The sequence below is a fragment of the Miscanthus floridulus genome, chromosome 2 (genome assembly GCF_019320115.1).
Source record: "Miscanthus floridulus cultivar M001 chromosome 2, ASM1932011v1, whole genome shotgun sequence".
NCBI lineage: Eukaryota > Viridiplantae > Streptophyta > Magnoliopsida > Poales > Poaceae > Miscanthus > Miscanthus floridulus.
The window spans coordinates 121876762-121948850 of NC_089581.1; the positions used below are offsets into that span (position 1 = coordinate 121876762).

At 46.7% G+C, this 72089-nt stretch overlaps 1 protein-coding gene and 1 pseudogene across 1 annotated transcript; one reads left to right on the forward strand and one right to left on the reverse strand.

Moving 5' to 3' along the window:
- Positions 1-20097: 20097 nt before the first annotated feature.
- LOC136536971 (auxin-induced protein 5NG4-like) lies at positions 20098-21984 on the reverse strand (annotated as a pseudogene).
- Positions 21985-48785: 26801 nt separating this feature from the next.
- Positions 48786-49148, forward strand: LOC136536972 (vegetative cell wall protein gp1-like). Its single transcript, XM_066529091.1, has one exon. The coding sequence runs from the start codon at positions 48786-48788 to the stop codon at positions 49146-49148; it is 363 nt and encodes a 120-aa protein (XP_066385188.1).
- The last annotated feature ends 22941 nt before the right edge of the window (positions 49149-72089 follow it).

Here is a 72089-nt window from a genome sequence, read left to right on the forward strand (position 1 = left end):
TAACTATGTAATCAAATATTAAGATGATGTTCACAAACACTATTATTTGATAATTATAGACCATTAATTAATTATCATAGAATTAAATAATCAAGACACAAATTTTTGTGTTATTTTAGAATATAAACTAACTGTATTATTTCTATTAATAAATAAATAAAGAAAAACAAACTAACCGAACTCCCTATCCTAGCTCAGCGGTTAAGGCTACGCACTCTGTACTCTATGACCCTCGCTCGAATCCCAGACGGGCCAAACTTTTTTGATTTTACATTTATTATTTAGTAGTGCATTACGATGGGATACAAGAAAAAAATAAAACTATTCTAAGTGAACTCCCTATCCTAACTCAGCGGTTAAGGCCGCGCACTCTCGACCTCGCGACCCGCGCTCGAATCTCAGGCGGGCCAAGCTTTTTATATTTTTTACAAAAAGGCTATGATGGCAGGCTCCGATAGTGTTTTTTTATATTTTTTACTAAAAGATGGCGGCAGGGCCCTTCACTGCCGATTTTGGTTTTAAAACCGGTAGTGATAGCTTCTATCACTGTCGGTTTCAAAACCAGTAGTGATAGCTTCTATCACTCTCGGTTTTTAAACTAAAACCGATAGTGATGTGTAGATGCTCCTCATATGCCAACAGTGCTCCCATGACCACAACAATTGGAAAACTGCTCCCACCTACCCTGACAGTTTTAGTTCAGAAATAAAAATGTACCACGACTGCTAGCCCCTATAAAATGGCCCTCGGCCAGGAGCTAGCCTCTCCATACATGTTGGTTTGAGCCAGGCCTTATTAGCCATGATACAATGTTTTTTTCTCACAACAAACCACAGATATCGTTATGTATCGTAGTCCACAAAAATGGTGCACACATGTAAGGTCTTTGTTATCGTATATGTAACTTATTTCTAATTTTTTGTAATTTTTTGATGTATTTTATTACTATCTAAATAAATATATCATTCTTGTTAAAACTTTCCCATTGTAGTATCTAAATAAATATATCATTTACATATATGCACCTTCACTGTCAGTTCTATTTAGAAATCGGCAGTGATAGCCACCTTCACTGTCGGTTCTATTTAAAAACTAGCAGTGATGTCCATGCCCCCTATATAAAACAAACTACCGGCCACATATATTGATCCCACCCACCCACGAACTCTCTCAGTATCATTTCTCATATTTCACTCTCACTTCTCAAGACATCCACTCTCTCTCTACGTGATTTGGTCATGGCTTCAGCATTTTTCAATGGTATTGATATGTTGTCTTCTCCAATATTCTATCTATATTCATTTGATCTATATTTATATTCATGTTTCTTTGCATTCTACATTTATATATATTCTTATTCCTTACATTCAATCTATATTTAATTATGTTGCCACATTTTACTTGGAAGATTTTTTTGTGCATATATTTTATGTTCATATTTTTTTTGCATTTTATCGATCAGGTATGAACAACGGACCTCCCCCACCACAAGAATCAGGTTTCCACCCTGGCGATGAGCCATTTGCTCCTAATGTGGCCATTCCACGGTTCCCTGTTCCAGCTATTGTATGAAATATTTTTCAACATATTTTGTTTTTTGATGCTAACAAATAAGTGTAATTAGTTTAATATCATTGTTGCATGCATATATGTCGCTGACTATATCCCCAATAGATTGGCTGTGAACAACACTTAGCTGGTTCTTTATCTCGGACATCATCGAGAACACGACATCTAATGCAAGTGGTCGGCTATGGACATGTGAACTCAATTTTTTCATCCCTGTGAGGGGTTCAAATCATCGAAACTATATCCACGGGATGGAAATATAGAGCCCAAACGAGATAAGCGCCCAATTAAGTGCCGTGAGCATCTGTTTAGAGGCACTTTGACGTATTTGCTATGATGTGCCTGATTTCTCACACTTCAAGGCACTTGCTTTGAATACTGGTGATATCCCTGTCCCTCAAGCAAGCGAATGGTTTACAAGCTATAACCATGTGGATGTGGTAAAATGATCACTTATACCTAAGTCGTGATTATTTATTGTTTATTATTGTAATAATATTCTCTAATTTTTTTTCTTCGCATGCAGATTGCGCTATAGGACCTTACCTATGCTGCATGTGGCTTGTGGGCTGTTCTAGACCAAGCTACGGAGCAACTCGGGTATGATTGGGACTTCTGTAATGGAAACCTCGGCCAGCTCACTATAGAAGGACGCTAGTACTGCATAAGGATTACTAATAGGGGCAGTGGTCGTTCAGTAGGTTACATCTATGACCAATTATTCTTTTGGTATTGTGAGGCACGAGAGAGTGCACTCATACGGGCATTGGACTTCATCGATACAAGTAGATACATAATCCGTGACATCAATTACCATATATGGCTATAGAGGCATGTTAGTGTGCATGGCCTGATCGATCCCGACAGTGATTCTGATAGTAATTAATGTTTATTTAGCTAGGTTTTCAAGGTCGTAGTTTAATTGAGTTCTAATTTTAATATGTACGGCTTTGTGTGTTTAATTATTATCATGCATGTAATTCGTGTAATATTTGTTGGGCAATTAGAAATATACATTCCGGTGTCGTATTGGTCTTAAAATTATTCTCAGGCTTGCACGTGCCACGTGTAAAGGAAACACCAAGTTTGGGATTTTCCGGAGATGGTTTGCTACTTTCTAAGCTTTAATTGAATTTCCGCGTGATGAGACCGTCTAATTATAGGTTGAACTGAGTCTACCCACGAAAAGATCCAGAATGATGCCAAACTTTTATACAGGCTCTAATGTGCCCTAAGGATAAGAATTTTGTGGAGGTGGATAAAAAAATCTATTGGGTCCAAGATGAAATTCACCCTCTTTTGTCTCATTCGGCACAGAGAAAAATATAATAAATAAATAAACTGCTTAGAAAAACCTAAGATCCTATGTGCAGTCTTAATTTAGGTGTACAAGCTTGCCAAAAAAAATTCAAGCCATTTCGACATAGGCGGAGTATACATGCTTCACAGAGGTACATATGTTCTTTCATCGAACCATGACTATACACATATGTTATCATGGTTTCTGTGGTTCATATGCATTCTAGTGTTGTATTGGTCTCAAACTTTTTTAGGCTTGCACGTGCCACGTGTGAAGGAAACACCAAGTTTTGGATTTTTCGGAGATGGTTTGCTACTTTCTGAGGTTTAATTGAATTTTCACGCGACGAGACCGTTTAATTATAGGTTGAACTAAGTCTACCCATGAAAAGATCCAAAATGGTGCCAAACTTTTACATAGGATCTAATGTGCCCTAGGGATAAGAATTTTGTAGAGGTGGATGAAAAAATCTATTGGGTCCAAGATGAAATTCACCCTCTTTTGTCTCATTCAGCACACAGAAAAATATAATTAATAAAAAAATAATTAGAAAAACCTAAGATCTTGTGTGGGATCTTAATTTGGGTGTACAAGCTTGCTAAAAAAATTCAAACCATTTTGACATAGGCGGAGTATACATGCTTCACAAAGGTACATGTGTCCTTTTATCAAACCATGACTATACACATAGGTTATCAAGGTTTCTGTGGTTCATATGCATTTCAGTGTTGTATTGGTCTTAAACTTTTTCTTAGGTTTGCACGTGCCACCTGTGAAGGAAACACCAAGTTTTGGATTTTCTGGAGATGGTTTGCTACTTTCTAAGGTTTAATTGAATTTCCACGCGATGAGACCTTTTAATTATAGGTTAAACTGAGTCTACCCACGAAAAGATCTAGAATTGTGCCAAACTTTTACACAGGATCTAATGTGCCCTAGGGATAAGAATTTTATGGAGGTGGATGAAAAAATCTATTGGGTCCAAGATGAAATTCACCCTCTTTGTCTCATTCAGCACACAGAAAAATATAATTAATAAAAAAATGATTAGAAAACCTAAGATCCTGTGTGGGATCTTAATTTGGGTGTACAAGCTTGCCAAAAAAATTTCAAGCCATTTCGACATAGGAATACATATGCTTCTATTTATTCAGTATATAAAAGATTTTTTAAATATATATAAACATCACTATCGGTTTCAAAAAAATCGGCAGTGATGAGAAAAAATCGACAGCGATGCTTGTTATCACTGTCGGTTTATTTTGAAAACCGACAGTGATATATAAAAAATAAAAAATAATTGTGCCAGCCCTCGGGTCTTGGGCTACAAAGTTCAGACACTTAACCGCTGCGCTAGTATAGGATGTGTGCCAAGGTTTATTTATTTTATCTTTTTGACCTTTAGACCGCTTAATAAATTATAAAATTAAACCAAAAAATTAGGCCGCCCGGGATTCGAACACGGGTATCGGGGGCTAAGTTGCGGGGTCTTAACCGGAGCCAGTAGGAGGTATTCGAAAGAAGTGAAAAAGATAAGTTACTTATTCTATAACCCCTATACGAAAATCACTGCCGGTTTAAAGAATGGCCCGACAGTGATGTACCATCACTATCGGTTCCTACTTACAACACGGTTTTCGTGACAGATGATAGACATGCTGCAACACGGTATTATCTAGAAGAGTAACAGTCCTGTTGGTCCCCTCGATCTCCGGTACGTAGCATATCATATACTACGGTCTTCGTGACAACGAGACAACGACCAAGATGCATCACCACATACAATCCAAGGGACGATGTAAGCAAAACGTGGTCATACAATGCAACATCCAATATGTAAGCAAATAAAATGAGGTAATGCAATGCAAGTATCAACCCAAGGTGATGATGATCAAACAAAGGATTCGACGACACGGTTTTTTCAGCACTAGTAAATTATTACATTGACCTAAGACATAGATTAATCACTAGTGCTACTAATTACTGCCGCTGCTACCGCATGCGTCATTCCCCTATTGCCGGTGCTCCTCTTCGCGCTTCTTTCGTCGCTCAGCCCTGCGCTGGCGCCGTTCTGCATCCATCGCGAGACACCGCTCGATCTCCTCCTCCTGGTGGCGATGGCGCTCCTCCTCCTCCTCATGGTGGCGCTCCTCCTCCTAGAAGATCTTGACGACGCGCTTCAGGATGCAGTCGTCGGTCTCCTTCTGTGTGATGGCGCGGAGGTGCCAGTCCTCCTCCTTCCGAGCCGTCTCCAATGAGTTGAAGATGACCTCCTCCACCGGAAGAGGTTCCAGTTCCTCCTCTGATGCGGTCTCATGGTCAAGATCGTCCTCGAGGTTCACCCTGAGGTCTGATTTGGACGACGGCATCGGTGGAGGCATCGGGGGGCGACGTGAGGACAATGAGTTCAGCATCGCCCATGTTGTCTTCAAGCGGCGAGGCATTATGGCGACGGGTCGAGGGCCAGGGCGAGGTGTGCATGGGAAGGGTGCTTTGCTTTCTTGATGCGTGTAGCACCCTAGGTGTTAGCCTTGCATAACTTGACTTGCATAGCATGAGCATGATCATCAAGCATTCATATATAAGCATTTACACTTGAAACATATGCAACATTTCTTATTATTTCATGTTTCCATGTGTATAGGCATATGATCATGAGTGTAAACATGTACTTGGTGGATGTGAGTCACAAAAAACATGTAGCAACACATAGGTTATCAAATAGGACATTGTTCATGAAGGTCACCTTTCATGACCAAACACTTAAGATTTCATGTGTTAACCTAAATAGCACTATGAGTAACTAATACATGAAATGATTGTATGACCTTGCAATTAGCTTAAACATGTTTAGAGTATCATTATGAACAACTTTGATATTCTTGGTTAGGGGTAAATAGGTCATTAAGCCCAAGTTTGAAGTGTACCACCATTTAAATGTGACATGTTTGATCAAGTTTGAACTATGTGTTAGAGACCTTGCATGGAGGTGGTCACTAAAGCAAAGTTGTAGTATTTGATATAGTGAACAACTTTTATTTTTGGGTCATTGATTGGTTTAGCTCCTAACATGCTTGAAATTAGCTCACAAGAATCAACAAAACCAACATTTCAACACTTAACATTATTTTTCTAAGTCTGGATGATGAACAGCCTGACAAGCTAACCTTCAGGGTGATATAACTTGGTTTTCGTTGCAAATTAGAGCATGATTCCTTAACAAGAATTAGAGCTGGTACTTCGGGCTACAAAAGTCATGTAGATCATTTACGCTTTGGAGCCATGATTTAGATGATATATCGACGTGAAAACATGCTATCAGGCCACCATCAGGTGACTGAATGAACTGAACGACGACGTTCAGTGGCCGACACCGATTAGGACTCACGCGCCGCGTGGAGGTCAGCAACGGCCGCGCGTCACCGGCGTCCTGCCCCGCGCGACAGAGCCAGGCCTAGGCCAGCTTTAACACCCCTAGCACCGCCCGCACCGAGCCGCACCCTCATTTCCAAATTTCTGCCTCTCCTTCGCCTGTGCGCGCAACCGCAGCGGCAGCCGAGCTTTTCCCCGCCTCCGCCGTCGCCATAGCCAGCTCAAGCTCGCGTCTAGTCGCCTAATTGCCACTACAATAGCTCCTCCGTGATCCCGCTGTCACGCCGCGCCCGCAATCGCTTCCTTAGCCACGCTGGTAAGCTCTAGCACCGTGCACAAGCTCACCGGAGCTCCACCGCCGAGTCTGTCACCGTGGCTAGAGAGCCACAGTCCACCATTCTTGGTGCTATCGTGTGTGTTAGGTTTGTCTTGGTTAGAAGACGCTCGTCTGCGCGTTAGATTGCCTCGTCGTGGCCTCCACCGGCATACCGCTGTCGTCCTGCCCCGCCGTGCCGCCACCATGCGTAGCTCCGTCGAGAGGCTGAGCCAAGTAGGTCAAGGGGTCTAGGAGGTCGTGGGGGTCATGCTGTGTAGATGTCACCGCCGGCGAACTCGCCATCGGCGAGCTCTGGCCGCGCCAGCAGTGCGCAGCGCCGCTGCCCTGTTTTGGGTCACTAGCGTGTGGGGTCGTCTGACTTGTGGGTCCCAGCGGTCAACGACAGTAGGGCTTAAGATAGTTCATTTGAATTCCAGATTTCATGTGTTTTGTAATATTTAGATCTCCTGTGAAATAAATTTGGTAGTGTTACCTAGGAAGTGTAGTATTTAAGAAAAATATGATCTTGACACTTACAGTAGAAATTTTGGCAGAATTAAATAGAAATTTGAAATGTGTTTTTGAATGCATGTAAACTTGTTTATTTTATATCTAGAGTTCCTATGCTCCAAAAATTATGAAAGTTTTGTGGTAACTTATTCTTGACATATATGAGCTCTGGTAAAAATTTGAGGATCAGTGCATGTATAAATTTGTAGTTTTAAATTTTTCTTTTATAAATAGGTAATCCTTGTATGAATTTTTATAAATTATTTAGGAATCCAATATTCATGAAATTTGTTGGAGGTTATCCTAGTACCATAAGGATGATAAGAAAAACAGAAAATCTGTTGCTTGACACTTTTCACTAAAGTTTTCTATTTTTGCTATTGTAAGCCTTTCTGTCTTGTTATTTTTATATAGAATGTTCTACTTAGTAAAATGGCATGAAACTTTTACAGTAGTCTTTTGGTAGCATTAGAAAGGCACTGTAAATTTTGGGGAATTTATGATGCATATTATTATATGTTTATTATTTAACCTAAGTACATAAATAAAATGATAAATGCTTTTAAATAAATAGTTTGGGCTTCACCATTATGTTTTCTTGAGTGTAATTGGTATGCTTAAACTATTGGTAGACTTTGTGTGGTCAAACTTTGAATGATTAGACGAAGTAGAAGTATTGTTGCTTCATAATGCGAATTGGAATAGTTTTCGGACAGATTCCGTAGTTTGATAAGTTGTATGGTAAAAATGATGTTTACTGTAAAAATGGTTAATAACAAAGTTGTATATAACTTCATCATATGTCTTGTGTTAAAATTTCAGGATCATAGGTCAAACAGTTTAGGAGTTACAGCTGTTTAAAGTTCGTATTTCCGAATTTGCTTGCTCTCTGGAATTTCTGGACAACACTGGATTGATTGTCTGTTTTGGTTAAGACAAAGTTTGAACTAGCTTTTGATGATTAAATAAGAGTTCTAGGAAATTTTATAACCTTTCTAGAAAGTCTAGGATCACAGCATTTGGATAAGTAGAACTTCGGTTATGAGAAAAATAAGTAGCTGCTGTTTTGGGTGTAGTAACCGAAAGGTTGAAGTAGAACATGATCAAGAAGAGATATGCACCTACTCAGTAGAACATGATGCATTTGTTATTATTTCAGCACCATGATGTTAAGAATATTGCAAGAATGCATTCTTCATGTATCATCATACCACACTTATTAACATATATGCATTCGCAATATCTTATGCCATACTCATGCATCTAGGATCGGAGGAAGAAATAACGTTGCTGGAATTCGACGAAGTAGAGGAAGGGGACCAGCAGGAGAATCCTCAAGTCGTAGCTCCTGAAGGCAAGGAGCAGAATCCTGAAGAGCTTCCGAAGTGCCCTGACTACCGCCCCACTTCCTTTCTGCGAGGCAAGCCCCGGAGCATTTTAAGTCTCCCAGTATTTTACAAATGATTACTTCAGTACTTATGATTGATGCATTAGGTTATAAGAGTTGAATGGAACCACTTGATGCATATAAATTCCTTGTCCAGATATTACACCTTTAACCGGTATAGGTCCAGGATCGAATATATGCTTAGCCATGCTTAGACCGGTAGAAGTCGGGTGATGTCCTGTCACCTGCGAGATATAGGTGGATACCGGAGCATGGTTGGCTATATTTGCTATCGTGGAACAGAACCATGGGGTAAAAGAAAATCGAGGCCAGGCGGAGTCTATGTGTAGGGTGACTCATGTGTTTCCGTCTGTGTCGATCAAGGACCATATCGTTGTTGGAACTTCTGATAAGATTGAACGCATGCCTATCACTTAGCTGGCTGGATAACTCGTTTCGACCGTGAAGCCGAGTAGCTCAACTCAGGTCGGGCCCCGTTCTGTTGTGCGCTCCTTACGGGGGGGCGATCAGACTGAGCCCAAGGGCAGGCTAGGCCTAAACGTCCTGGCATCTGGTGTCCCAGATTGTGCGGCGTGGTACGGACCCATGAAATGTGTACCTGAGTTGTACCAAAGGTGACCTAAGGCTGCCTTCGCGTGGTATGCCTGGGTTTGTGTTAGGAATAAATTCCCAGCTAGTTGAAAATCGATTCGAATCACTGTCTCTCCCAGATAGTGAGAAACTTGGCTAGCTCCAACATCGTAGTAACTGTGTTATGGAACATGATGGTTCGGATGAATATGGAATTACAATACCTGCTATGGTTACTATTGTATGCTTTTAAATGGATATACCACATGTTTGGCACAGGATAGTTGCTAGTCTAGAGATGGATAGTTATAATTAACTTGATAAAAGAACCATAAATATACAACTAAGTCAATCGCTTTTATGCAAAACGTTGTCAAGCTATCTCCACTTATACAGCCTTGCATAATCCTTGGAGTCAATTTATTTCTAGTTTATGACGGGTAAGTCTAGCTGAGTACATTCTCGTACTCAGGGTTTTATTTTCCTATTGTTGCAGATGGCACTGTGTATCATGGTTATTGCAAGAGTTGCTTCTATCCCGCCGTGGATGAGGAGTAGGCCTTGGGCAGGCTTCTTTAGTAATCCCTATCTTTGCTTTTGTGGACTATGATCCTACTTGGCACTGTACTAAACTATGTTGGCAACTTTACTTTCAAAACTTAATTTGCTTCCGCTTTTATCTATCAAACTTGATTTGTAATAACTTGGTTTCATACTCTGATGATGAAAATATATCTATGAACTTTATGTAATATGTGATATGTATGTTGAATCATGTACGATCTTGGTTGTTGTAAATCGTTTATTGAGACCCGTCGTGGTACTCGACGGACTACCGGGTTTATATGGGTTCAAGTATGATAGTGCGACCACTTGCGGGATGCCATTGTACTTGTACTCTTATAAATTGGTTGGTTCCGCGACAATGCGCGGTGGTGCAATGGCGGCCGACTGTGCATGGGGGCCTGGCTTATATATAGGCGTGTCGGTGGGTGGAACTGATCATGGTGCAATAACTCGCACCCCTCGGAAGATGGAGCGTGCCTGCATTGGGAACCGGCGCGAGCAGCCGATGGACTCCTAGGTAAACGCGACGTCTCTTCATGGGGAACTGAAGGGCCGCGACCAGTCCAAGGACCGGGTAAAACAACGGCTCTTCATGGGAACCGTGCGACCAGCATGGCTAGGGAGTTGAAGGGCCTACGTGCAAAGCGGGGACTGATAATCACTCAAAATAATAAATTCCTTCAAACTTTCCGAAATCAGGTGATAGCTCAATGGTTTGTCCGCTGCTCTAGAACTTGTAGGCTTTCGTTTGATTCAGGGATATAACACATTTATTTTATCTTTTTGACCTTTAGACCACTTAATAAATTATAAAATTAAACCAAAAAATTAGGCCGCTTGGGATTCGAACACGGGTATCGGGGGCAAAGTTGCAGGGTCTTAACCGTTGAGCCATTAGGAGGTATTCGAAAGAAGTGGAAAAGATAAGTTACTTATGCTGTAACAGCTACACGGAAATCACTGCCGGTTTAAAGAATGGCCCGGCAGTGATGTACCACCATCACTGTCGGTTCCTACTTACAACCGGCAGTGATGTACCACCATCACTATCGGTTTCTAATTAGAACCGACAGTGATAAGGTTTGGTATAAAAGGCCGCCATGGGTTGAAATTATCCAAATTTCAACCCCGCACCAACCGTTCCCTACGCTCCTCTTCTTCGACGCCGACGCCCGTGCACCGCCCCATGCAGAGCACCCGTCCACCGCCCCCTACGCCGCCGTTCTTAGCCCCGCGCTCCTCTTCTTCGATGCCGAGGCCTATACACCACCCCACGCTGGAGCAACCGTCCATCGCCCCCTGCACCACCGTTCCTAGCCCCACGCTCCTCTTCTTCGACGCCGACACCCGTGCACCGCCCCACGTCGGAGCACTCCACACGTCGTCCACCGCCCAACGCTGGAGCACTACCGAGGCCTTTAGGAGCGCACGCGGACAACTGCTTTCCCACCCCCACGGTGAGTGCGTGGCTCACTGCCCGCTAAGCGTTAGATGAAATATTCCACGGTTGTTGTCTTCCCAATAGCAGCCGATTCCTATTCGATTGAGTTACATGCTGTTACTCCTTAGTTTAACTATCCTTATATGTACATGTTGTTACATAAACCAGTTAGTTTTTCCCTGAAGAGATTATGCTACCTACTGATTTGTTGAGACCTAGTAATCATGGCCCTAAACTGTTTAAAAACCATTGGTGTTATTTGCATGTTGTCGCAACAAGTTATTCCCTCGAGTCACAGCTAAGTGACCTTTTGCACTGTGTGCAGTCTAAGTATTTAAACATTGATCATCAACACCTCTTGACATAGTTAGATTGAATATGTGACAATGATATGAGCATATCTATCTTGAATAGTAGTTGCATAATGTTATGATATCTCTGTACTTTGTAATTATTGCAAGCAATAGAAACTAGCAGTCAAAGGTACATGTTAATGACTGTGGATGTCTTATTTGTGATGGTAGGGAGTGTTCTGTTTGTGTAAGAGTTAGATAAGAATTTCTGCTCTTGCTTAAATAGATTTAGTTTGGAATGTCAAGGATAAAGAACATTAAATAGATTTAGTTTGGCCATATAACTTGAATAATAACTTTTGTTCAGTGAGTTACCATTACCACTTACCACATGCCTAATTTACTTAAATGTATAGGCAACCATGGCATGGTATGTAGTGCATGTTGGTCACATGCCTAGGATTTATTGAACCTGAGAAGATTGCTATGCTCAAGTCAATCGCTACCCTAGTAATTTTGCATAAAAAATACAACACAGAAGCTAAAGCTTTGAGGGCCTACTATAGTCATCCGCCCTACCTTGCAAACCATGGGCAACCGGCCTACTATGGTCCAATGAATGCAAACCATGGCCATCCGCTGGCACTGGAGATCGAAGAGAAGCCACCCACCGGAGATGTGAAGATTAAGAGAATTGCTCCTTGGTCTTGGAAATATGTCATGCTTTTATTTATGGCTATAGTCATTGCTTTTCTTCTTTGGAAGTTGACGTAGGCTTAGTTTCATAGAACAGTAGGTGGACTTTGTTGTATGTGGTCAATCAAACAATGAATTTGTTCTAGGTGAACATATGCTATTATTTGACTTTGTTGTATGTGGACTTATTATTAGACTTTACATTAAACATATTATATATATATATATATATATATATATATATATATATATATATATATGAACATATGCTATTAGTAGTTGTCCGCGACCAAAACTAACCATGATTGTGTCACAGCCATGACTCATCATCGCTTGTTACCCTGTCACCGAAGAACTGATCGGCAACAAGAAGCGGCTGATATCGCTGGGATGGGAGAGCTGCATGATCCGACAAACGGTGACGATGTCAATTAGGTTGGTGAGAACGAGCAGCCATGGACCCCGTCTGGCCTACTCGATCTAGGTCAAAATGACCAAGATGGCCAGGTAACTTTGGTATCATGTCACTATGTAGCCACACACGCTAATCAATTGAGAGGGTCATAGCTTACTTGGTGTCTCTAGTAGGAGCCTTCGTCGATCGAGGAGCCAGAGGGTTCGGGTAGCAGGAAGGCCAGATCCAAGCAAGGCGTGTCAAAGATTCCTATTGGTAGGAATGCACACTGGCACATTACTGAGTTCAATTAATTTGGGGATCCACTCTCACCGCCTTTAGCTTTGACCAAATACAAGACTATCCTCGGGTTACTTGTTAGGGACTTCATCCCGATTAAGTACAGGAAATGGATTGGAAAAGATGATGACTGGTGGAGGGTTCCCGAAAGCAAGAAGGATTACATATGGGATGTCAAGATCCCAAAGTATTTCACTTTCCTAGCCGAGTATGACAGGGAGTTAGTCAAGAAAAAAGCAAAAGAAATCATGGGGACATGCTTCAAGAATTTCAAAGGGACATTGTACAAGAATTTTGTCCTCCAAAATAAAGAGCCAGATTTCGATGGTGGATAGTTTAGCAAGCAGATGGACTTCTGGAAGAATTTCAAGGAATACAGGTTATCCGAGGAGTACTTAGAACTGAGCAGGAAGAATAAGGAGAATTTGCAAAAAGCGACGAATCCTCATCATCTTAGCTCTCGTGGCTACGCCAAAAAGATGCCAGAATTTGAAGCAGAACTTCAAAAGATGGATCGCCTTGCTGAGGAAGGCGTTCAGGTTGAGACCGCCGATTAGAAGCCTAGATCGGTATTATACTATATGGGGAGAAATATACGGCACGCCAAGGATGGGAGCTTTAGCTCCTCAAATCAACCCATGAGCGAACTCATCCAGAGCATCTCCTAGGTAATTGAGGAGGTGAGGCAAGGGACCGCACTTCTAATAGGGAGAAAGACGTGCTCACCCAAGCACTCGGAACCAAGGAGCACCCTGGTCGCACTAGAGGAACCGGTGTTGTTCCTTGGAAACTAGCATTCCCCCAAGAATCTAACACTTACCGGAGCCGCTCGAGGGGTAGAGCGGATCATGAGCCAGAGTATTTGAGGAGACTAAGAGAGATAGAAGACAGAATGGAAGCACGGATTGAGGCGACCATTGAAGCACGAGTCGAGCAAATTTTACTATCCAAGGGGTCAGTAGTACCACAAAACCCTACTCCTAGTGCCTTTAGCCCATAGTTTAGGGGTCGCAGCAGCTGTAGATCGACCCCACTCGACGAAGAAGAGGCGAATGTGCCTCATCCGGTGGACGACATCACTGAACCCGTCAATGTCAGGTTGTACATCCATCAAGAATAGACAAAGGACAAGGTGGCGCTCGGCTAGGCCTGGCCTATGGGAGACGGGACAATTAATGGCCGCCCAATTCCACTAGGGTACGCTCGCGTCACCATTGACAGAATACTTGATAAGAACTATAATAAGATACCCATTGAGTACCCCGTAGCAGAAGACAGGCCGAAACTTAGTCAAAACAAGGGCTCTCAAGTCGCCTGGCGCAAGCGCTTCATTAAGCTTGACCGTCAATTGTCCTCTGATGATGAGGACGACTATGAGTCTTCGCCCACCCGCGATGATCACTCACCATCTCCCAACAGAGATTACTCCCCTCCTCATCCGGAGCCATCACCCCCAAGAAGACAGATGTCTCCTTCTATGCCTCCTCGTCTGACTCCATCTTCATCAGCCCCGAGAAAAGTGACTCCTCCTCCTCCTCCATCTTCATCAGCGCCGGGAAAATAGAATTCTCATCGTCATCCTCCTCCTACACCTCAGCCCAAAATAAGATCAAGGACATCCTCACAGTCGCAGAAAAGGTCCTTGGATTCGGTCGCTAATGCTCCCAAAGTGGACCAACATAAAAGAAAAAGGTCATTCAGTGGCAGCGTTACCACCTTGATGAAAGACAAATTTAAAGCACACATCTCGAAGAAAGATTGTGTTAGTTTCTTCAATCTATGTGCCTCACTGCCTCCATTTTTGTTGAAGTCCGAATTCGAAAGGCAAACACAGAATAAATATGCTACAACAAGAGACAAAGAAATACACAATAAAGATTTAAGGAACATTATAAAGTTAGTCGAAGACAACCCTGATTTAACCATGGAAGAGGCCACGAACATCTATTATGATGTACAAGGGATGGGAACACCAGCAATGAAGTATGAAAGGGGCAATCTTTTGGTTCCCGATCATGAGAATAAAAATCTGACAACATATATGCGCTAGTTACATGAATAGTACATGGCTCAAGCAACAAAGACGGACGACTTTGGTTTTGAGGTTATTATCCGTTCGCCACATGTTTTCCAATATCCTGAAGAAGAGAAGTTCGATGTCGAGTGGGAGTGCTTGTTCCAGCTATACCAGAAACGCTCTCTCAATGTTCAAATGTTAATGCTGTGGACTATGTAAGTACTCTACACGCACGATATTACAATTAACTACTCTCTCGAGACATAAATTGTTAACTTTTGAGCACTTCCCATGATTTTATGTAGGTGTATAGCAAAATTTTGTATTCTAAAAAGCAAATGGGATTACATAGGCTTCTTGGACCCCATGCGAGTCAATGAGAAGACATGTCTAGGCCTCTATAGATGTGACGTGGAAGACCTGAAACAGAGATTGATTGATGTTTTCAACGAATTCACGATGAAGAAGAAAACCCACATACTTCTAGCCTACAACTGCGAGTATGTGTTCTCGGCTTTTAATTTTATGCTTCTTTTTTTGTTAAGATTATTCGATAATTAGGATTCTGTGATTGCAGCAACTATTTCATCTTCATTTGTGTTAATCTTGCCAAAAATCTACTCGAGGTGTGGGACTCGAAGAAAAAATCATTTCATCATCTGGATGCATTGGTGGCAGTGCTGAATTAGTAAGCGATCCTAATAACTATTATTTTCTAATCACACATACCGCTTTCTAATGTTTCTCCTTTTAATGTTGCTCAGTGTCCAAAGAAGACATATCGGTGGGACGCCGGTCCCATTTAAGGTTGTCGAAATGGAGGAGAAGTACCTATCACAGCCGGCGGGAAACAATGAATGCATGTTTTATGTAATGTTGGCAATGCTTCGCTACATCGGCGAAAAATCAGAAGAAGCCAATAAGTTGATGTGTATAATCTCCATTTCATTTATGTCTGTTAATAATTCAACAAAATGATTTACTATTCCTCTTTGGATATCATCTTTTTTGAACGACAGCGCAAGAAATTTAAGCACAAAAGGCTGCTAGACATGGAGATCGTCGCACTACAATCGGAGCTGGCAAAATTCATCTTAGCCGAGGTATTGAAAAAAGATGGAGTATTTTCCATTGCACAATCCGTAAAGTACAAGGACCAGTATGGCCCAGAGCGGCTCACCAGATTATTGTAGGAAGTCCAAGAAGCATGTGTGAAGTCCAAGAATATTTCTTTTTTTATTTTGAGGGATCGAGATGTGGATAAGAACATTTGAATTGTAATCGTAACATTTGTAATGTTTAATATTGATGGACATGTCGTCTACGTAACGAATATAAAGCGAAACCCGATTCCACGAAAAAATATAAATTAAAATAAATTATAAAACAATAAAATACGAACGGGCCATTACCACCGGTTAGCAATAAACCGGCAGTGTTGTCGTAACCATCACTGCCGGCTTGAACCATGAACCGACACTGATAGTTACAAGAACACTGCCGGTTTGATCCATGAACCGACACTAATATTTACTACAACACTACCGGTTTGATCCATGACCCGATAGTGTAGGCTTGCTTAATACTGCTGGCTTGAGCCAAGAACCGACACTCTTAAAGCAACCGTCACTGTTGGTTGGCACTACAAACCGGCAGTGTTGTTCAACTGGACACTGCCGGGCGGAGCCAGGAACCGACACTGTTTCCTGTAGATCAGTGTCGGTTTTTAAGGACTGACAGTGATGTCAACCCCCCATCACTGCCGGTATGCCACTGTCGGTTCAAAATCTGGCAGTGAAGTGGGTTTTTGAACCGGTAGTGATGTTCAGATTTGGGGTAGTGATGACTGCATTGTGTATGCAATGCCTATTTTTCTACTTGTGCTTTTGGGGCAGCTGGCATATATTGCCTGGTAAGTGTACTCAATTCTTATTATAAAAGCATGATCGAAATATACTGGATACTATCTACTAATAATATAATAATTAAATACATTAATAGGTTGCTCTGACCCAGTCAAGGCAGGAGACACAAAGAGCTACCTAATGCACTTGTCGTTCAGAACACATCAGAAGTTGGAGAGAAAGATCATTCTGAAATTTTTTACGAGGCATACTTGCAAGGGTATCGTCTGTTACTGTTGTGATAACCAACAGGACTACTGTTACAAAACAAAGGAGGATTGTCAAGCACATTGATGGGCATGCAACCCTAAGTGCCCCTGCAACAATTGAATCACACAATGATGGTAGAGAAGCCTTCACGTACATTAATGAATTATACTTTCGTTAGTGGATCATGATCTGCTAATTTTTGTATTAAGTGAGTAATGTAAGATGGAAAATATATATTGTAGTTAAACAAATTCTATACATGGCATCGGAATTTTTGAGCCGGTTTTTATGATCTCCAACCGTGAGTATGTATTTTAGCTACTCCGCCATCATTGTTCATGTGTTTTTGTGTAACCATTGGGTGTGTTGCTTGAGGGTGTATTCGCGTAGTTTTAACATTTGAATTTCAAAAATTAGTCCTTTGCAATGATTGCAAATAAAGTATAAAAACAATTTTACAAAACATAACAACGAAGATAATCCAAAAATAAAGCTCAAATATTTAGGCATGTCCTTTCATCATGGAATGCAGTGCGGGAGGATGGAATAAACAAATGGCAAATGACCAAATATATCATAGACAATAATGTAATACAAGATGCAAAATCAATGTATAGTCAAACACATACAAATTCACTGCCAATGCCCAACACAAAATATATATAGAGCGAGAAAAATGACCTAACAAATGACATGCATAAATAATTATATATCATTACACTGCTACAAAAATGATTTTAGGAGACATGTTCCCTAATTGATAGAGGCGGGCATTTTTAGGAGCCACCTATGTAAATGATCATGGGGTCTGAGGCAAACACCCTCCTCTGTCAATGGTTTGCAGAGGCGGTCAACTTATGACACTCACCTCAGTTAATCAATTAATAGAGAAAGACTTCTTAAGGTATCTGTCTCCGAGAATGGTTGCATAAAAAATAATTCAACAAATTTTCATATGAAGACATACTTAAAAAAATTTAGAGACACAGACGAAATATACAACTTTGTAGTTGACAAGATTTTTGTTTGAAACCGTAGAGTCCCAAAATTTTGTTTTTCTCTATTTTGATATATAAAAATTTGAACTTTAAACAACCTCAGTAGTTGACATGGTATCTAACAAAGTTAAATCTCAATACAATCGACAACTTTGTAGTTGACAAGTTTTTGGTTCGAGAGTCCCATATATGAGTTTTAAGTTCTTAGATTTTGAAATAGAAAAGTGTGCCTAAAGATAAGGTTTATGGTTGTGGGTCTCTCATACGGAGGAGGATCCATCGAACCCAGACCGAGTATAAGGCTTTTGCCAATAAGAGGGCCCTCTTAGTTTGGAGGCCTCTTTTTGTGTGTGTGTTTCTGTAACATCCTAATGGGCCAAAGTGACATGGGCCGGTTACTGAAGCATCCGAACTCTGGGTTACTGTTCACCGAGTACTGTTCATCCGAGAACTGGGCCAGCCGATTTCGGTGGTACCCGAAAACTGTAGCACCGCGGAAAAACACTGCGCAACCAGTTAGTACCATACTGGAAACTCTGAGGTCGCCGGATCGACTTAAATACCAGGGCCAGGGACGCGTAGTAACCTTCGGTTAACCGTTTTGAACGAAGCGAGGACGAAAGTTCAAGCGGGTTGCTACGCGGGTGGGACCACTCCTAGGAAGAGTGGGCCTGGGCTATGTATGTCGGGACTGGACGTTACATTTGGTATCAGAGCCGACTCTCGAGGTTTCACGGGCACGTGGGGACAACTGCGCGGGTATGTTGTGTGCATGTGCGTGGGCCCGTCGTGGACACGGCATGGCATACACATGCGCCGGCACGGGGCCACACAAACGTGTTGAAGAGAGGAGGATCCTGAGGTAAATGTCCCGAAAGGGTAAGCTGATCTGGCATTCGACGGGGACATCGAATCTTTCGGGGGATGATTGTAACATCTAATGGGCCAAAGTGGGCCCAATTAAATTTCAGTATGGGCCGCTAACACTGTAGCAAAACATGGACCGGTACTGCAGCATCCGAACGCCGGGTTACTGTTCACCAAGCACTGTTCACCCCGAAAATTGGGTCAGCCGATTTCGGCGGTACTGTTCACGGGGTTACTGTAGCACGCGCGGGAAAACACTGCACAACCGGTTAGTACACTCTGAGGTCGCCGGATCGACTTAAATACCAGGGCCAGGGACGCGTAGTAACCTTCGGTTAACCGTTTTGAACGAAGCGAGGACGAAAGTTTAAACGGGTTGCTACGCGGGTGGGACCACTCCTAGGAAGAGTGGGCCTGGGCTATGTATGTCGGGACTGGACGTTACAGTTTCCTTGAACAATGAAACGAAACGCCGTCTATAGATTACTGATGTGCTAGATGGGATGGTATTTCCATATTGCTAGGTTGTATCCTATCAATGAGGAAATAGAAACAAATTGGAGCACTTGTTCTCATGCACAGTTGTTGCACTATTAAAGTATAGATATTTCTTTTTTTTCGCTTATGTGCTTGAGCACGTGTTTCATTAAAAAAATAAAAAGAATTACATCCTATGATACATGATTCTAGTAAGCCTAGACTTGCCAAGATCACATACCGGAAGGCGCGACCTACCCAATCGATCCTTGTGAGACAAATCTCTAAGGATCACAAATAGAGTTCAAGCTTCCCTAACTTACTAATTTTGGAAAGTTACAAAGTTATACATACAACTTTTATAATTTTTTGGCTTTCCTTTTTCTGAAAAAAATATTTTCGCAACTTTTCCCTTTTTAAAAAATTACAAAGTTATACTCATAACTTATGTGCATAACTTTTTACGTGAAAATAAAAAAAGAAAAAAAAGAGAAAGAAAAGAAAGAACGAGATAAGTTATACTATATATATGCTACATGATGGGCAACATATTCCCGAGGAGCCTGTACAGGAGAAGTGGACGACGCACTTCAAACACTCGCCAATCAAGGTTTGAATCCTGCTTATGTTTATAATAACAATATACCAAGTTCTGTAGATTAATTGGTCACACGTATATGTTAACTAGCAGGTGAGCCCGCGCGTTGCGCGGGTAATATTGGGGGAAAAAGGTTTGTGCTGTGTGTGGGGAAAAAACGGAAAAGTTGTACTGTTCCTTAACGGGTCGGAGAACTGTTCATATCATACCCGGTACTGTAGATAAATCCGGTACTGTTTATATTGCGACCCGTTACTGTGCATAAAAACCCGTTACTGGAGCGCAAAGTTTTACGTTAACTGTGCCGGTAACAGTGATTTGTGAGAGCGATCGGAGTTCTCAGATTGCACGTCTTTTATACTATAGTATAGATTCGGTTTTATCGTTGCCGTTTCTGGTGCCTGGTCGTCGTCCCGTGCTGCAAAATGGTCGCTTACTGCTGTCACCTGCTTCTCGCTGTAGTCCAGCTCATCAGACTCGTGCTCGTCTTTGCCCTCCGATAAGTGTTGTTGCTCTTGGTCTTTGTCCTTGCCCCACAGCAACATGTAAAGCCCCAGAATCGTACAAGCACGCCTCTAATCACGTTTCCAGCGTAGGGATTTTCACCAAAGACGACATAGGCGAGGATGGCCACCATGACGGTGAGGAGGGGATTGAACATGGTGACAAACACAGGGCCTTTCTTCTTGTTACACCACAGCTGAATGATCACAGTCAGGCCACTGCAGGCGATTGCCTAAAACAACAAGTCTGCATATCAGTCTGCAGTTGTTCATTCAGCTAGCACGAACGCAGCGAAAACCGCCGACTGCAGACCTCCAACCATGGATGCATCCATGCCGTCAGCGACAGCTTGGCTGGGTACCTCTTTATAGACGACGCCTGCAGCATGCCACCATGTGTGAACCAACCATGCATTATTACTTGTTGCTAGCTTATGGCTGTACCAGATTACGAGAGTAGCTGGACTGGAAGAAGCAGGCTAAGCTAGGCACCTGCAAGATGATCCAGATTGACCAGCAGATGCAGCTTGCCAGCGCGAGGAGCGACCCTTTCACCCAGCTCTCATGTGCCACCACATGATCAACGCCGCCGCAGGTGCCGTGTATGTGAATGGGCGCCCTCCACAGCCTCTTCACCGCCGCTCCTCTGTAAAGGCTCATGGTGGTCGCCCCGGCCAACGACACATGGTCCCTGCGATCTTCGCGAGCCCTCGCAGGGTCTTCACGTCTACGATCTCCATCCTGATGAACATGAGCCAGCCAACCAAACCAATTCTTGAAATTTCGCATGCATATATATATATATATATATATATATATATATATATATATATATATATATATAGCACTACTAGAGAATAAACTTTAGAACGATGTTCCAATTTAGTATTAGCCTCGGCATTTTTTTTTTGCCTCCGGGACTAGAGAGGCCTTTAGTCCCGGTTGGTGTCTCCAACCAGGACTAAAGGTCCCTGCCCAACGGCTACTGCGCTCGGCACAGTGGCAGGGGACCTTTAGTCCCGGTTGGAGACACCAACCGGGACTAAAGGTGGACCTTTACTCCCGATTGGAGCCACCAACCAGGACTAAAAGTCCTCCAACCTTTAGTCCCGGTTGGTAATACCAACCCAGACTAAAGGTAGACCATTTAGTCCCGGTTGGTAACACCAACCCGGACTAAAGGTTCCCCGATGGGTTAGTTCAACAGGAAAGCATCCCATCCATTGTTAGATGTGTTGTGTAGGTGGGGTGGTAAGCTACACGCGAGGCAGTGCATGAGGTCTTGGGTTCGAATCTCATGGAGCGCAGCGGTGGGAGGCATTATTTTTTTTAAAGCTAGGAGGATCTTTAGTCCCGGTTGTGACAAACCGGGACTAAAGAACAACACTTTTAGTCCCGGATTGCTAGTCCCGGTTGGGAAACCGGGAGTAGAGCTAGTTCCCAACCGGAACTAGATCTCATTTTTGTAGTAGTGTAGACACACACACACTTCTCGTAGAAGTAGGCGAATGGGCAGAGGATGCAGGCGGCGAGGAGGTAGCGGTAGGTGACGTAGACGTAGGGGTTGAGCCCCCTGTTGAAGGCGGCCTTGGTGATGAAGTTGAGGAGCGTGAAGAAGACCTGCGCCAGGATCACCAGAGCATGAGGCATGTACTTCACCATCATGACAGCCATTATATAGTCGAAAAAAGTCTACTTAACTCCCCACCTTTCATACTTGGTCTACTTAACCCCCAACTATGAAACCGTCTGTTTTACCCCCTGAACTTTCTAAAACCATCTATTTTACCCCCCGGGCGGTGGGTTGCTACAGTAATGGTGGTTTAATTTTTTTTATTTTTATTTTCGGTGAATCTTTGAAAAATCACAGTAAATCATAGAAAAATCATAAAATAAAAAAATCTAATTTTGTTGGACTCCACGTGAGTAGATCTACATAGTGAATATATAATACGGTATGCTTTAGTACAAATTTTTTACTGTAGCATTAGATTAATTGGAAAATCTAATTTTGTCTGTAATTAATTGGAATAATTCATAGCTGCAGCTTCTATGGTCCAATTGTGGTGAAATTTTTATGGTACGCTAATTATTGTATGCTTGAACTATAGTAAAAAATTTGTACTCATTGGACTATGTATAACTTAGTTATAGATAAATTCTAATTAATTACAGACAAAAATGGATTTTCCAATTAATCTAAAGCTACAAAAAAAAATTTTACTAAAGCATACCGTATTATATATTCACTGTGTAGATCTACTCATGTGGAGTCCAATAAAATTAGATTTTTCATTTTATGATTTTTCTATGATTTACTATGATTTTTCAAAAATTCACCGAAAATAAATAAAAAAAGAAAATTCAAAACCATCGACACTGTAGCAAACCCGCAGTTACTGTAGCAAACCGCTGTCAAAAACTGCCCGGGGGTAAAATAGACGGTTTTGTAAAGTTCAGGGGGTAAAACAGACGGTTTCATAGTTGGGGGGTGAAGTAGACCATGTATGAAAGGTGGGTGGTTAAGTAGACTTTTTCTAAATAACTTACATGGCGCAGTATATATGCAACGGCATACACAAAAAAGTTTTGGTAAAAGAAGTCGAGTATATGATGCATTCATTGAATATGCACATCAAGTTGGTCTAAAAATCACTCATTTTCTTTCTAAAATAGCCTGTCTCACTACCTCTCCCAATATACTCCAAAAGAGTCCATATACTTCTTTTTTAAATACACTATACACATACACTCTCGTCCCTATAAACGTAGACACAGGCTATCTCTATGAGCGTCTCTGAAAAACCGGACAGGCAGTTCTCAATTGATATTTATAGTCACCAAATGCACCTTATTGTGGGCGCACCGTTGCGCCTGAAATAAATACAAGCACTTATGTAAGTCCAACCCAGATTCCATAAAAAAAATAACCCACGGATACTCTTTGTGGTCCCTGTGGTTCATCACGAGCCAGAACCCCCGCTATTCACGGATGAAGCAATGATTTTTAGGCATGCAAAATCAAATAAAAGACTTTTCACCTCATAAATTATTTTAGCTTGGAGGCAACATGCAAAAAAACCTGATTTGTTACTTGACAGGTAAAAAAACAAAAAAATGAATTATACATCTACAGTGCATAGTGAGACGAACACTGTTGAACTACAGTAGATATCACCACGTTTAAAGATGTTACATATATGTGTGTGTGTATATATATATATATATATATATATATACACACACATATATATGTAACATCTTTAAACGTGGTGAATCTCTATCTTCACATACTGTGGGGGTATGATCCCGGTTACCCACAACACACCACATGGACTGTGCCCCCAGGTGTGGCCCAGCCCACAAGACAAAGTCTTACGGGGCACGGCGCTGCTCGGTGCGTCCCGCAAGATACCGGGAAGATATCCTGAAGATACTACGAGATCTGTTAGGATATGTATGATCACATGATTCCTGTAATCTCCGGTTATCTTCTAGATCTAACTGACTTGTAACCCTGCTCCCAGACTATATAAGGCGGGCAGGGACCCTCTCCAAACACACGCAATATCATACGATAGCTAATACAATCCAGTAGACCACAGGAGTAGGGTATTACGTCACGCCGATGGCCTAAACCTGTCTAACTCTTGTGTCACTGTTGCCTTCTTGTTCTCGATTACACGCATCTCTGTCGATCAATCTACCTTCGTGGGATACCCCTCGGAGGACTGCCGATGATATTTTGTCGACAATTGGTGCACCAGGTAGGGGTGTGCATGCTATTTCCATGTCGAGCAGGATGGTACGTTTTAGAGGCTCTTCGTCCCTCCCATAGCCCAACCAAATCTTCACGGTCAGATCGATCTCCTAGATCATCAACGCTGACGGAGTCGGAGAGCTCATCAAGCCGGTGTAGATCAATACTGAGCCGATCACCCCAACATCTGCGACTGCAGATTCGATCTCACAACTACCTTCGAGGTCGTCTTCGCCGACAATTCTTCGCCCGCTCCCCCGCTACCCAAGGAGGCAAATCAACAATGACGATCTGATCACATCCATCTATCAGGTTGGCCAGAAGCTCGCCGATTGCCTCTCCATCATAGAATCGGCTCTGACCACTCTGGTCCAGCGCCGACCACCCTCCGAGTCAGATCTATTGGAGGTGGATCAGGAAACTCCAGGGGTTACGGCCCTACCCTTTGGGCTCACCAGCGTCGCTGCCACCTATCAAGATGCCCTAAGGGGCAACTTCGCTGATTAGGTTGGAGATGTCCATCCTCTCACCGACCAGATCGTCGACTAGCTCTCGCTGATTGTCAACATGCTACACGTCGGCCGACACCCCGAAGCATTCCTCCAAACCATCCTAGAGAAAAATCCAGACTCTGAGTCCCAGGGCTCTACGGAGACTATCGATGAAACCACCGCCATACAACCTCCTTTCCCTCCCTTCCGTGGAGGCAGAATTTTCATTGTCAGTGTTGACAGCCCCCACTGGATGGGGAAACCGAGGAGGATCGCGCTTCTCGCGCCAATAGGAATGTCAATCGTGCGTAGCGCCGAGCTAATGAGGCTTCCCTTGTGCTAGCCGAGGCTGCTCGCAATGATCAACTCGACTCGCAAGGAAGGCCACGCCCACTCCAACACAACCTCGACGACGAATTTGTCCATGTTGACGGCCACGATGTCTACAAGGCCCCAAGCGCAAACTTGGCCATGGCCGCCGATGAGCTCGCCCAGCTCCCTTAGACAACGGAGGTCTCCAAGGTCGCCGCCATGCTTAAAGCGGCACACTGCTAGGTCAACAAGATCTATTAGGATCGGAGACCTTCCTACTCTACGAGCTCGATTCTCCGATCCACCGTGCCGAGATCTAATCGCCGCCGTAGCCGAAGTCATTCCACCAACAAGCACCACGACGATGGACAACCTCTCTAGGGAGGAGCTAGGGACAACCGCATCGACCACCCTCGCTAACATGACCAGGAAGTCGACCAGGACATTTGAGCGCACATCAATAATCTCCGAGACGCGCAACGTCATATCGATGAGTGCCGTTTCTCTCGCCATAAAGAAGAAGTACACCACCATCAAGAGTACGAGCAAGAGTTTGGTAATCCAGACTCAACCCTCTAGCCGCTCAACGTTGGCAATGCCGTAGATCATGACGGCGATGATCCTGAAGGGCCCCGAGCATTTACGAGGGCACTCCGAAACTCTAGTGGCCCTGTGGTTTCAAAATCACTAGGGTCGAGCCCTACGAGGGATGGATGAACCCCACACAGTGGCTACAAGCTTATGCCACTGATGTGCATGCTGTCGGGGGAGATACCAGCATCATGGCAAACTATCTCCCCATCATGCTCATGCCAACTGCGATGAACTGGTTCACAAGCCTCGCCCCGGACTCCACCGGATCCTAGGAAGAGCTAAAGGAGGTCTTCACCGACAACTACATGGCTACGTGTACTCGGCTGGGCACCAAGCACGATCTGAACTGCATATGCTAGAAGCCGTCTGAGCTCCTCCATAGCTACATGAGATGCTTTTCCGAGATGAGGAATTCTATTCCCAACATCACGGAAGTAGAGGTCATCACCACCTTCGTCCGAGGACTCCATCACCACGACCTCCGCTCCAAGTTCAATCGCAAGCCGCCTAAGGGGGTTGGCGAGAGATGATTACGACCACCAATCAGTACGCCAACGCCGAAGAGGCCAAAGTATGCTTCAATGAGGATGCGGGCACTCATCGCCCAACTCACCGCAGCGATGAGCGACCCAACGATCGATGCCACAGCGACCATCGCTACGACGACCGCAGTCACCATTGGGACAGTGGCCGTGATCAGCCAAAAGGGTCCAAATCTGGTCACTATCACCGCCGCCGACTAGACCACATCGTCGCCGCTGTTGACGAACCTCGCGCCAAGCGTAACTATGACGAGCAGTACAAGAAGATCCTCAAAGGTCATGCCCTCTCCACAAAAATAGCAAGCATAAGATGAAGGACTGTCTTGGCTTGGCCAAGGAGTTCTAGGCTAAAAAGTTGGACGACAACAACAATGATGGAGCCAGAGGCCGCTGACCACCTGGGGGCAACAACAACGCCTTCTAGGATCATGACAAAGTGGTTGCCACCATCTTTGGGGTCCTTGCCGCCGCTGAGAGCAGAAGAGATCAGAAGCTCACTGCCCGCCGAGTGCTCGCTGTCAATGCGAAAGACATCGTCGCCAACCACAGCTATCGCCCCTGGTCCGAGGTCTCCATCACCTTTAGCAGGGCCAACCAGTGGGCGGACATCCCTTACATAGGGCATTTCCCCCTCATCCTTGATGCAACCATCAGGAAAGTGCTTTTTAGGAAAGTACTCATCGATGGTAGAAGCGCCCTGAACCTCCTCTTCGTTGGAGCCCTAAAGGAGCTAGGCCTTGGGATAGGAAACCTCGCACCCTCCGACTCCTCCTTCTAGGGTGTGGTACATGGCAGGGCATCCAAACCGCTTGGAGAGATCACCCTCCTAGTACAGTTCGACATGGCTAGCAACTACCGCATCGAGCACATCAACTTCTACGTCGCTGACTTCAACACCGCCTACCACACCATATTTGGTCAGCCAGCTCTAGCCAAGTTCATGGCCATACCGCACTATGCTTATCTGGTGCTGAAGATGCCTTTGCTTGCAGGAGTCCTAGCCCTATGAGCCAACCTCTCTATCGCCTACGCCTGCGAGACAGAGAGTATTGCCCTCACCGAAGCCACTGACCTCTCCATCCAGATGGCTAGCGTGGTCACCGACGTTAAGACAGTGCCCGCCGACGACCTGGAGATCCCAGTGCTAGATCCTCCGAGCGCCTCTGCCAAGTCCAAGGAAACCGAGGACGTCGGCCTCGGCCTCGACGACCCCTCCAAGACCATCAAGATTGGGGCTCACCTCGACCCCAAATAGGAAAGCACACTCATCTCCTTCCTACGTGCCAACGCCAATGTGTTTGCTTGAAAACTTGCAGTCATGCCAGGGGTACCACAGGAGAAGATCGAGCACTCCTTGAATGTCTTGCCGACCGCCAAACCGATCAAGCAGAAACTCTGATGATTCGCGCCAGACAAGAAGGAGGCTCTTAGGGTAGAAATAAAATGGCTCCTAGCTATCAGATTTATTAAAGAAGTGTATTATCCTAAGTGGTTAGCAAACCCTGTTCTCATTCAAAAAAAGAATAAAGAATGGAGAATGTGCGTTGATTACACTAATCTCAACAAACACTGCCCTAAGGACTCCTTCAGTTTGCCTCAAATAGATGAGGTTGTAGACTCCACCGCCGGCTGTGAACTGCTCTCCTGTCTCGACTGTTACTCTGGCTATCACCAGATATCCCTAAAAGAGGATGACCAGATCAAAACATCGTTCATCACACCTTTTGGTGCGTATTGCTATACCACCATATCCTTTGGACTCAAGAACACCGAGGTGACCTACCAAAGGGCCATCCAGATGTGCCTCGACCAATAGATAGGCCGCAACATCAAAGTTTATAGCAACGATGTGGTCATCAAGTCTAAGACCACCAACAATCTCATCGCTGACCATGAGGAAATGTTCGCCAACCTGAAATGATACAGATGGAAGTTGAACCCTTCAAAGTGCATCTTTGGAGTTCCATCCGGCATACTCCTAGGCTACATCGTCAGCGCTCGTGGCATCGAGCCTAACCCCAACAAGGTATCCACCATCACCAACATGAAATGGCCAACCGATGGAAAGGACATACAGAAGCTTATATGCTGCATGGCTGCTCTCAGCCACTTTATATCACGCCTCGACAAAAAGGGACTACTGTTTTTCAAACTCCTCAAGGCCTCCGAGCGCTTCTCCTAGTAGGAGGAGGCAGATACAGCTTTCGAGCAGCTCAAGTTGTTTCTAATGAAGCCTCCGACCATGACGTCGCCTGGACTAGACAAAACTCTACTGATCTATATCGCCGCCACTTCTCGTGTCATTAGCATAGCTATCGTCATCGAACACGAGGAGGCCAGACACGCCTATAAGGTGCAACGTCTGGTCTACTTCATCAGTAAGGTCCTTAATGAGCCCAAAACTCGATATCCTCAAGTTCAGAAACTGCTATACGCTATTCTGATCATGTCACGCAAGCTCCACCATTACTTCAAGTATTACAAGATCGCCGTGGTCACCGAGTTCCCTCTAGGGGACATCTGCCATAACAAAGAGGCCAATGGCCACATCATCAAGTGGGTTGTTAAGCTCAGCACTTACTCCATCGAATTTAGAAGTAGGCCTACCATCAAGTCACAGGCGCTCGTTGACTTCGTCGCTGAGTGGACCGAGATCCAAGAGCCCATCTCCGCTACTTGCCCTAAGCACTAGGTGATGTACTTTGACGGTGCCCTTAACATCAATGGTGCTGGTGCTGGCATTTTATTCATTACGTCGACCAAAGACAAGCTCCGATATGTTCTCTGAATACATTTTCTGGCCTCCAACAACACCACCGAATATGAAGTATGTCTCCATAGACTCCGTATAGCCATCGAGCTCAGTGTCAAATGCCTCATGATATATGGAGGCTTCATGCTGGTCATCAACTAGCTCAATAAAGACTGGTCCTGCTCTAGTAAGAAGATGGACGCATATTGCGCCGAAATTAGGAAAATCAAAGGGAAGTTCTACGGTATCGAGTACCACCACGTGGTACGAGATCAAAATCAGCTCGCCGACCACCTATCTAAGATAGGCTCTTCTCGTGCCGCAAGTCTGCCTAGGGTCTTCGTTCAAGACCTCTTTACACCGTTTATTAAGGAAGAGAATGAAGTTCAAGAAATTCGCCCCGCCGAGCAGTTGGTACTTACAGTACCTTCGCCGGCCACCGACTAAAGGGAATAGTTCATCAAGTACCTCACCAGCGCCGATGTACCCACCGACAAGACTGAAACTGAATGCCTAATCCATCGAAGCAAGCATTACATGCTGGTAGACGGGAACTTGATGAGGAAAAGTGCCAAGGAAGGGATACTGCAGAAATGCATCACCCAAGAAAAGGGAGTGAAACTACTTCTCAAAATTCACTCTAGTCCTGTGGCAATCACGTGGCCTCGAGAAACCTAGTCTGCAAAGCTTTCTGAGCTAGTTTTTACTGGCCCATGGCCATCACCGACGCAGAAGACCTCGTCCGACGTTGTGAAGCATGCTAGTTTTTTGCCAAGTAGATACACGTGCTGGCACAAGAACTGCAGACCATCCTAGCTTCCTAGCCTTTCACATGCTGGGGACTAGACATGATCGGGCTTTTTAAGCCAGCACCAGGTGGTTTCCGGTACTTGTATGTCGCCATTGACAAGTTCTTCAAGTGGATCGAATACAAACCACTTGTTTCGGCTACTGCAAAGAAAGCAGTCGAGCTCTTCAAAGATATCATCCACGGATTTGGTCTCCCGAACAGCATTATCACTGACCTCGGAACTACATTCACTGGTCATTATTTTTGGGACTTATGCGAAGACCGATGCATCTCCGTCAAATACGTCTCCGTTGCCCATCCTAGAGCCAACGGCCAGGTCAAATGGGTGAACGACATGATCCTTGATGCCCTCAAAAAGAGGTTATATCAGAAAGAGGAAAAGCATCCGGTCAGATGGCTCAAAGAGCTCCCAGTTGTGGTCTGGGGACTGTTTACTCAAGCTAGTCGCAGCACCGGTGTGTCGCCATATTTCTTGGTCTATGACTCCGAAGCCATACTACCAGCGGACATTGCCTTTCGAGCACCTAGGGTGAAACATTATAATGAAGAGCAAGCCACAACTGTTTGGATAAAGGACGTCGATAGGGCCAAAGAAGAACGCCTGATCACTTGCATCTGCACAACCAAATACCTAGAAGGCTTGTGGAGATACTACAACAGCAATATCAAAGGTCGTTCATTTGCTGTCGGTGACCTCGTTCTCCGTAGAAAATAGAAAACCAAAGGGATGCACAAGCTCTCCTCCCCCTGGGAAGGGCCTTACGTGGTCAAAGAGGTTACTCGACTAGGGTCTTACCGGCTATATGACTTGGACGGAGTCGATATCCCCAATTCATGGCACATCGAGCACCTTATACGTTTCTATCCTTGAAACGCTCTAGATATGTACTCTCCACTCCATAATGAATGAAGTTTTTGTCGCCATAATTTGTCTCCATTATATCTCCATTACGGTTTAATCTCTATTTGTGGTCGCCAGCTCTAAGCTACTCCTTAACAAACTCCAATACGTGATCTCCATAAATGCTCCGCCACGTTTTGCCATATCTCCAAGATATTTCGCCAACCGCCGAGCAGCACACGTTCCACTCTGTGTTCTTTGGAGAAAACCCAGTCTCCAATCTCTCCCTACACGTGCTATGGGCTCTACGTTCTGCGTTATGGGTGGTCGGCTGTGGTTCCTTCATCATGTCTGTTCCTCCTACACGTGCACAGGCTCCGCGCTCGACGTTATGAAATATGGGCGAGCCAAGGCCAAGACCTTAGTAACGAACTAACTGCTCGGACACTACTTATACTACATATAATCGCATTAGGGTTAACACTACAACGATTTTTCACCAAAATACTGGCAAACTGCATAAACATGCACATGTCACTTTACAACATTTATACACATACTTAAATGATTGTCTACGCCCTCGCACATTTTAACTATCCTCTTCAGTTGTTACAGATCACTCTCTGAGCAGGTCATTATGTTTGGCCCTCCCTGTCCACCTCGCCAAACAGGTCGACGTCTCCGGCCAGCCTCTTCGCCGCGTCCTCCACCTCATCTTCAAGCTCCTGCTGCTTTGTCACACCAGTCCCTCTGGCGAATCCGAGCCCTATCACTCGTAGATCGATGGTAGGGTAATGCCACCAGACTACCACGAAGGCATGGGTCACAGTGGAGACAATAGCATCGCGGTTGAAGCTTTTGAAGTTCTCCCACGCCACCTTGCACCTGTCGATGATGGTGTCCGGACGAGGCGGCCTGTCGTCGGGCTGAGGAGCTGCCTCCATGTTGATGCAGTCAAGCACTGGCCTGACTCCGTCCACCACGTCATCGAGCTTTCGCCTCTGGGTTTATGCCTCCAACTCTAGCACGTCGAACTAGGCCTTGGTCCTTCGACGGTATTCTGCAAGCACTAGAAGACCCGTCAAGCGATTAGGTCACTTAAGCAACAACTCCGACCACGAACTACTCACCTTTCAGCTCCTCGGCCAGTTTCTCCGCTCGTCCAGACGCCTTCTTCTCCTCCTCTTGGAGTTGACCGACGACCTGACGCAATTGGTCGATCTCCGCATCTTGCTCTACAAAAGTGACGATCGTCAGCAATATTAAAGTTGTTTGGCAATATAGAACAAGTTCACCGATTTGCAGTACCTTTTTTCTGCTCGGAGAGGCTTCTCAGCTGCTCGGAGCTATGCTCTAGCTGCTCAGAACTAGCACGCAACTGCTCAGACACGGTCGCCAGCTGCTCAGATAAGGCCCCCTTTTGGTATTCCAGGTCCTACGCGTTAGATTCGCGTAGGGTCCTCTAGACGTTTTTCTCCATAAGCTTCACCGCCTCCTTCGGTTTTTCGTTCTCCTCGGCGAGGGGCTCCATCCTTTTGATCAGCTGTCGCCGTTGTTCGGTAGTTCGGGCTATGCCCTGCAAAAGCAACAAGATTATGAAGAACTCCAATCTCCGATGACACAGACAGACATCGCCGACACAATACTAACCTTGATCTGCTTCAACGCCGTGGAAAGGGTGGACTCTAGCCTCCTGACTTCCCTGGTGGTGTCCTCCTCTTCCACCACCACAACTTCATCGCCCCGCTTGTGGAGGATCCAGACGACTTGAGGTCGAGCTTCCTCACGCTCAATCTCTTTCACTTCGTCGTCCTCCGCAGCTGGTGGCACCACCAGGGGGCTCACCGTTGCGCCTAAAATAAATACAAGCACTTATGTAAGTCCAACCCAGATTCCATAAAAAAAAAACCCCACGGATCTACTCTGTGGTCCCTGTGCTTCGTCACGAGCCAGAACCCCGCGCTTCACGGACGAAACAATGATTTTTAGGCATGCAAAATCAAATAAAAGACTTTTCGCCTCATAAATTATTTTAGCTTGGAGGCAGCATGCAAAAAAAACCTGATTTGTTACTTGACAGGTAAAAAAAACAAAAAACGAATTATACATCTACAGTGCATAGTGAGACAAACACTGTTGAACTACAGTTGATATCACCACGTTTAGAGATGTTATATATATATATATATATATATATATATATATATATATATATATATATATATATGCTCTCAGCATCTCTATCTTCACATACCCATATAAAAAATGCTGGGCTTGTGCATTTCCTTTTTCTAATATATTACTATGCAGCACCTAGAGTTAAAGTGGAGCGTCCACTTTATATTGACCCTTTTTTGTTATGCTCTCTTACGACATGATGCTCTTTATTTGTGGCCGCTGATTTGCTTTACTCTATTTGGGTTAATCCAGTGTGCCACCGATATGATTCGCGCATCTTTGTTTTAAACAAGCATGTTTATTTCCCCCGATGCTTCCACTACAACAGGTACCTCGCTCGCCACTCAGAAGACCTAACCGTGCAGATGTGCCACTCAGATGCCTGCACATGTACTTTTCGAATCCAGTGAAATACAAATGTGCTCGAGACGATATGTCAGGATCAATATGGTAGGGCTCCGGCTTTGCTTAAAATAGTTCTGGCTTTAGTTTCTCTCTTGTGGAGTAGCTTCTTCAGTGAAGCTAAAATTATTTTAAAAAATATTTGATAAAAACAGTTCCAACAACAATTTTATATAATTATTTATATCAAAGTTATGATGAGGATCTATAAGAAATCATATTGCTCTGACTCAGTGAAGAAATGGTTCTAGCTTTTCGGACTTTCTGCAAGAAGCTGTTTTTAGATGGCCATTTAGCACAGCTAGCCACAAAAAAGCTAGAACCATGGCAAAGAAACCCTTAGTTACTCAGCCATTGAACTATCTACTGCAGAAATCTTATGCATTTGCTGTTCAGGACATGTGTGCCGTGTCTTCAATACACATGTTTTAATTTAGGAAACATTGTCTTTTGTATACAAGTTTCGAAAGGCATTACTAGTGGAAATTGTGAAAGTTTAGCCAACTGAAATGATCGTTTTACCTCTAGGCCCACTCATCAGACTGAATCACTCCACTTTCTCTCCCTCAAGCCGGATGTTGTTCTTCTTGGGCCGGGCCTACACCAGGCGCCGACGCGCCAGAGATGTGCGACGCGCCGCGGCACGCGCTGATCGCGCGCGGGAGGACCAGGTCGGGCAACCCACCAGTGGCTAGGAGGAAAATAGGATTAGTTGCTATTTTTATTCCCTAATTCTAGGAATAATGGCTCACGTCAGTTGGAGGCCTTAGGCCATATATTGTAACCGAGACATTGAGGAAAGGAAGCAAGAATTATTCCCTAATCTCTTTCTCTCCAAAACCTAAGCCTACGGTAGAAGGGCAAAACCTCACCGGAGAAGACGGGTCGCGACTACGACCTACGTAGTCGAGGTCCAGCTACCCGAGGGTTTGAGGCCCTTGACAACCTGGTATCACGATCCCAGCGATCCTCGTCGTTCCGTCCCGCCTCTCCCACAGCTGCCGCATCCTCTTCATCACCACCAGCAGCTGCCGCGCCTTCACCATCTCCAGCCGCCGCACCAGCCCCCACTGTGTCATCCTCAGCCGTTTCGGGTGCAGCCACCATGGGGGATATCGACGCCAACCTCCGGGCGTCCGTCGAAGCCCTAGCTGCCGCCGTCAAGACCCTCCAGGCCACCGCAGAGGCCAACACCAAGGCGATCGCCGCCCTCTCCACCGGCCCATCGGGCAGCAAGCACTCCAGCGAACACCATCAAGATCGGCCTTCGAAGTTCCAAAAGATGGACTTTCCGCGGTACGACGGCAAGTCCGATCCATTGATCTTCATCAACTGCTGCGAATCCTACTTCCACCAGCAGCGCATAATGGAGGAGGAGAAGGTATGGATGGCGTCGTATAATCTTGAGGAGGGCGCCCAACTGTGGTATATGCAGGTCCAGCAAGATGAGGGCACGCCTTCCTGGCGGCGTTTCACCGAGTTGTTGAATCTGCGATACGGCCCGCCGCTACGCTCTGCCCCGCTATTCGAGTTGGCGGATTGCCGGCGCACGGGCACCGTGGCGGAATATCAGGACCGCTTCCAGGCCCTCCTGCCGCGCGCTGGGCCGCTCGGGGAGGCGCAGCGCGTCCAGCTCTTCACGGGAGGGCTCCTGCCGCCGCTCAGCCTGGACGTGCAAGTCCAGAACCCGCAGTCCCTCGCAGCCGCCATGAGCTTAGCACGGTAGATGGAGTTGCGTGAACAGTACACTGCCGCCGCGGCTCCACAAGGCCAGCACGCTCCCAGGGTGCCCCTCCCTGCCCAGGCACAGCGTTTGGCCCTAACGGCGGGCCCGGCAGCCAAGCCTGCCGCACCGGCCACGGCCAACGTCGAGGGGCGTCAGATCAAGCGCCTCTCGGCCATGGAGCAGGAGGAGCGTCGCCGCCTGGGCCTCTGCTACAACTGCGACGACAGGTACACCCGCGGACACAACAAGGTGTGCAAGCACCTCTTCCTCCTGGAGAGCGCATTGGAGGACGATGACGCCAAGGACGACGATGCAGTGGAGGACGACCAGACGGTGGAGTCACCGGCCTACTCCCTTCACGCCATGGCGGGTGTCCACGCACACGACACTCTCTAGTTCCGTGTGGTGGTGGCGGGTGTGCCCCTGATCGCCCTCTTCGACACTGGCTCGACGCATAACTTCATATCAGAGGGTGCCGCGTAGTAGACCAGGCTGCCCCTTCAGAGCCACCCACGCCTCACAGTGACGGTGGCCAATGGCGAGCGCATCTTCTGCACCGGCGTCCTTCGTCGCGCCGCGATCACCATCGAGGGTGACTAGTTCGCCGCAGACCTCTTCGTCATGCCGCTGGTGGGCTACGACTTGGTGTTGGGGACCCAGTGGATGACTGGCCTGGTCCCCCTCACCTGGGACTTTGCCACCGGTACTCTGTCCTTCACATGGCAAGGCACGGCGACCTGCTGGAAGGGCGTCGCGGGGCCGGATGGGCCTGCCCTCGCCGCGACCAGCTCGGGTGCGCCGGCCTCCAGTGCACCAACCGAGGGCCACCCACTGCACGACGCCGTCCTGGCCTCCTTCGCCGACATGTTCGCAGAGCCCCACAGCCTGCCGCCCCAGCGTGGCCACGACCACACCATCAATCTTCTGCCGGGCGCCCCACCGGTGGCAGTTCGCCCTTACCGGTACCCGGTCACGCACAAGGACGAGTTGGAGCAGCAATGCGCCGCCATGATGGACCAAGGGCTCATCCGCCACAGCACTTCGGCATTCTTGTCCCCGGTCCTCCTCATCAAGAAGGCTGATGGGTCATGGCGTTTCTGCGTCGACTACAGAGCCCTCAACGCCATCACCGTCAAGGATGCATACCCGATCCTGGTGGTTGATGAGCTGCTGGACGAGCTACACGACGCCAAATTCTTCACCAAGCTGGACCTCCGCTCGGGCTACCACCAGGTCCGCATGCGTCCCACCAACATCACCAAGACGGTGTTCCGCACACATGACGGCCTCTACGAGTTCCTAGGGATGCCTTTCGGGCTGTGCAACGCTCCCGCCACGTTCCAGGCCCTGATGAACAACATCCTACGCATCTTCCTCTGCCAATTTGTCCTTGTGTTTTTCGATGACATACTCATCTTCAGCTCCACTTGGGCGGATCACCTGCGCCACCTCCGTGCCGTGCTCCTCGTGCTCCGACAACACCACCTCTTTGTCAAGCGCTCAAAGTGCGCTTTCGGCGTCGACTCCATCTCCTACCTCGGCCATGTCATCAGCGCGGCAGGCGTCGCCATGGACTCAGCCAAGGTACAGGCAGTCTTGGACTGGCCCCAGCCACGCTCGACGCGCGTGGTCCGTGGCTTCCTTGGCTTGGCGGGCTACTACCGCAAGTTTGTCCACGACTATGGCACCATCGCCGTGCCCCTCACGTCCCTCACCAAGAAGGATGGCTTCCGCTGGACTAAGGAGGCTGTCGCAGCGTTCTAGGCGCTCAAGCACGCCGTCACCTCCGCATCGGTCCTCGCTCTATCGGCCTTCGACAGGATGTTCGTCGTTGAGTGCGACGCTTCCACGCACGGGTTTGGCGCGGTGCTCCTACAGGACAAGCATCCGCTGGCCTTCTTTAGCCGGCCTGTGGCACCTTGTCACCGAGCTCTTGCCGCTTACGAACGGGAGCTGATCGGCCTCGTCCTCGCCATTCGCCATTGGCGGCCATACCTCTGGGGACGCTGGTTCGTGGTGCGCACCAACCACTACAGCCTCAAGTACCTCCTCGACCAGCGCCTGGTGACCATCTCGCAGCACCACTGGGTGGGCAAGCTCCTTGGCTTCGACTTCAAGGTGGAATACAAGCCGGGCGCCTCCAACACGGTGGCTGACGCCCTGTCACGCCGCGACATGGAGGAGGGGGCGGTGCTGGCCATCTCGGCGCCCCGCTTCGACTACATCGAGCGCCTTCGTCAAGCCCAGGCCACGGATCCCGCCCTCGTCGCCACCCGTGACGCGATTCTGGCTGGTTCCCGGGGAGCCCCTTGGGGCCTATGCGACAGCATGGTCACTTTTGACTCCAGGCTCTACATTCCGCCATCGTCCCCGCTGCTCTAGGAGGTGTTGGCTGCCATACACGAGGACAGCCACGAGGGGGTGCAGCGCACTCTGCATCGACTACGCCGTGATTTCCACTTCCCCGACATGCGCCGTGTGGTCCAGGACTTCATCCGTGCGTGTGACACGTGCTAGTGGTACAAGTCTGAGCACCTCCACCCCGCTGGTCTGCTCCTGCCCCTGTCGGTACCGACGATAGTCTGGGCGGACATCGGCCTTGACTTCATGGAGGCCCTCCCTCATGTGGGTGGGAAGTCAGTGATCCTCATGGTGGTGGACCGCTTCAGCAAGTATTGTCACTTCATCCTGTTGGCTCACCCCTATACTGTAGAGTCCATGGCGCAGGCATTCTTCATGGACATTGTTCGGCTCCATGGTGTTCCCCAGTCCATGGTGTCGGACCGGGACCCCGTGTTCACCTCCACGTTCTGGAGGGAACTCCTGTGGCTCATGGGCACCAAGTTGCACATGACTACCGCCTTCCACCCCCAGGCCGATGGCTAGACCAAGGCGGCCAACCGCGTCATCGTCATGTACCTCCGTTGTTTTACCGGTGACCGGCCTCGGCAATGGGTCCGCTGGCTTTCATGGGCGGAGTACGTTTACAACACGGCCTACCAGACGTCGTTGCGGGACACGCCCTTTAGGGTGGTCTACGACTGCGACCCCCCACCATCCGGTCTTACGAACCGAGTGAGACGCGTGTGGCCGTCGTCGCTCAGAACATGGCGGACCGAGAGGAGTTCCTAGCGGATGTTCGCTACCGCCTGGAGCAAGCGCAGGCCATCCAGAAGAAGTACTACGACAAGGTACACCGCCCGGTTTCTTATGCAGTGGGCGACATGGTGCTCCTTTGTCTTCGTCATCATGCCCTAGCTTCCTTGCCCCAAGTCACCAAGGGCAAACCGAAGCCCCACTTCTTCGGGCCGTACCGCGTCGTCGAGCTTATCAACCCCATCGCCGTCCACCTCGAGCTTCCTCCACGCACCAAACTGCATGATGTGTTTCACGTGGGGCTTCTCAAGAAGTTCATTGGGCCAGTACCGGCTGCTCCACCTGCCCTGCTGGCCATTCACCATGGCGCTATCGAGCCCGAGCCCGAGCACGTCGTGCGCTCGCGTCTTGCACGTGGCGTACAGCAAGTGCTAATCCACTAGAAGGGCGAGACTGCGGCTTCAGCGACATGGGAGGACCTCGACACCTTCTAGGAGCGCTATCCGACGTTCCAGCTCAAGGACGAGCTGGCTCTCGAGGGGGGAGAGATGTCATGTGGGGCCGGACCTACACCAGGCGCCGAGGCGCCAGAGATGTGCGACGCGCCGCGGCACGCGCTGATCGCGCACGGGAGGACCAGGTCGGGCAACCCACTAGTGGCTAGGAGGAAAATAGGATTAGTTGCTATTTTGGGTTAGTTGCTATTTTTATTCCCTAATTCTAGGAATAATGGCTCATGTCAGTTGGAGGCCTTAGGCCATATATTGTAACCGAGACATTGAGGAAAGGAAGCAAGAATTATTCCCTAATCTCTTTCTCTCCAAAACCTAAGCCTACGGTAGAGGGGCAAAACCTTGCCGGAGAAGACGGGTCGCGACTACGACCTACGTAGTCGAGGTCCAGCTACCCGAGGGTTTGAGGCCCTTGACACCCCCCCCCCCGTCCCCCTCTCTCTGCCATTGGGCCATTCTTGTCGCTGCCCACTGTTTAGTGTGCCGCCTTGCCGTCCCAGCCTTTCCATCATGTTGTACCTTGTACGTCTGCCCCTAGCCCCAGGCACGTCATGTCATGGCTAGGGGTCTTTGTCCTGTCGTGGCACGCCACCACCACTCGCATGCCCATCCCCGTTCCTGTCCCATGGTGCCTACAAAGCTAGTGGCGTAGGCAGGGAGCGAGGGAGTAGGGAAGGGCAGGAGGCACAATGGGGTAGGGCTTGAGAGGAATCAGGGCGAGTCCTGGGCAGTAGGGCGACACGGCGGCGGTGGGAGGTGGCGGGGAATCGAAGGCCGCGGGCTAGTGAATAGCATAGAGAGGGCGAGACAGAGGAAGCCTCCTATACGGAGGCTGACCGAGCCCACATCGGCCCACCACAGCCCAACTACCACTGCTTCCTTCATCATTTGCCGCCTTGCCACTGCAACCATCCCTGCCCGACCGCCTACGGTGACCTCGTCTAGACCCGAGAGCCACAAAACCCCCAAATCCCAAACCTTGAAAAGTCCCCACCCTTGACCTAGCCACATCGGCTACAAGGAGAAGATCGAAGGCGAAGAGGGAGAGGAAGTAGTGTTGTGGGGAGAGAGGAGGCGGGAGGTTGAAGACACAAATATGGCAGCCCACCGCCTTCCTGCATGAATCTTAAGGTCGACTGAGCAGATGCTACCGCTCAGTCGACATATATATAGGATGAGAGAGAGGTTCTCCATGGCTGGATGAATGTCAGTTTCATGGCTGAATGAATGTCATTTCATTTGGATATGAGAGAAAATGCAAGAGACGATAAAGTAGAAATTTGGCAACGAAAGAAACATGGTTTCTTCTTCTTCTTCTTCTTCTTTAGCTCAGCTCATAAAATCAGTGTAAATACAATACAACATTGTATTCCAAGCAAGCTAAGCGCGTGGCCCTTGTTATTCCCAAGTGCCTTGGTGTACACATACGTACCCCTTGCAGCCCCGGTCGGCCTTGTTATTCCCAAGTGCCGTGCTTAGCTTAGCTTATCTTACGTTGCGTTTGGTAGGGATCTAGATTCAGGTAGAAATGTTTCAGATCTAGATTCTTTCAAAAAAAACATTTCAGGAAGATGAATCGGAATCATTTTGTGAAATTGCTTGGTTGATAGGCTAGATTCTCATAGCAAGTACAGAGAGTAAGAGAAACAAGAGAGAATCGATGTGAAACCACCCTCAAGCCGATTCTGGAGCCCAGATAGAATACATGACGTTTCGCTCATAACCCATTTGGTGTCGTTCCATGTGATTCTTGGAAGAATCGAAAACGATTCAACCAACCAAACGACCTCTTAGCTTGTGCCTGTTTCGTACCCGTATGTAGTACTAGTATTCCCTTTTAGTACGTAGTAATGTATGTCTGTTTGGCCCTCATCGCCTCTGTCTGCATCAGAATGACGCTATTAGGGAGGGCAGAAGAATGGCGCCAGGATGCTTGATTTTTAGGCCCAACGGGCTATACAGGCCAGCCCTCCTATACATCCTGAGAGAGAGTGGGTTCTTTCAAAAAATTATTTGGTTGGGGATAGGAAAAGAAGGGTAGAGAGTGTTTGGTTGGGCTGGCTCCGGGCCGGATCTGGTTTGGGCCCAACACGATTAACACGCCGACGAGAGACAGAGCATGACATGTCATCGAATCCGTCGCCGAAGCCTTTCTTTCTTCTTCTTCTTAGCTGTCCTTGCTATTTTCTTTCGAGCGCCTTTCTTTTCTTCAATTGGTTAGGGGATCGGAGTTGATGCAGAAGTCTGATTACACTCATCCAGTCTAGATTTGTTGACTGCGCTATCTAATCTAGAGAGGAAATTGCATTGCAAGTTCATACTTGGCCAAAGCAAGCGATTTTTTTGCCCCGTTCCTTCTAGTAATTGTATCCTATTTATTTTTAGAGTTAAATACACCAGAGATCAATTAACTTGTGAGGATGTTTCAGTTAGGTCCATCAACTTTCAAAGTGACTTTTTGGGTCCATAAACTTTAATGTTGTATCACTTAGATCCACATCCCTCCACGTAGGCTTCTCGTGCTGACGTGGCCTGCTGATTTGTCGTTCAGAAGCAACTGTTGACCGTTCGTTTCGTCAAACACGCACGCAAGCAGGTGCCGCGGCCACACGGGCGTGCGAGCGGCCGGCTGCCCCCGTCCACCGACTCCTCCCCGCGGCACCTGCGCTCCTGCGGCGCGGATAAGGCGGTGGCCTCGGCCATGGCCGCGCGGCCCATCACGGGGGCGGCGTCCCCCACGGCAGTCACCAGCGGAGCAAGGCCAAGGACGTCGCCGCGGCGCCTGGGGAGGATCCGAAGAAGAAGCGGTCGTCGGGGTCGCAAGAGCCGGCGGCGCCCGCCCCGCATTGTTCCTCCACGCCAGGGCGCCCGTGCTGCCATGCCTGTGCGTCCGCCCGCTCGTGTCCTTGCCGCTGCGGCTGTGCTGCGCCCACGCTGCCGCCCGCGTCCGCTGTTCGCTGCCCTGCTACCGTGTCCTGCTCGCGCCTGCCCCGACTAGCGGGAAATGAGACGCCTTTTGCTTTCCCGTCCTCTCCTGTGATCTCTCCCTCCAAAGCCGTGCCTCACACCGCGGAACACGAGGTGCTGCAAGTAGGGCCGCAGCATGCGGGCACAGCACGAGGTCGGCGCCAGCGTTGGTCCACATGAGGAGCACGCCGAGGAACGTGTCCCGCGCGATGTGGCCCGGCCCCAGCTGCAGCGTGAGGTCATTGCTCTTAGCGGCCAACGAGAGCACGCAGGTGGTGTCCGCGTCCTCGAGCCACGGTAGCGACGCAACGTACGCCGCCACCTTCCGGAACAACAGGTTCTCCGCGTGCGCAGGAACTTGGTGGCGCCGCCGTCGAGCTCGAGGACGCGGTCGAACACCCGCACCGTAGCTCCCGACGCTCCCACATCGGCGCCACCTCCGGCGGCCCATGCTCCCGCGCGAACCGTGCCACGGCGGTGAGGAACTTGGTGGCGCCGACGGGGTCGCAGAGCGCGTGCGTGACTATGGTGCTCCACGAGGAAGATGGGCACGTCAACCGCGCGCGTCCGCCGAGGGAGCCTCCCACGCGCGCGACAGACGAGGGCCGCCTGCGCCTCCCGTGCACGCCCGCCGGCGCCCACAGCCACACGCCCACGGCGTGGAAGTCGAGCTCAAGGCCGACCAGGAGCAGGAAGAGCAGCAGGCCGAGGCCGGACACGGCGTTGAGCGCCGCGGTGCCCTGCTGGATGCCCACGGTGCCGCACTTGGAGGGGGGCTCGCTAAGGCTGATGCCCATCACCGTGAGCACGGAGCCACATACAGACACGCAGACGAAGATGAACGTGGCTACGAACTCGGCGATGCCGGACCGGTAGAAGGACCACGGTGCCCCAGGGCTCGCTGTAGTCGCGGCCCAAGTCGTATGTGCCGTGCCCATGAGTAGTCATGAGACTCTACAGCGCGTTGTCGAATGTCTTGGCAGTGCCGTGGCTATGACGGCACCGGGAGCACAGCGTCGACGAACACATGGAGCTAGAGGAAGGCCGCGCGGCGAGGAGCGTACCAGTACTACGACGTGCCGCGCCTCGCCATGGACAGCGCGGAGAACCCGTTGTTTCGGAAGGTGGCGGCGTACGTCGCGTCGCTACCGTGGCTCGAGGACGCGGACACCACCTGCGTGCTCTCTGTAGTCGCACCTCGCCATGGACAGCGCGGAGAACCCATTGTTCCACGCTGCTTCCTCTGTTTCCCTGCGCCCCGCGCTATTTATAGCCACCGCGATCACTGCCACTGCCAGCGGTTTTAAGCTAACGGTGCAAGCCGTCTCAGCCTCTCAGGTGAATTTGAGTGAGCCAAGTGGTCTCGAGTGAGCTAGTGAGCGCCGCGTTGGCTTGCACGTGGCCATCAGGCGGAGTCGCTGCTGCGGCGCACCCGCGTGCTGCTGTACCAGGGCATCCGCGACCTCCGGGACGGCGTCATGTCCACGGAGGCGTGGCTCGCCGGGGTGCGCTGGGATGGCCTGCGTGCGTTCCTGGACGCCCAGCGCGCCGTGTGGCGGACGGAGGACGGCGAGCTCGCGGGGTACGTGCAGCGGTCGGGCGCGCTGGCGCACGTCGTGGTGTATGGCGCCAGCCACTTGGTGCCGGCGAACAACGGCCGCGCGGTGCAGGAGATGGCCTGCGGCAAGAGGCGGAACCTGGGCATGGCTAGGCGCGCACGCACCAGGGAATGGGCGCAGCTCAGCCTGAGGCGGACCAAAGCGCTCTGGCCTCGTGAGCTCTCGCGCCCACAGCTGGTGGCTGCTAGCCGGGCTTGCGCCGACGCTGGTGGCTGCCGTGGGGGACGCTGCCGTGGATGACCGCGCGGCCATGGCCGAGGCCGCCGCCTCGTCCGCGCCGCAGGAGCGCAGGTGCCGCGGGGAGGAGTCGGTGGACAGGGGCAGCCGGCCGCTCACACGCTCGTGTGGCCGTGGCACCTGCTTGCGTGCATGTTTGACGAAACGAACGGTCAACAGTTGCTTCTGAACGACAAGTCAGCAGGCCACGTCAGCACAAGAAGCCTACGTGGAGGGATATGGATCTAAGTGATACAACATTAAAGTTTATGGACCCAAAAAGTCACTTTGAAAGTTGATGGACCTAACTGAAACATCCTCATAAGTTAATGGATCTCTGGTGCATTTAACTCTTATTTTTAAGTTTCTCAACACTACCTTAGGCATGTTGTGATAGAGAATTATGTCATTTGTCGTCAAATGCCCCTACCCATGCTCTGCTTCACAGATGAGATGACACAAGTCAAAACCCTAAAAATCAATGACTTTGGGGAAGACTATGGGGCACTACCTTTTGGTCTCCTCCCGCAACAATCTAACACATGCTAAAGATGACTGCCCGCATAATCAGGGTGCATGCGGTTCATCATTAACTCCGAAGAACACAGGATCCTCTGCATAGAGTTTTTGGTCAACCATGATTACTACTGTCTATCATCATGGAATTCTTGAACGAGTATCATCAATAGCTTTGGGTTCAATAGCTTCGAGTTCAGTGGAGTGCCACAAACTTGAGGACTATTTGAATCGTGAGCCGGACACCTCGACAGTGTCATATGCTAAGACTAAAAGGCACAATAGTACATTGGTATGGAATAACAAATAATGTCAGTTTTATCTTATTGATTAAATAAAAAAACACGTTGACCTTTTCTTTTCTCTCTGTAGGTTCGTGTCAATCTCATTTCTGGCTCTGACTTCAACATATACATAGTAGACCAGGTAAGAACATGAAATTGATATGTAATACTTTTTGTTTTTTCTTCATTTCTATCATGTGATTGGCTACTAATAATCTTGTTTGCATTGTAGAGGCGTAAGGCCAAGAATTATCATACTACCGGATGCTACTTGCTCGGTGACTGCTATTTCACGCCATTTAATTTAATGCTCATATGACCTCTTGGAGTTTGAAAATTGCATATTACTCTGCATGACCACATTTCGTTATGTACCAACTTTTTTTTGCAGCAATAGTTACTCGGTAAAGTTTCTTTGCGTGAATTGATTTTTACCGATTAGACCGACTCTTGTGCAATCAGCTCACAAAATTAGTCTATGTTTAACTTTTTTATTTGATTTCAAAATATGGAGCTAAAAATTAGCTAGATTTATCAAAAATACATGTATGTAACTGGACAACCGTGGTGTGGTTGGTGGTTTTCAACTTTCAACTAACGGCATTAGCAAGTAAGCATGCCGTAGAATCGGTAGTTTGAAACTAACTAACAAAGATCGGCCTCCTTTGGAACGCATGTAAGAAAATCATAGGGTTAGGAAAAACTTAGGATAACTTAGGATTTGATATGGCATACATGCATGTGCAATCCTATGGGAGCTGAAAACTAATGAAAGAAGAAGAGATGCCCTTTGGTAAGCTATATATAGGAAAAATATAGGAATGTGAGTTGGACACACAAGATGCGTGTTGTCAAGATGAAAATTTGAGCCCTCCGTAGACCATAATATTCTGATCTAATTTTGGCCTTGTTTGGACCTCTATAGATAATAGCTATCTACTAATAGTTATCTCTTTTGGATGCAGGCAGATGTAACTAATAAAATAGTTAATTGTGTTAGATGGATCTCTAGATAATAACTATCTCACTAGTTGGACCAAATCAGATAATAGCATCTAGTAGTTATCTTAGTAGCATTTTTTATTAGTTGTGCATCCAAACACACTCCAGCTAATAGTTAACTAACTAATATTAGATATGAGCTATTAGCTAATTAAATATTAGTAGATAATTAATGAATCCAAACATGCCTTAATTCCTAGCTTTACGTGTCACGCCAATACACAAGCTAAGGCAAATCTTCCAAGATCAAAGAACATCAATTCACAAGAAAAAAAAAAGAAGGGCAAACAAAAGCAGTTGAGATTGATACATGGAAAAGAGGTGCACAGATGGACTTGTAAGCCTTGGTGTCCGCGTGTGTAGTTGCCAGGGAAGGTCTGTATTATTATACTAAAGCAACGTAGGTTATCGCTAGTGCCCAAAAGTGGTGCAAGGAGAAGCCAAGCTTGTGCCATAGGAATTTTTCCACGAGGCAGGTCTGACCTCTTGCTAAATTTCCTATGGAATTGGATCATAGGGTGGCACCATAGGATTATTTCGCTTCTTTTCCTATGTTCCAAATGGAGCTCTAGGGAAAAATCCTTAGGAATCTCAATTCTAATTCCTTTGTGAATCCTCCATTTCAAAGTAGGCCTTCGAAACATGTTGCTGCGTCATGGCCTGGAGTATAATCCTTGATTCATTTTCTTCAGCAAAAACAGTTGTAAAACTACTACTACCACCCTAATGTCTTCGAACGAGCAACCCTTCCGTGTTTAGGCCATGTTTGTTTGAGCTTTTGGATAGCTTTTCAGCGTGAGTCAAAAACTCAAGCAAACGACGAGCTTCTGTCTGACTTTCAAAAAGCCAAAAGCCCAGAAAAGTTGACTTTATATGTAAAGCAGAAAAGCTCATTTTCCTAAGCTTTGTGAGCCCACGAAGCTAAAAGCAACATTTAAAAGCTACTATAGCTGATAAGATGACTGATATTGATTTACCATAAGATAAAAATACTATACGCTGTCTGGCCGATAAATTCAAGCCATCCCCATAATCAAAAGCCATCAGGAGGTTTTCAGAAAAGCTGCCTCCGCCTCGATCGTCGCCAAAACTTTGTTGTTTTTTTCGGCAGCTGTTTTTACTAGTACACACGTGTAGTGCGCCAAGTTTAGGGGACCTATCTCGGTACAGAGAAGCACTATACCTGCGAATGTTTCCGGCTTCCGGCATGCGACTAGCGGCAATCACCTACCTACTCATGCCCATGCGGCCGGGCCATGCGCATTATCCATCCATCAGCAGATTAGCTATTAGCGAGTGTCACTCCACTGTGGTACGTACATGAGTCGCACGTGAGTTGCCTTTGGGCTCGATTGGCACGGAGCAGCTTCTCCATTCCTGAGCGCAACATCCAGAGAGGGATCAAGAATGAGGCTAGAGTAGCGGCAGCCAGGTCGAGGTGTGGCGGAAAGCGTACGTAGCTCGATCGGCATATATAAGCAGTACACGGACGACTATAAAGAACTGCATGAGCAGGATGAAGGTAAACTATACTTGGACGTCTTATCATATATAGCAAATATATATATATATATATATATATATATATATATATATATATATGTGTGTGTGTGTGTGTGTGTGTGTGTGTGTTTCACCCCCTTAATGACCCAATCAATGACATACACACAGTCACCACCATGATCAATCATTTGACAGATCATATACAAATTAAAAGGGATGGATAAAAAACTACTCCCTCCGATTCAAATTATAGTTCATTTGACTTTTTTTTTTGACCCCAAGTTTGACTACTCATCTTATTCAAAAAATTTGTGCCAACATAGTCAAATTTAAGTCATTCTTGAAGAACTTTTGTTAATAAAGTAAGCCGCAACAAAAGAAGTGATATTTTGTGCAAATTTTTTAATAAGACGAGTGGTCAAACTTGAGGTCAAAAAAGTCAAACGAACTATAATTTGGAACGGATTTAGTAGGAGATACTGACATCTAAAGCTCATTTCTAGATAAATGGACCACACATGAAAATCATATGAAATCTTGTTACATGTTAAGGAGGGCTTCTCAATACATCAATAATACTATATATCTGACCAAATGGGAAGAAACCTGATATGTGTACATTCCAAAACAGGCCCCCCAAGTAAACACATAAAAGAGTGCCAAACATCCATAACAAAATTACATGCTGAGTGTATTCAACACCACCGATAGAGTGACAAGCGTTCAAAGAAACTCTATATGAGGCGCTGTGCAAAACACCAAGGACAGAAACTACATAAAAAGAATTATAAAAATAAAGTTTCACATATTGATCGAGATGTTATTGAAAAGTTCACACCTACAAATAAGAGTTGCTCAGGAAAAACTAGTGAACTGAGATAAACAAGAACCAACATAGCCACTAAGCAGCCTGAAACCCGTCGTTGTGTATGGGTATCATCTCACAACTAAAAGATTACACATCTGATGTTGTTTTGTTGTGAGAGAAAAATACTGTACCATGGCTGATAAACCGGGCTGATAAGTTTAAGCGAACAAGATGATTAGCTTATGGATAGCTTGGACAACCATCTTCAGCAATCAGCATGATGGTTAAACAACAACAATCTCGTTTTTTAAAGACAGCAATTCCATGCATGATCATGACAATCACAAAGACAGCAGTGCACCCTACTACTGACTCTGCCACCACACCCCCTTTGAATTCTTAAGCTCAGATGAATTCATGAATATCAGCTTGTTTGGGAGTTTGAGAGTACTAGAGGTAAGATCTAATCCCAGCTGCTGGCTAACTCTCTATCATGAATTCTTTAGTTTACATATGCCTCACTATAGCCCTGTTCGCTTGAACTTATCAGCTGGCTTATCAGCTAGAATGTACAGTGTTTTCTCTCACAACAAAACAACTTCAGTCGGCTTATCAGCCGGCTTATGTATCACAACAAACACTACCGGACAGAGCATCTTTGCTGAGGACCTGAGGATTTGCCGAGGGAAAATGCTCGGGCACTCGGCAAAGAGTCTTTGCTGAGGGCCTGGCCATCGGCAAAGAACAGCCCTCGGCAAAGACTCTTTGCCGAGGGCCAGACCCTCGGCAAAGACAAGCACACGGCAACAATAATTCTTTGCCGAGGGCTAAGCCCTCGGCAAAGGGCCGGCCCTCGGCAACACCGCCTGACACGACGTCCATCCCCTGCCGTCAATCTTTGCCGAGGGCATCACCGTTAGGCCCTCGACAAAGACTTTTTAAAACGCTTTTATGTATTTGACGTCGCAACTTGCTCAAAATATTCTCAATTTTTTACCACAGCCTACACATGCGATAACATGACACCTCGACAAGTTTCGTGATTTTTGGACTTCGTATGGACTTTATATAATTTTAAAACGCTTTTCCAGCAAGTGACTCATCATGTTACGTGAAGAAGATGCGCGAAATTTGATGCGAGTTCGTGGATAGAGACTCAACATACACCAAATACCATGAATAACATTTTTCGAAGCACTAGATTACAATATTCCATGCACTTGCAGTTCAAATTTGAATTATATATAAAAATTCAACATAATCAAATTAATCAACCAAATATAACAAAAAAACTAAAAACTGTCCCAAAGTTTGAAATGGAGTTTTAATTACTGTAGCAAGGCCCCAGAAAAAAATGGGGTAAAAAAAACAAAAAAAAATAATTTGCCGAGTGCCAACCTTGGCACTCGGCAAAGACTGTCTTTGCCGAGCGCCAGGTCACAGGGCGCTCGGCAAAGATTTTTTTTTAAAAAAAAATAAAAAAACCTTTGCTGAGTGCCGCTGGGCCTGGCACTCAGCAAAGCTTTTAACCTAAAGGCCCAGAATGGGCCGGCCCAACCCCACCCCCTCCTCACTCGTCTCCCACCCGCCCCCGCGTCGCCACGCCGCCGCCGCCGACCCCGCCGTCGTCCCCCTCCGGCGAGGTCCTACCGGGCCCACCCCGACGCCCCCGTCCCGCGCCCCCCGCCCCCGTCCCGGCGGCGCTCGCCTCGGCGCTCGGCCGGGGCTCCCGCCCAGCCTCGGCGGCCCCGCGCCCGCGCCCGTGCCCCGGGCTCCGAGCTCCCCGGGGACAGCGACCCAGCCGGCCCTGAGCTCCCCCGCCGGCCCCGCCGTGCCCTGCGACCGGCCAGCAGAGGGAGAAGGAGAGGAGCAAGAGGAAGAAAGAGAAGGGGGAGGAGGAAGATGAAGAAAGAGAAGGGGGAGGAGGAAGAAGAGGAAGGTGCCGACCCGACCGCCCATCGATCCTCACGCCATTCCGACCGCCCGTTGATCCTCGCGCTGCTGCGGTCATCCCCGCCGTCGTCGCCGGCCCTCGCTCTTGCCGTTCTTGCCGCCAAGGTAAGCCCTACCCTTGTAGTGTTAGTAGTAGTAGTAGTTAGTAGTGTTGGTAGTAGTTAGTTGTAGTGTTAGTAGTGTTAGTTGTAGTAGTTAGTAGTGTTAGTTGTAGGCTTAGTAGTAGTAGTAGTAGTTAGTAAATAGTAGTAGTTAGTAAGTAGTAGTGGTTAGTAGTAGTAGTTGTTAATAGTTAAGTAGTTCTTAGTATTAGTACTGTTAGTAGTTAAGTAGTTGTTAGTAGTAGTGTTAGTAGTAGTTGTAGGGTTAGTAGTAATTGTTGTTGTACTACTTCAATACTTTCATCTGCATGGAAAGAGAACTAAAGTACATGGCTCCTCTTGATATATTGGTGGTTGTTGGCCTTCGTGCCCATGTTTGGTATATATGTGGTTGTTGGCCTTTGTGCCATGTTTTTTGCAGGTTTTGGGAACCTCCCCGTGCAGGGGAGGTGCTGCCAAAATTTTGAGTCGACACTTATCATTTTTGCCCTTTTTTGCAGGAGGACCTATGGGAGGGACTCGGTGACCCCGATCGTCTTCGTCGACGCTGCGGGTCTTCCTGCATCGCGTCGACTCGCCACTGCACCGACTCTCCATCGCCCCGCTACCCTAACCTCACCGGCACCCTAGGTATAACCCCTCTATCCATATGTGGTCTTTGGTCGCGTAACCTAGTTAGGTGTCTCCCATCCGAAAGAGATACGGTTGGAGGTATACAGATCTTTGTATATCTGCGACCGTATCTATTTCGGATTGTCCACGTTTTTTGGACAGCCCACGGATGCGTAGATGGTGTTTCGGCATCACCCCCTGTTGTTCTCCGGATACACACTCTCCCTTGTAGGACGTGCATGGGGAGAACAGCGGGGAGGTGCTGCCGAAATTCTATCTCGGATAGGGAGCGGAGCATGGAAACTAACCTCATCTACGCATCCGCGGGTGGGATTAGGACCTATCCTCACCTATTAGAGAGTAGGAACACTGCGTAGATGCAATTGATGGTTACATTACTATGTGCTGTATATGTGGAAGGATGGAAGACCGTCAGTGGATGTACACGGGCCAGAGAAGCAGGAGTGACTTTGACATTGAGTGGGTGAATGGGACAGATGCTTTCTTGGAACATGCATGGAGCTCGGGTGTAGCTAAAGGACATTCTAAACTTTGGTGTCCCTGTAGCAAATGTGACAACAACAGAAGGGTAGACAAGGTGACCATGGGTAAACATCTTGTGTACAATGGTTATACGGCTGGCTACCACCGGTGGATCCACCATGGTGAAGCAGATCGTATAAGAGCGGAGGTGGTGAGACCATGCCTCGAGGCTTTTGATGATGATGCCGGAGTAGCATACATGCTAGATGACACTCACCAAGCTCACTTCGCAGAAGGATGTGAGAAGGAGGAGATGGAGGAAGCCGCTAAGGCCTTCTACGAAATGTTGGACTCGGCACAGAAACCCCTTCATGAGAGTACAACGGTTTCTCAGCTGGATGCCATTGGATGTGTTATGGGGTTGAAGGCTGAGTTAAATCTGAGTTGTGAAGGCTTTGATAAGATGTTGGCCGTGTTTGGCAGCATGCTACCGGAGAAGCACATTCTACCGAAGAACTTGCACGAGTCATAGAAACTACTTCGTATGCTTAAGATGCCATATGACAAGATACATGCTTGTTCGAAGGGGTGCATCTTATTTAGGAAAGATCACAAGGATGCAAAGTACTATCCAAAGTGTAAATGCTCAAGGTACCTGGAGGTAGACTCTGGAGATGGCCAGAAGGGGCAGCTTACGATCCCTGCGAAAGTCCTACGGCACCTTCCGTTTGTGCCGAGGATCCAACGGCTTTTCATGACCGAGGAATCCGCGAAACAGATGACATGGCATAAAGAAGGTGTACAGTACAAGCCATGGATGATGGTGCATCCGTCCGATGCCGAAGCATGGACGTACTTTAATGACAAACATCCTGACAAAGCAGTTGAGGCTCGTAATGTACATGTCGTGCTGGCAACAGATGGGTTCAATCCTTATGGACAGTTGTTTGCCCCATACACATGTTGGCCCGTGTTTGTTATCCCCCTAAATCTCCCCCCCCCCCGGCATCTCCTTTCAACGGCATAATGTCTTCTTGTCGTTGATAATTCCAGGACACCCGGGGAGTAATATGGGTGTGTACATGGAGCCTATGATTGATGAATTGATCAATGCTTGGGAGAAGGGGGTATGGACATACGACCGAGCTACAAAATCATCCTTCAAGATACATGTTTGGTACCACTACTCCCTGCATGACTTCCTAGCGTATGGGTTATTCGCCGCCTGGTGTGTCCATGGGAAGCTCCCATGCCCAATATGCAAGGAAGCTGTGAGGTTCATTTGGTTGAAGAAGGTGGCAAGTATTCATCGTTTGACAGGCATCGTCAATTCCTCCCTTCTAACCATCCATTCAGACAAGACATCAAGAACTTTACGAAAGGTGTTGCAGTGATAGACCCTAAACCGCACATGAAGAGTGGTGCTGAGGTGCGTGCTCAGATAGATACTCTCGTGCCCAAGGAAGGAGGTGGTTTTGTGGGATATGGTGAGGAACATATGTGGACTCATAAGTCCGGCTTGACAAGGCTCCCCTATTTCGATGACCTTCTTCTGCCACATAACATTGATGTAATGCACACCGAAAAAATATCGCCGAGGCACTTTGGGGAACTCTCATGAACACTGACAAGTCTAAGGACAACATTAAGGCTAGAGTGGACCTAGCGACGTTGTGTGATAGACCGAAGCAAGAGATGCGGCCTCCTAGTGGCCAAAACAAACAATGGAAAAGACCTAAGGTCGATTTCATCTTGGAACCCGATCAAAGGAGGGAAGTACTAAAATGGATCAAGACGTTAATGTTCCTAGATGGATATGCAGCGAATCTGAGCAGGGGAGTGAACTTAGGCACTTTACGAGTCAACGGGATGAAGAGTCATGACTACCACATATGGATTGAGTGGCTTCTTCCGGCGATGGTCTGAGGCTATGTCCCTGACCATGTCTGGCAAGTGCTGGCAGAGCTGAGCTTTTTCTTCTATCAGCTTTGTGCCAAGGAGATATCTCGGACCGTCGCTCAGGACTTGGAAAAAGCGGCACCTGTGTTGCTCTGTAAGCTGGAGAAGATCTTTCCACCTAGCTTCTTCTTGCCCATGCAGCATCTGATTATGCACCTCCCGTCCGAGGCATGTTTGGGGGCCCGTGCAAGCCCGGTGGTGCTATCCAATCAAGAGATGTCTAAAGACTCTTCGCAAGAAATGTACAAATAAAGCCAGAATTGAGGCTTCCATTGCAGAGGCAAGTCTAAGGGAGGAGGTGGCAAACTTCACAACACTATACTACAAGCCGAAACTTCCTAGCAATCATAATCCACTCCCTCGTTACAATGTTGGCGAAAATGAATGGACCCACAGCCTGTTCCAAGGCCAACTCGGCAGCGCAAGTGGATCGACCAATAAGATATTGGGAAATGAAGAGTGGCGAAGTGTCATGCTATATGTGTTGACCAACCTTCCCGAGGTGCAGCCGTTCGTCGAGTAAGTTCTCAACGAACTTGTTTCAATACGCTCTGAATATTCTTCATGCAACCCCACTGATTCTCGTTCGGACAGGGAATTTGTTCGTGAGTCCTGGCATCAATCAAGGGATCCTACCTCATAGGAACATGCCACCCTTATTTCTCAGGGTGCGGGTGTGGAGAGGCCTGATTTTATTTCTTGGTTCAAACAAAAGGTAATGTCTAATTTAGCTCCCACGTTCCATATTCCAAGTTTCTTGTTCGTTTGATTAATATAATGACCTATCATGCTTGAGCTTGCAGGCCCAGACTGACTCATCCATGAGTGAGGAGTTGAGACAGGTTGCAGGCGGCTATGACGTTAGGGTGCAGTCATTTACCGGTTATGACGTGAACGGATATCGCTTCCACACAACAAGATATGAGCAGACTCGGCCCAAACGGAAAACCACAAATAGCGGAGTTTGCACGCTCGACACTGATGGCCTCGACTATCATGGTAGAGTTGAGGAAATCTATGAACTCTCATTTCATGGTCACAAACATAAACCTATCGTGTTCAAATGCCACTGGTTTAATCCTCGAGAAACGAGATGGACCCCTCATCTTGGGCTTGTCGAGATTCGAGAAGATTCTGTCTATCTAGGAAAAGATGTCTACATTGTGGCTCAATAGGTCGTGCAGGTGTACTATACGCGATATGCCAACCAAGACAAAGCGGATCTTAAGGGTTGGGCTATTGTGCACCAGGTGTCTCCACACGGTAAACTACCTGCCCCAAACGATGACGATTACAACTTCAATGCAAACTCATATGATGGACAGTTCTATCAAGAAGATGGGCTACCAGGCACGTTTGAGATAGTCTTACCTGAAGCGATCGAAGTGGAAGTAGACAATGAAACAGAGGATGACGAGGTTGATGGAGATGTGGTGCAAAATGCCAAGGACATAGAAATGCTTGACCGATTAAGGCTAGGCAATGACGATGAAGACAACATAGAACCTTCAGATAGTGTTGCCCATTTGGACAATTTTGACAGTGATGACGACACCTATGATCCTAATCATGAAGATTATTGCTAATACATGTAATACTACGTTTGTTTTAGTTTGTGTTTTCTTTATTTATTTTGAATCTATTTCTAATATATATACTAATAAGTCTTGTTCATTCTTTGTGATTACAGGTGATGGCGAGCAGCCGTCCACGACGTGAGACGGCCTCCCTTTATAGGAGACCACGCCCTCCCATTTCAGATGAGGGGTCGGGGTTAGGGGTAGCGTCCATAGGAGGTCAGAGGAGGAGGACCAGGGTTAGTAGGAGGCAGCAGACTCCTTCCCCGCCACCTTCAGACGAGGTGATGGAGGAGGAGCACATGATGGCCATGCCCAAGGATGAGGTCAAGGACGAGGATGTCCGACAGACCGAGGACAAGGCGGCAAAGGACGAGGCCGCCGAGGGCGAGGCTACCGAGGGCGACAGTTCTGCTACCCCGACTGTCTACTAGCGAGGTCCCACGAGCCTCCCTCAGCCTCCGCTTGCTCACAACCGGGCACTGATTCGCCCTATGGCAAAGAGGTAAGTAACTATAGATGTTATCATAACTACTTCATATGATAATGTTGGAAATCAAAAGAGGAACTGATAAATTTTCCTAATCACTTGTGCAGGGCCTGGTTGGTTTTGTCGGGTACTCCTACACGCTCCCCCGCGAGCATCCTTGGTGTTTTGTGTAGGAAATGGTACCCTGGCTTGTGAACGTGTCCGAGGATGTGCGGGAGCCGGCCTACATGTGGGACAGGTACCAGTTGGCCCCTGACGACAGGTACCGCAACAAGCAAGAGCGGGTACTGGTGGAGTTTTGGGTAAGTCTCTCTCGCACAACATTTTCATTGGGCAAGTCTTTTATTGAAATAATGAATAGATACATCAGTTTTGTATGCAGAGGTATTTCAAGTCGGAAGAAGGACTTGAGGCCCGGGCGGATCAGGCGGCTGCTGCCGCCTGTAGGAAGTACGTCACCGACATGCACCATGAGGTGCGCGTGCAGGCCCACAGAGACTACTACGCTATGGTGTTGAAGCAGTCCATCAGCAAGCCTGATGCAAGACAGGTGGAGCTGTCCTGGGCCCAGTACCTTGAGGTAAACGAAAAACATTAATAATAATTCGTTTTGAGATTAAGTCGGTTTAATTTTATCTTTTTCTATGTCAAATAATCGATGACTTGTAGGTGATTCCCTGGTGGTGCCGATCCCACTCCGTGTGCTGGGAGATGATCGTGGACAGGTGGTTGTCCAATGACTTCGCTGAGAACCACGCGAGGCAGCGGGACCAGCGTCTGCTGAGGCGAGGTGCTACTCACCATCAAGGCAGCCGCAGCCTCCCCGCCTACAAACAAGCATATGTAAGTGATTTCTTTTATCTTATTTGACGTTGAGTTCTACCTTATTTCTCACCATCTTGCCGTCTTACTCACAGGAGGCTGCACACCCGGGCGTGGAGGTCTCGGAGTTCTCTGCGTGGGCTATGTCCCACATGGGTAGGGCGTCTTCCTCTGTCTCCTTCGACCCGTCTGCCCTGCGTGAGGTGTACTCTGACCCGACCGTGCACACTAAGGTCCAAGAGTACACCTCAAAGGTGAGGGAGGTCCATGGGGAAGATTACGATGTGCGCACTGAGCCCATTGATGCAGAGACCATCATGAGGCTAGGAGGAGGCAAGAAGCATGGGCGGCTATGGATTGCAGACGGTGCCATCGACTCCACCACTGTTCCCTCTCTCGACGTGCTCTGAGCACGGAGCACGAGCTCCAGCCAGCCCATACACCCACGACCTACTCCGTCACTACAGCGGGTCGATGCTCTCGAGGTACGTCCTGTTTTACTCGTCGTACGTTCATCTTTGCACACCTAAGTTACATTTGCATTACTGAAACATTGAAGTTTGTATTGCAGGCCGAGCTGCAGGCCTAGAAGCTCGTGGTCAAGGCTCAGAGCGCGTAGCTGCAGGCCCAGAGGGAAGCGTTCGCGGCCTAGGAGAGGAGGATGCAAGAAATGGAGGTCTTCATGCGGAGTGTCCAACAAGGGGGTGTACCTTTGCTGTTGGTAGCTCCTCCACCGCCTACTCCTACAGCCACTCCTGTAAGTATGAAAGTTCACTCTTACTAGATGCTTCCTTGACATACAACCATGCTTGACATAGAAACTTACTAGATGCTTGACATAGAAACTTACTAGATGCTTGCACTAGCTATGACATACACCAATGCTTCACATAGAAACTTACTAGATGAATCTCACACATGCAACCTCTTATCCTTTTTGCAGCTTCCGTCGGCGGGTTCGAATAACCCCGCTCATGCGTCACCGAATGATGGAGCCTTTGCTTCACCATCGTGTCATAGGCCGCTTTTTTGAGGAGTTGTGCTTCGTCATGTGCTTAGACTTGAGATTCACTTGTGGTTGTGACTTGTGCTTGGACTTGATGGACTGTGGTTGTGAATTTGTGACTTGTGGTTGTGATATTTGACTTGTGGTTGCGATATGTTGTTATTTGAGTTGTGGTTGTGATATAATGTGTGAAAATGGTTTCGTTGTGATATATATGTGATTATTATGATGTTTGTGATATATATTTGAACTGTTTGTGTCAGTGGAATGCAAAAAACAAAAAAAATTGCAATTTCGGTTGATTTGCCGAGTGCAATGGTCATGGCACTCGGCAAAGCTGGGAAACTTTGCCGAGTGCCAGGACATTGCACTCGGCAAAGATTTTTTTTTTTAAAATGCAAAAAAATCTTTACCGAGTGCCAAGCTGGGGAGGCACTCGGCAAAGAGCTTTTTACAAAAATTAAAAATGGCTTTGCCGAGTGCCTTGCCGCCGCGACACTCGGCAAAGAGTTTTTTTTTAAAAAATGTCTTTGTCGAGTGCCCTAACTATCGGCACTCGGCAAAGGCGCCGTCAACGGAGCAGCGCCGTTGACGGCTGCTTTTCTTTGCCGAGTGTCGCCGTTGGCCCTCGGAAAAGGCTTTGCCGAGTGCCCGACAAATGGCCCTCGGCAAAGAGCCTCTTTGCCGTTAAATTTTTTTCCGAGGGCTCTTTGCCGAGGGCGGCGCTCGGCAAAGCCTTTGCCGAGGGCTTTTGGGCCTTTGCCGAGTGCCCTGGGCCCTCGGCAAGGAGGGCGCCTCCAGTAGTGAAAACTACATAAGTCATGTGCCTGTCCAGTGTCTGCTCATCACTTGAGCCACTTGCTCAAATATGACTCATGAAACAAACGATGCCTTATGCAAAAACTCTTGACAAAAAAGGCCCCCCTATTTTAAGCATTGTAATATCCGCTACAGTATTCTAGCTAACCATTCACTAAAAACAAATTTACAGTACCGGCAAACATACTTGAATGGTGTGCGAGGAGCATACAGAAGATTTTTTACAACATACTAAATCTCGCTGATCACCGGTCCTTGAATGTGTAATTAGAATAAGCTACATGAAAAATGATAAGAGTTAGTGATAGGGTAAAGCATAGGAGAAACTAATATTGTATATCTATCTCCTCCATCACTACGATGGTAAAAGAAATTACCAAAGTTCAAAGAACATTTGTTAAGTGGTGCGACTCTGCCAAAAAAAAAATGCACCAATGCCATTTGTACCAACAGTGTTTACTGCATGAACATAAGTGTCGATATCATCCTACAAGACAACAAGTGTCACGCCCTCAGAGAAAAAATAGTAATCTACTGTGAGAACAATATCATCAGTAGCTTTGCTGGTAGGATGACATCGACACGGTATGGGCATATGGCATTATGGAAAACAATTAGATGAACATAATCAACATGCAAGTAGGTAGACTGAAGGAATGGTATCTAGTGTCATGAAACTATTGGAGGGTTGACATAATTGCAAGTCACAGTAAACAACTGATTTGGTATATAATATTTTTGACATGGCCCACACACATGATTCTTGTGATACATAAAAAGAACCTTCAATCTTAATAGGATGAATGAAATTAGTTAAGGAGGCAATAGGGCAAGAAAACTGGCAATATTAACCTTTATGCCAGGCAATCTCAATAGCCTGTATGTGTTTGTCCTGAACCTGTGAAGTACTGAAATGAACAGCCTTTGCCTGACAGTAGTGGCACCCCAAGGTTCCCCTTTTCAGCCCTGCTTATGATATGTAAAAGAATCAAGAGGAAAGCAAATAAGTGAATCATGCATATTCAACACTCAATCAGGCATAATTCCTCTTGGGGAACTTCCCTGGGTTCTCCTCCCCTCCCTGCTTATGATATGTAAAAGAATCAAGAGGCAGGCAAATAAGTGAATCAGGCATACTCAACATTCAATCAGGCATAATCCCTCTTGGGGAACTTCCATGGATTCTCCTCCCCTTGCTTCTGAATGGGAGCCTTAGAGTTTACAGGCACATTTTTACCAAAAAAAACTCACGCTCCGCAAGCCTCACCAAGGCACATACAGGTACAACACACAAGACACTACTAGAAACTAGACAACAACAAGAACACGCCACCAGCCTGGGCAAAAAAACCACAAGCATAGAACTGTTCTTTGGTGGCCAAAAACATCATGACACTGACAGCAGCCAGGCCCCGTCACTACTGGAAACCCATCCTTTGCCGAGGGCTTCTGGGTTTGCCGAGGGCTAGATCTCAGGCACTCGGCAAATGCTCTATTTGCCGAGGGCCAGCCCCAGGAGCCCTCGGCAAAGATAGGCCCTCGGCAAAGAGGCCTTTGCCGAGGGCCTGGTCCTCGGCAAAATAAATCTTTGCCGAGAGCCTAGCCCTCGGCAAATTGGCCCTCGACAAATATGGCCGGATGGGTCACGGCGGCCACTGGCGTCAGTCTTTGCCGAGTGCCTGCCGTCAGGCACTCGGCAAAGATTTTTTTTTTAAATTTTCTTTGCCGAGGGCCATTGGCCAAGCCCTCGGCAAAGATTTTTTATTTTTTTAAAATTTTCTTTGCTGAGGGCCATTGGCCAGGCCCTCGGCAAAGATCCCCTTTGCCGAGGGCCAAGCTAGGCCCTCGACAAAGATTTTTTTTTGAACCCAGTTTTTTTGCGGTGCTATAATACATTATTTAAAACTCAATTTCAAAATTTGGGCCAATTTTGACTTTTTTGATATATTTCCCTAATTTATTTGTTTTCGTTGATTTTTTTCGAATATTTCAAATTTGAACTGCATGTGGATGGAATAATGCAATTTAGTGATTCGAAAAATGTTATTCATGGTATTTGGTGTATGTTGAGTCCCTATCCACGAACTCGCATCAAATTTCGGGCATCTTCTTCACGTAACATGACGAGGAACTTGTCAGAAAAGTGTTTTTAAATTATATAAAATCCATACGAAGTCCGAAAATCACAAAACTTGTCGAGGTGTCATGTTATCGCATGTGTAGGCTGTGGTAAAAAATTGAGAAGGTTTCGAACAAGTTGTGACGTCGGATGCCTAAAACCTAGACATCCGTGTCATGTTATCGCATGTGTAGGCTGTGGTAAAAAATTGAGAAGGTTTCGAGCAAGTTGTGACGTCGGATGCCTAAAACCTGAGATGTCTAGGTTTTAGGCATCCGACATCACAACTTGCTCGAAACCTTCTCAATTTTTTACCACAGCCTACACATGCGATAACATGACACCTCGACAAGTTTCGTGATTTTCGGACTTCGTATGGATTTTATATAATTTAAAAACACTTTTCTGACAAGTTCCTCGTCATGTTATGTGAAGAAGATGCCCGAAATTTGATGCGAGTTCGTGGATAGGGACTCAACATACACCAAATACCATGAATAACATTTTTCAAATCACTAAATTGCATTATTCCATCCACCTGTAGTTCAAATTTGAAATATTCGAAAAAATCAACGAAAAGAAATAAATTAGGGAAATATATCAAAAAAGTCAAAATTGGCCCAAATTTTAAAATTGAGTTTTAAATAATGTATTATAGCACCACAAAAAAACTGGGTTCAAAAAACAAAAAAAAAATCTTTGCTGAGGGCCCAGCCTGGCCCTCGGCAAAGGGCATCTTTGCCGAGGGCCTGGCCAATGGCCCTCGGCAAAGAAAATTTAAAAAAAATAAAAAATCTTTGCCGAGGGCTCGGATCTGGGCCCTCGGCAAAGGGCCCAACCCAAAATCGGCCAGCGGCCTGGCCCAAAATCGCCGCCCACATTTCATACGCCGCCGTCGCTGCTCGCCCCGCCGCCGCCCCTGCACGCCGCCCCGCCGACGCCGCCCCAGTGCCGCCCCGCCGACGTCGCCCCACCGCCCCAGAGCCGCCCCGGGGGCGCGCCCTGCCTCCCCTCCCTGTCTCGATCAAGCAAGGGGAGCTCGGCCGCCCTGGCCGGCCCTCCGGCGGCCCCCCGTGTCGGCCTTACTGCCCCCCGTGCCGGCCTTCCCGCCGCCCCGGCCGGCCCTCCGGTGGCCCCCCCGCGCAGGCCTCCCCGCGCCGTCCTTCCCACCGCCCCAGGTGGCCCTCCGACGGCCCCCCGCGCCGGCCTCCCCGCCCCGACACCAGCCCCCAGGCCGCCCCCGTCGTCGACTGCTGTTGGAGGGGAGGAGGCAGAGGGTGAAGTAGGAGGAAGAAGAGAAGGAGAAGAGGAGAAGGAGGAAGGGGAAGAGAAGGAGAAGAAGAGGAGAAGGAGGAAGGGGAAGAAGGAGAGGAGGAGAAGAAGGGGAAGAAGGAGAGGAGGAGGAGGAGAAAGAGAAGAAGGAAAGAGGAGAAGCGGAGAAGAGAAGGGAAGAGGCGGAGAGGAGTACTCCGACGCCGCTCGACCTCGTCGGAGAAGAAAGTGACCCCCGCACCGCAACGCCCGACTCCACCGCAGCCCTAGGTAAAACTCTCGTTGTCGGCCTTCGTGCCGTATGTGGTTGTGTGGGCCTTCATGCCGTTGTGGTTGTCGGCCATCGTGCCGTTGTGAATGTCGGTCATCCTGTCGTTTTTTGCAGGTTTTGGAAACCTCCCCGTGCAGGGGAGGTGCTGCCGAAATTTTGAACAAACAATAACCTATTGCCTTTTTATGCAGGAGAAGAGCACGTCGGAGGGGACCCGGAGGACCCCGATCGTCTTTATCGGCGTCGTGGTTCTGCCTGCACTGCGTCGCCTCGTCACTGCGTCGACTTGCCACTGCCCCGCTAGCCTGACTTCACTGACACCCTAGGTATAAATAATGAATGGATACATCGGTTTTGTATGCAGAAATTTTTCAAGGCCGAAGAAGGACTTGAGGCCCAGGCGGATCGGGCAGCTGCCGCAGCTTATAGGAAGTACATCACCGAGATGCACCACCATGGGCGCGTCCAAGCCCACATAGACTACTACAGGTCGGTACTTAAGCAGTCCCTCCCCAAGCCTCAAGCAAGACTGATTACGCTGACCCGGGACCAGTACCTTGAGGTAGGCGAATAACATTCATAATGATTCGTTTTGATATTAAGTATGTTCAATTTCATCTTCTTATATGTCAAAGACTCGATGACTTGTAGGTGATTCCCTGGTGGTGCCGATCGTATCTCCAGTGCTGGGCCATGATCGTGGACAAGTGGTTATCACAGGACTTTATTGACACGCACGAGAGGCAGCGAGAACAGCGTCTGATGAGGCAAGGTCCAACTCACCATCAAGGCAGCCGCAGCCTCCCCGGATACAAACAAGCATACGTAAGTGATTTCTTTCATTTATTTTGATGCTCAATTCTGCTTGATTTCTCACCATCTTCCCATCTTTCTCGCAGGAGGCTGCGCACCCGGGCAAGAAGGTCTCGGAGTTCTCTACGTGGGCTATGTCCCACATGGGCAGGGCATCGTCCTCTATCTCCTTTGACCCGGCTGCCCCGCCCTAGGTGTACTCCGACCCGAACATGTACACTAAAGTCCAAGAGTACATGTCCTCGGTAAGGGAGATCTATGGGGAAGATTACAATGTGCGCACTGAGCCCATTGATGCAGAGACGATCATAAGGCTCGGAGGAGGCAAGAAGCATAGGCGGCTGTGGATTGCAGACGGCGCCATCGACTCCACCACTGTTCCCTCCCTCGATGCTATCCGAGCACGGAGCACGAGCTCTAGCCATCCCATACACACACGGCCTTCTCCAGCACTACAGCAGGTCCATGCACTCTAGGTAATTCCTGTTTTACTCATCGTACGTTGATATTTACACACCTAAATTAGATTTGCATTACTGATACATTGGAGTGAAATATTGTAGGCTGAGCTGCAAGAAACAAAAAGGCAAAGTCAAGAGCAGAACGCGGAATTGACTGCACAACTGCAGGCCCAGCAGGTCACGTTCGAGGCCGCGTAGAAGCAAATAGCGGAGATGATGGTGATCATGCAAAGTCTTGGGCAAGCATCGGGTGTACCTGTGTAGTTTTCAGCTCCTCCACCTCCTACTCCTGCAGCTACTCCTGTAAGTATGAAAGTTCACTTTTCGCTTGTGCTTTGCATGTATGTTGGCCTTCGTGCCGTTGTGGATGTCGGTGTTCGTGCCGTTGTGGATGTCGGCGTTCGTGCCGTTGTTTCTTGCAGGTTTTGGAAACCTCCCCGTGCAGGGGAGGTGCTGCCAAAATTTTCAATTGAGTCTAATCTTTTTGTATTCCTAGATTACTAGATGCAATCTCTAAGTTCCAAAACTATTTTCCCGGATTACTCACACATGCAATCTCTGCTCCTTTGTGCAGCCTCCGTCCGCGGGTTCCAATCATCCCAGTAGTGCGTCACCGGGTGATCTCGCCGTTCCTTCACCACCGTCTCATAGGCTACCTTGATGAGGACTAGTGCTAGGTGATATGGTTGGACTTTATTGTAATATTTGTGGTTTATGGTTCTGACTTGTGCTTGGATTTCATGAACTTGTCGTAATAAACATGTGAATGATGATGAACATGTGACTTATCGCTGTAATATATTGTGATTTGTGGTTCACAATTATGGTTGTGATATATTGTGAGAAAATGGGTTCTGTGTGATATATATATGTGATGGTTGATATATATATGTATATATATGAAATGTTTGTGTCGATGGAATGCAAAAAACAAAAAAAAAATTAAATTTCTGCCTCTTTGCCGAGGGCTATGACCAAGGCCCTCGGCAAAGAAGGGTCCTTTGCCGAGGGCCATCCCATTGCCCTCGGCAAAGATTCATTGGAAAAATTCTGGAACATTTCTTTGCTGAGGGCCATGGTTGGAGGCCCTCGGCAAAGACTTTTTAAAAAAATTATAATTTCTTTGCTGAGGGCCTGCGGGGAAGCCCTCGGCAAAGATTTTTTTTTAAAAAGAATAATTCTTTGCCGAGGGCCGTCCCATTGCCCTCGGCAAAGATTTTTTGGAAAAATTCTGCAACATTTCTTTGCCGAGGGCCATGGTTGGAGGCCCTCGGCAAAGATTTTTTTTAAAAAAGAATAATTCTTTGCCGAGGGCCCCCAGAGACGGCCCTCGGCAAAGACTCCGTCCCAGGCGCTGGCGCCGTGACGGCTGGTTTTCTTTGCCGAGTGCCTGTCCAGCCCTCGGCAAAGGCTTTGCCGAGTGCCCGATAAAGGGCCCTCGACAAAGACCCTCTTCGCCGACTCAAAATTCCCCGAGAGCTCTTTGCCGAGGGCTGCCCTCGGCAAAGCCTTTGCCGAGGGTTAATGGGCCTTTGCCGAGGGCCTCAGGCCCTCAGCAAAGAGGTCGTCTCCAGTAGTGGGTGGTGCTTACCACACCGTGAACCTCTTGATCATCACCGAGTCAGTAAGATCCTATGGGGATTGGGTGCCTATTGCTCTGGGGTGGGGAGAGAGCTTCTGCAGAGTAGCAGATGCCATTCACCTTCTTTAACTTTTATTGGGGGAAGCACATATGATGTAGGCCAACTCTCCCTCGAAGAGGCCTAATAAGGGCTAGTTAAGGTGGCTTGTGAAATCCGCCCCCACCGAGGGACCGCTTGTAAATTTTCATTGCATATATATAGTGCTAAGAACATAAGGGCTAAGGGGTCCTCTCCCCCCTCTCATTTGCAAACCTACGTGTCCTAGTTACCACCGAGCTCTCCGCTCTCTACTCTCTCCCTAACTTGTTCAGAACCAAAGTTTCTAACAATCGCTTCCCATCCTAAAATGCAAAATAGATGAGATGTGCTACCATTGATGATTCTGACTAGAAAAATGTGTATAAAATAATTCAAGTCATGAATCGATAGCTCAGAAAAGATCCAAGAGACGTTGAATAGCCACTAGTGGTAATCTAAGAACACGTTCACAGTGTGCATTATAATTATACCTGGTTATACAAATATATAAGGTGTGGCATATGCCAATGGTCTCAACAATTGTAGTCAAGGATGTTAGTGCAACCACAATGACAAGAGATGGTGTAGTGCCAACCCTTGCAACACGGTGGTCTACACACAGAAAATTAAGAAAGTCATTAAGATGTGCACTAAAATGTGCCCAACCCCAGTGATCCTCAATATATAACCGGAGGTTATCAAAAGCTACTACATGGAGCGCATCACCGTCTTCCCTAGTAATGTTAAGACTTGAGTCCCCGACAAAGAAAAAGAATTATGGAATCCAACTGCTGACATCTAGCTTGAGAACAACAGACATCTGGATGTCTATATCTGCACTAGAGACATCAGGCCGCTGAATCGAGCCAAGTGAATAGAAGATTCTGCAACAGAGACCATGACACTAGAGGGCCTGTTATGGTTGCGGCGAGTTGGAGGGAGGAAGATACCCTGTGGAGATGAGTGACAAATGTATCACAATATCAGAGGTTATCTCCAACAGTGGCAGCACACACGGTGTCAAACGAGAAAAGAGGGACAAAGTGGCGATGAGGAGAGTTTTAGTTTGGGGAGGTCCTAGTGGTTGACACTCTCCTAGCTAGAGGTGGAGGTGTCAAGATGGGTCACGCTCACGACTTCTAGGTCTCTAGTTTGATGGGAAGTCGAATGCGGCAGCAGCGGCCATGGCTTTAGAGACCTTGGCCTGTACTTGGACATGGGCCATGAAGAGGACATTCAGCAGGCGGGCCTTTATGATAGAGCAATCAATTGCTAGGAGGTGGTTATCCGAACCGTCAAGACTAGGCCATCGGTAGCGAATGAGATCCTTCATGTGGCTGTAGGTTGCGAGGTAGATTTTGTCGCTGTAGTGGCGCGAGGCAGCGATGGCGAGGAGCACGTGCGCGAAATCGGATTCGGTGATGGAGGATCCGAGCGAGGACTCTAGGCGGCATGTGTTGTAGTTGCACTGTAGCGACGTCTCTAATGGTGGGGAAAGAGTTACTAGAATTTGAGGCACTCTTTTGTGCATTATTATTCAGAAACTCGAGTCACTTCCTTTTCTTTTACTCGGTACCGGATAAGATGTATCAGTTGGACCGCTGGGGGGCTTAAAGAGCTAGGGGCCCTCTACTTCTGATGTGTCTCGCTGGCCCTAGTAGTAACCAGTCCATGGCTAAGATTAGGGACTACTTTTCTCCTTCGTTTTCTTTCACACTTCTACTATTGGCCTCTGTTTTGGAGGAAATAAGACAAGAGATAGCTTAACACAAAATAGGCCATGAATAATTAGAATATTGCATATATTTTACAGAAATTGTTAGTTTGATATCCTCTAATTTGACATTTACAAAAGAGCATATTGTTGACACAAACGGTAATGCTCTAATTAAGACGTCCGGAACGGATGGACGCTTCACTCTGCTCGCTCCCTCACCTAGTCCCTCGCTTCCTCCTCCCTTCCGCGCTCGTGCCCCGTGCCAGCCCAACGCGCGACCATGGCTGCCTCCCTGGCCAGTGACAGCGCGCTCCCCCTACCCCGGCGTCCTCCTCCCCTACCCCGGCGTCCTCACCCACCGGGAGTGTTGAAAGGTCCTAATGGCTAGAGGGGGGGGTGAATAGCCTATTAAAAATTTCTACAACAACACTTAACAAACCGGTTAGATAATTATGAGGCGAAGCGAGTGTTGCGCTAGCCTACTAAAAATGCAAGCCACCTACCACAATTCTTGTTTATGTAGTTTCTATCCACACAATAACTATGTCATACTCTAAGTTAGTGTGCTCTCAAAGGCTAACTAAAGAGCCACACTAACCAAACTAACAAGCTCTCACAACTAGCTACACTAAAGAGCTTGACAACTAGTTTACGGTAATGTAGAGAGAGTGAGCAAGATGGTTATACCGTCGTGTCAAGGAATGAGCCAATCAATCACAAGAATGAATACCAATGAAGACCAATTACCTCGGAATCAAATGATGACACAATAATTTTTTACCGAGGTTCACTTGCTTGCCGGCAAGCTAGTCCTCGTTGTGGCGATTCACTCACTTGGAGGTTCACACATTAATTGGCATCACACGACAAACCCTCAATAGGGTGCCGCACAACCAATACAAGATGAGGATCACACAAGCCACGAGCAATCCAATAGAGTACCTTTTGGCTCTTCACTGGGGAAAGGTCAAGAACCCCTCACAATCACCACGATCGGAGCTGGAGACAATCACCAACCTTCGCTCGACGATCCTCGCTGCTCCAAGCCGTCTAGGTGGCGGCAACCACTAAGAGTAACAAGTGAATCCCGTAGCGAAACACAAACATCAAGTGCCTCTAGATGCAAACACTCAAGCAATGCACTTGGATTCACTCCCAATCTCACAAAGATGTTGAATATATGATGGAGATGAGTGAGAGGGCTTTGGCTAAGCTCACAAGGTTGCTGTGTCAATGCAAATGGCCAAGAGAGTGAGCTAAAGCTGGCCAAATGGTATTTATAGACACCCCCAAACAATAGAGCTGTTGGCTCAATTATTGGGCTGACTGCGCATTAACTAGACGTGCAGGTCTGTGTGCACCGGACGCACCGGTCGTGTATACCGGATGCGTTCAGTTGCTACCTGACCGCCACTTGTCTAGTTCAAACTAAAGTAGCCATTGCTGCCACACATTCACCTGCGACCGGATGTTGAGTTAGAAACGACCAAACGTTGAACCGCAGCGTCCGGTCGAGTCCAGAGAGTTCCCAGGGCCGACCGGACGCGCTGTTAGAAAATGACCGGACGCTCCCAGCGTCCGATCAACTGTTACACTAAACATCAACTTCGCTAATTCACACTGGACGCGTCTGGTGTGGCGATCGGACGTGTCCGGATGCTTTCTTCATTTCAGTACCGAGCCACCTACCGGACGTGTCCGGTCGCCATACTGAACGCATCCGATCACTCTGTGACCAGCGCGACTAACTTCTTTTCAACTCTATCTTCTTCACCCTTGCTCAAATGTGCCAACCACCAAGTATATCACCTTGTGCACATGTGTTAGCATATTTTCACAAACATTTTCAAAGGTGTTAGCACTCCACTAGATCCTAAATGCATATGCAATGAGTTAGAGCATCTAGTGGCACTTTGATAACCGCATTTTGATACGAGTTTCACCCCTCTTAATAGTATGGCTATCGAACCTAAATGTGATCACACTCGCTAAGTGTCTTGATCACAGAAACGAAAAGGCCTCCTACCATTTATACCTTTGCCTTGAGCCTTTTGTTTTTGTTTCTCCTTTTCCATGTCCAAGCACTTGATCATCATCATGGAATTACCATCATCATGTCATGATCTTCATTTGCTTCACCATTTAAAGTAGTGCTACCTATCTCATAATCACTTTGATAAACTAGGTTAGCACTTAGAGTTTTATCAATTAACCAAAACCAAGCTAGAGCTTTTAATATCACCATTTTTGATAATTAATGACAACTCTTTCACAAAGATATGAATTGAAATTCAATTGAATCCATGTTGCTTGCCCAAGCATATTTACCATGTGTAAAAGGATATGGACAAGTTTCATGAATCCTAAATGGTAGCAATTGCTTCCCCGACATATATGCTAAGAGTTTAGATTGTAGCTTGCACATATGCTTAGATAGGAAATATAGGAGACAATGTCTATCAAATGATGCTAAGGTATAAAAGATGGACCTTTGAAGCATGATACCAATCAGAGTGCACCATTATACCATCCTTAGCAGCATTAGTAACTAGACATACACAAAAACTAGAATACCCTATGAGATCAATATTAGAAGTAAGAGTCTAGTTTTCATAATGTGAGCATGAGTCTAGTTACTTAACCTATGCATGCTAGTTTTTTATTTCATCATTTAAACCTACAACTAGCATACACCACACAAGCATGGATATTGAAATTTAAAACTTGTATCATGCAAGCAAATATATGAAATGCACATTCAAATGCATCATACAAGTTCATGAGGTTGCTCCTCCTACTTGTGTCCTCAAAATTTTAATTGATTCCTTTGATCCCTTTCCTTTGTCATATCTCTCCTCCTATGTCAAATTCTCCCCCTATCACTTAAATCATTGTTTCTCTCCCTCTTGTTTGTTTTCACTATCTTTGTACACTATTTCTCCCACTGTGTCATCAATGACCACAAAGGTTTAAAATATAGATAGGTTGAGATTATCAATGTCAATCAATGGGGTTAGGATCATTTTCCTAAATTTGGTCCAATCTAGATCAGTTGCCAAAGATATTTAACTCGGTTTGATCTAAGGACAAGCTTCTTCACACCTCCAAATAAGGGTTATCTTGTACCATGTTGAGTTAAACACTTAGAGCTCATTTTCTAGATCAAATACTAGGTTTACAAGCCTACAAACATGTCACATGCTACCACTAGATCAAAATAAACGTAGAAGCAATAGTGGTACCATACAATCATCAAATTCATTTGATTTTCATGAATGAGCCTATTAAATGTGAAACATGTCTAGATGCACTAATCATGTCCTTAGCAAGGATGTATGCCATGCCAATCAACTTTTACCTTGGATTGCTCAAAGGAGAGGCATGTCATATAAGTGGGGAGGTGTATCCACACATATTTGAGAAATCCAATATGTTCAACTCATTCCTTAGCTTGCAAAACCTTTTCTCATCCAATGGCTTGGTGAATATATCGGCAAGTTGATCTTTAGTGCCTACACTCTCAATGCAAATGTCCCCTTTTTGTTGGTGATCTCTTATAAAATGGTGGCGGACATCAATGTGCTTTGTTTTTGCATGTTGAACCGGATTGTTGGTCAACTTGATTGCACTCTCATTGTCACATAGCAATGGCATTTTCTTGAACTTGATTCGAAAGTCATTCAAGGTGGCCTTCATCTAAAGTATTTGTGCACAACAACTACCAGCGGATATGTATTCGGCTTCAGCGGTTGATAATGCAACACTATTTTGCTTCTTTGATGACCATCAAACAAGTGATCTTTCCAACAATTGACATTTGCCCGAGGTGCTCTTCCTTTCAACCTTGCATCCCTCATAATCCGAGTCAGAGTAACCAACTAGCTCAAACTTTGCTCCTTTGGGATACCACAAACCAACATTTTGTGTATGCTTCAAGTACCTCAATATTCTCTTTGTAGCCTTCAAATGACTTTATTTTGGTGAGGCTTGAAATCTTACACACATGCATACACTAAACATGACATCCACCCTTGATGCGGTCACATAGAGTAGACTTCCAATCATAGACCGATACAATTTTTGATCCACCATATTTCTACTTGCATCACTATCCAAGTTGCCATTTGTTCCCATTGGTGTGCTAATGACTTTGCTATCACTCATGCCAAACTTCATGATCATGTCCTTGATATACTTGCCTTGACTCACAAAAGTACAATTCTTCAATTGCTTGATTTGAAGACCAAGGAAGTAACTTAACTCTCCAATCATGGACATCTCAAACTCATTAGCCATCATCTTCCCAAATTCTTCACAAAAATCTTGATTGGTTGATCCAAATATGATGTCATCAACATAGATTTGCAACACAAATAAATCTTTTCCAATCCTCTTGATGAAAAGAGTGGTGTCAACCTTTCCCATCATGAACCCTTTAGAGAGTAGGAAGTCCCTCAATCTCTCATATCATGCTCTAGGTGCTTGCTTCAAGCCATACAATGCCTTCTTCAACTTGTACACATGGTCGGGCTTCTTGTCATCTTCAAAACTAGGAGGTTGCTCAACATATACTTCTTCATTGATGTAACCATTGAGAAATGCACTCTTAACATTCATTTGATAGAGCTTGATGTTGTGGGCACAAGCATAGGCTAACAAGATTCTAATTGCTTCCAATCTAGCAACCGGGGCATATGTTTCTCCAAAGTCAAGACCTTCAACTTGTGTATATCCTTGTGCTACCAATCTTGCTTTGTTACTTACTACTATCACATCTTGATCTTGCTTGTTTCTAAAAACCCATTTGGTTCTAATCACATTATGTCCTTTTAGTCTCTCTACTAATTCTCATACTTGATTTCTTGTGAAGTTCTTCTTTTCTTCATGCATAGCATTCACCCAATCAACATCCTTCAATGCTTCATCTATCTTCTTTGGTTCAATGGATGACACAAATGAGAAATGCTCACAAAATGAAGCCAATCTTGATCTTGTTTGTACACCTCTAGAAATATCACCAATTATAGTGTCCAATGGATGATCCCTTGTAATATTGATTGGTTGGAGGATTAGAACTTGATTGCTTGCACTTGCTGGATCATTTGGTTGAGATGATGTACTAGCCACTTGATCTTGTTCATTATTATGAGAGCCACTTATGCTAGCTTGATTTGTATCATCTTGCACATTTGAGTTAGAGAGCACTTGCACTTGATCATCTTCATCATCATTCACTTGCCTAGGCCTCAATTCACCAATATCCATGTTCTTCATGGCATTTGAAAGTTGAATGCCTCTAACATCTTCTAAGTTCTCATTCTCTTCTTGTGAACCCTTGGTTTTATCAAATTCAACATCATGAACTTCCTCAAGAGTACCACTATCTAAATTCCAAACTCTATATGCTTTGCTTATAGTGGAATAACCAAGTAGGAATCCTTCATCATATTTCTTGTCAAACTTGCCCAATCTAGTGCCTTTCTTCAAGATATAGCATTTGCAACCAAAGACCCAAAAATATGCAATGTTGGGCTTTCTACCATTCAAGAGCTCATACGGTGTCTTCTCTTTCAATGGGTGATAAAAGAGGTGGTTGCTACAATTGTAAGCCGTGTTGATAGCTTCGGCCCAAAAAGATTGACTCACATTGTACTCACTAAGCATAGACCTTGTCATATCAATGAGTGTTCTATTCTTCCTCTCAACAAGGCCATTTGATTGTGGAGTGTACTTGGCTGAGAATTGATGTCTAATTCCAAATTCATCACACAACTCATCAATTCTAGTGTTCTTGAACTCACTACCATTGTCACTTCTAACTGTCTTGATGGTTGTTTCAAACTCATTGTGAATGCCCTTGACAAATGATTTGAATGTTGTAAGCATATCACTTTTGTCCACTAGAAAGAATACCCATGTGTATCTAGTGTAATCATCCACTATCACAAAGCCATATTTGTTTCCACCGATGCTAGTGTATTGTGTTGGCCTAAACAAATCCATGTGTAATAACTCAAATGCTTTACAAGTGCTCATTATGCTTTTCTTGGGATGGGTGCTCCTAACTTGTTTGCTGGCTTGACAAGAGCTACAAAGCTTGTCCTTCTCAAACACAACATCTTTCAAGCCTCTAACCAAGTCATGCTTAACCATTCTATTTAATTGTTTCATTCCAACATGACCAAGCCTTCTATGCCATAACCAACCAATGCTAGGCTTAGTGAACAAACATGTAGATAATTTAGCTTCACTAGCATTGAAATCAACCAAGTATAGATTCTCATATCTAAAGCCTTTGAAGATCAAATTTGAGCCATCTACACTTACGATCTCTACATCATCTACCCCAAATATGCATTTGAATCCAAGATCACATAATTAAGCCATGGATAGCAAGTTGAAATTCAAGCTCTCTACTAGTAACACATTGGATATGTTCATATCATTGGATATTACAATCTTACCAAGCCCTTTGACCTTGTCTTTGCCATTATCACCAAATGTGATACTATCATAACCATCATTGCCATTGGTGTTGATTGAGTTGAACATTCTTGCATCACCGGTCATGTGTTGAGTGCACCCACTATCAATAACCCAATGTCTTCCTCTGGCTTTGTAATTGACCTACAAAAGAAGATCAATTCTTTTTAGGTACCCAAACTTGCTTGAGTCCTTGAAGGTTAGTCACTAAGCTCTTTGGCACCCAAA

Coding starts and splice junctions, on each gene's coding strand:
- LOC136536972 (XM_066529091.1), top strand. CDS start 48,786: ATGGGCCGGCCCAACCCCACCCCCTCCTCACTCGTCTCCCACCCGCCC.